The sequence below is a fragment of the Pituophis catenifer genome, unplaced genomic scaffold (assembly GCF_029215685.1).
Source record: "Pituophis catenifer annectens isolate HBS135680 unplaced genomic scaffold, rPitCat1.0.hap2 SCAF_10, whole genome shotgun sequence".
NCBI lineage: Eukaryota > Metazoa > Chordata > Lepidosauria > Squamata > Colubridae > Pituophis > Pituophis catenifer.
In genome coordinates this window covers 17,360,795-17,422,698 of record NW_027256890.1, presented here as the reverse complement: position 1 = coordinate 17,422,698, position 61,904 = coordinate 17,360,795, and the positions used below count along the sequence as shown (strand labels likewise).

Below are 61,904 nucleotides of genomic sequence, written 5' to 3'. Positions count from 1 at the left end.
TCCTGGGCTGGCAGGTGGAGGCCGGCGGGGCTCAAGGGGCCAGCATCGCCCCCAGGGGACCCTCGGCTCCGACGCCCCTGCCCGGCTGGGAGGGAGGGAGGGAGGGAGGGAGGGCGGAGGGGGCGAGCGGCTCCCCCGGAGCAGCAGACAAAGCGCGGCCGGCTCTCCTTCCCCGACGGGCTCCGACAGGTAGGCGCTCCGGCTGGAGTTTCGGGCTGGGGCAGGCGGGGGAGCGGGCGGAGGGGCGGCCGGGCGCCCCCTGGCGGAGAGGGACGCCACGCGCGGGCAGCCGCGGGCCCCAGCTTCGCGCACGCCCGCCCCCTGCTGGAGCAGAGTGGAACCTTTACCCCCCCCCCCCAAAAAAAAAACCCGCGTTTCCTCCCCGACGTGACGGTGGGGATGTCGGTTTCCCGCCGGAGGGCCCTTCGGACAAACCCTCTGCACGCGGCTGTAAGGGCAACGTCGACGTCATCTGAAAACACCTGGCTTGAAGAACCCAATTGCTGGTCGTGGGAAAGGGAGCGGACTGGCCTCCTAACTGGCCTCCACCCCCAATCCCAACCCCCCCCCCCCGTCTTAGGACCCCAACTTTGCTTTCAGAATTGGAGACCTGAACGGATCCCATTCTGGGAAGAGGAGCCCAGCTGTGCTCAGCCCCACAACTCCTTCCCCACTTCCAGAGCCTTAAAGGGGGGGAGGGAGGGTGCCCCATTGCTATGCTGCTCCCCAAAAGGGCCTTTGAGGGGATCCCACTCAGGAAGGAGACGGAGGGGGGGGGGGCTGCCAAGAAACCTCGAGGGGTCTCCAGCAGCTGCTTCTCCCTCGCGGTGCCCGTCGGCTGGGCAGGGGGCACATCAAGGAGAGGGCAAAGACAGGGCTGGGAGGGCTTTGGCCAGCCGGGGAGGGGTCCACACGGGGAAGGAGGCAGCCACAGAGTTTTCCCACAGCTCACAGGAGACGTCCCACCTTCTCCGAGAGGAGTGGGAGGAAGAGGCCACCGCAGCTGGATTTGGGGAAACCTTGCCAGGCACAAACCTCGCCCCCCCCCCCAAATTTTCTATGTGTCTGATCTCCCACCCAGGGCCTTGCAAAATTCTGCCCTGCCCTCCTCTTGGGGTGAGGGGAGTTGCAATCCAATAAATGTGATAAATAATAAATAAACCAGCCCATCGGGAGGGCTCTGCGTGGCCCTAACATAGGAAAGGGTTTTTCCAAGTGCAACGAAGTTTTAAAGACCTCTTATTCTTGCAAAAAACAAACGCAACCCCACCCTCTCTTAACAGGAATTCTGACAACCACCTGCTGAAAATCGCTGCTTCTTCCCCCTTTTGGGTCTAAGTGCGGAGCTGTGTTTGTGCTTGTGTGTGCATTGGGGGTGAGGGGGGAGCCCAGAGGTAACAAACCCCAAGGGCTGGGTGGGGTGGGGGGCTGCCCTCCCTTCTTTCTCCCAGCTGTTTCCCACTTTAATGCTCACTCAGCAATCAACAGATTCTTTCCTTTAAAAAAAGGTGGGGGCAGTTTCAGGCATCAGGAATGGGGGGGGAGCGATGCGCACACACAAACACACAACAACCCTGGTACAGTGTGAAAAAAAGTTCATGTTGAGAAAGGGGAGGGAGATTGGGCCTGGGGGGGGGGAGACAGGAAAGCAGGCACCCATGTCCCCTGGTATTCGGAACCCGTCTCCCTCCAGAGAATTCCAAAATCCGCTCTCGGGCTCACTTTGGGCCGCGGAGGACCAAATAAAGTCACAATTTCAGCGAATCAAAGGACCAACAAAAGGGAGTCGGCCCCCCTCTGCACACACACACAATCGCAAAGGAACCCCTCCCTGCGAGGACGCCAGTCGTGCCTGACATTCATACTGCAAGCGGCTTTTGCATTTACGTTTCCCAGGAAGGGAGGGGGTCCTGCAGGGGGGGGGGAGACCCTGTCCCACAATGGCAACTGTGTGTGTGTGTGTGTGCCTGTAAGGAGACATGGCTCCTGGAAGAGGAAGGGGAGGGGGCTCCTGCTCCATTCCCAGAGAGGAAGCTGGTTTGGCCAAGGGAAAGCCTGGGAATCTTGGGGTCTTAAGCCCCCCCCCTCCAAAGGGAAGGACTTGGGACAGGCCCGTTAAAGGGGACGATGCTCCCCAGGGAATATTTGCAGACCTCTTAATTCCTGCAGCAGCCCGGGGGGGGGGGGGGGGGGCGGGGGAGGGGGGGCTTGAAGCTCTCACCCATCAACTGCATTCCATGCTCCCCCACTCAGCCCCGTCCCTTGCCAGGCCAAACCCCATGGGAGGGGGAGGGGGAGATATCCTGCCAATGCCCCCACCCCCAATTCAAGGGAGGCTGGAGTTGTGCTTCAAGCAGTGAAGATTCGGGAGCTTTCGGGGGGGGGGGAAGAGAGATGCTTTGCACCCCCTCCTTGCATTCAACTGTCCGGGGAGGAAAATGGGCACAGTGGGGGGAGAGGGGATTTTCATTAGTGACACGAGGTACATACACACATTCAGACAAACACATACACACACACACACTCTCGCGCCCTGTGTGAGTCCAGAGGTGGGGGAGCACTCCCCAACTGCACGGGAGAAACGGAGCCCGAAACACCGAGGGGGGCCTCCCCCCTCCTGTTCCCAGTCCGTCTCCCCCCCGGGACCCCCGAAACACAGGCAAGGGGCTGGAAAGCAGGGGGACACGGAGGAGGAGAAGAGTTGTAATACTGAAATAAAAAAGATCCAAGAAGGGGGGCGACCCTCAGTTCTGTCCCTCCTCCAGAGGCGAATCTCGACAAAGTCCTTGCGCATGATCCTTCACATGGGGGGAGGGAGACACAATGCCCCCCTACCCCCATTTACAGTCCAACGTCTCTCCGGGCTCCTCCGGCAGCTGCCTCTCTCTCCTTGCGGTGGTCCAGCCCAGCGGTGTCCATCCGGTCCATCCTGGACCCTGGGCTGGGAGGAGGACGGGGAGGACGGGAGAGCTGCCGGAGGGGAAATTCCGGTTCCGGCTGTCACATGATGCCGTTGGTGAGGTACTGGAAGCCGTCGTAGAGCTTGGTGGTGAGCGAGCGCATGCTGCCGTCCACCAGCTGCTCGATCAGCACCTGCAGCTGCTCCTCCGTCATGTTCATGTGGAAGCGCTCCTTCAGGTTCCGGATAGTGCTGGAGCCGTGGAAGCAGGGAAGCTGGGAGCCTGCCAGGGGGAGAGGGGGGGGGAGGGGCAGAGAGGTCAGGGGGTCTCAGACAACTTGCCGCAGGACAAGAGCTACACTCATATATCAAATGAATGGTGGAACAGAATCATTAAAGGACGCAAAAGGAGGGACAGAATGCAATGCGAACGGCAAAAAATTAAAATATTTTTAAATAATTAAACAGAATGGTTAAATTGTTCCACGGCAAGTTGCAAGCGGTTACAGGAGAGCAAAGCCAGAACTAAGATTTTCCACCCGAATATCCTCTCAAGAACTTTTCCCCTGCTCCTTCTGCCCCCCCCCCCCCCCGTTATCTCCCCATTGTCCGATCCTATTTGAAAAAGACGTTTTGGTACATCTCCCTGCGACGGTTGGGTAGATGGAGTGTGTTACCTTTCCTTCCCAGGTATTGCGGCCTCAGGGTGTCTCCGGAGGGCACGAAGATCTCTTCCCAAGGCCCCTCCCCCCCATAGTTCATGACAGACTGGCCTCTAGCAAAGGAGCAGAGACCACCCTCCCCTGAGGACCCCGGCCCACCTTGCTGCATGATCTCCACGATCTGCACCACCTTGTCCATGTGTTTGCGAGCGGCGATTAGGCCCTGCAGCATCAACATCTTGAAGTAGTTGAACATGTCTCCCCCAATGCCGCCCATCACCTGTGGGAAGGAGGGAGGGAGGGGCGCATTGCAAGGCAGGAAGGGGACTGCCTGGAAGGACACCCCCCCCACCCCAGGAATTCACAAGGCTTTCAGAGAAAGGCTCCCCTCTGTTACAGGCAGCCCTCGGCTTACTTCAACAGAGCCCAAAATTTCTGTTGTTAACTGGGACATTTAAGTGAATTTCCCCCCATTTACAATTTCTTGCCACGGTTGTTAAGTGAATCACTGCAGCTGTTAAGTGAGGAACACATTTATTAAGTGAATCAGGCTTTCCCAATGCTTTGAGTAGGCCGCAAGTGTGACAAATGGTCATAATTCACTTTTTTCAATGCTGTTGTAACTTCAGTCACTAAATGGACTGTTGCAAGTCAAGGACTATCCGTATAGGTAGTCCTCGATTTACGGCTGTAACGGAACCAGCCCCTTACGATCGTAGAGCAGGACTCATGTGCCCACCCATGATGCCCGGAGTTGCCTCCCCATCGGGTTTCTCACACTTCGCTTCCCTTTGAGCGGTGCCAACTTACGTCCACAAACTCGGCGGTCAGTTTGAAGGCCGAGGTTTCAAAACCCAGATTACGGGGGGAGCTGGAGAGGATGAAGCCGAAGTCGATGTGGATGATGTGGCCATGCGCGTCCAGCAGGATGTTGCCATTGTGCCTGGGGTCAGAGGGAGGGAGGGAGGAGGAGGAGGAGGAGAAAAAACGATCAGGTATTTTGGGTTTCTGCAAAAGAAGTCCCGTCTCTCCCCCTCGTGCCAGTGTTTTAATTTCTTTGAATTAAATATGTCTCGGGCAGGAGATTTTCAAGGATCCTTGTTAAAGGCACTCAGTACATGCCCAGGAGCCAGAGCCGGCCCCTCCAGCCTCACCTGTCCTTCACCTGCAGCAGGTAGCAGACCAGGCAGTAGCCGGCACAGCTCTGCACGAAGTTGCGCTGGGCGGTGAGGAATCCCTCGGAGGTGAACTGGCCGTGCTCCTGCAGGAAGAAGTCCAGCAGAGAGAGCTGGGACTGCTTCTTCACCTGGTGGATGGAGACGGCGTTGACCACCGGCTCGATCATGCCGCTGTCGGCCGAGATGACCAGGATTTTGTAAGGCTTGATCCACAGGGGGACGCGCTCCTGCTCCCAGATGGCCTGCAAGGGAAGACCGGAGGGCTGGGCACAGAGGCCGAGGGGGGTGGGGGCAGCGCAATGGGGGATGGGACTTCTGCCCCCATCCCCCACCTAGTTTTAATTCTAAAGGCAGGTGGAGGAGACTGGAAGCCCCATCACATCTGGGGTGGAGACAAGACCCCCTCCAGCCTCCTCCTGTCTTTGCTTGCTTGCTTGCTTGTTTCCTCCCTCCCTCTTTCCTCCCTCCCTCGTTTCTCCTTCCCTTTTTCCCTCCCTCCCTCTCTTCCTTCTTCCCTCCCTCCCTCCCTTTCTTCCTTCTTTTTCCCTCCCTTTCTTTCCTTCCTTCCTCCCTTTCTTCCTGCCTCCCTCCCTTACCTGCAGCTGCTTGAGCACCTGGAAGGCCAGCAGCTCCTGCCGGAGGTCGTCCCCACACTTCACGATCATGGAGAGGAGCCGCCAGTTGGGCAGGTGGCCGTAAGGGGAGCCCTCTCGGATCCGCCTGGGGGGAGCAAGGAAAGGCTGAGCCCCCACTGGCCTCCGTTTGGGGGGGAGGTGGCCCTCTTCCAGGGAGACTCCACAATCCACCAGCCTGTCTGACCAGCCCAGGAGGCCAACAGATACGGCAGCTGCCCCTCCCGGCTTCATCAGCAAAGAGAAACGAGGGGCTGCCCTCCCCCTCCTTTTCCTTCTGCCGAGTCCATTTCTTAAGCCTGGAAAGTCCCTGGATTTTGCATTGGCTGCCTCACAAAGTCTTGCTTAAAGCAGAATTTTTCAACTTTGGCAACTTGAAGATGGGTGGACTTCAACTCCCAGAAATCTGTGCTGCCTGGGGAACTCTGGGAGTTGAAGTCCACCCACCTTAAGGAAGGTTTAAGGATCCCAGGAAGGGCTCACCTCAGAGGCCACAGAGAGCCCCCACCCCCCAGACCCATCCTCACCTCACTTTCTCCTGCCAGGGCTCCTTCAGGGCGACGGCCGAGGGGTCTTCGGGGTCCCTCTTGAAGGAGGTGGGCGTGTGGGCCAGCTGCTCGGAGAGACGCCGCCTGAGGAAGGGAACGCAGGTCAGCTCTGCTTCTGCCAGGGAGGAGGGCTGAATGGCCAGCCCCCTTCCGGCCCCTCTGGTGCCCACTTGCTAATTGGACAGACAGACAGACAGACAGACAGACGTGGCTTTCGGGTTTTAAACCACTGCCAGGAGAATGGGAGGCATTCAGCTGCATCTTAAAACCTCTCCTGAAAACCCACAGTTCCCATCATCAGCACCTCCTTCTAAAACCAGACTAAGTTCTTTTATCCTTACACATAAAGGCGAATATCTGTGTCCCAGGATAATGTCACAAAATTGAATCTGGATGGGTCATGAGGACCAGAGGTTTACTCTTCCGAACTTTTGGGCTTGCCCTGGAGAAATTCCCCGAGGATGAACGCTTGGACGGGTAAACCTCTGGTCCCGTTGACCAACCAGGATTCGATCTTGTTTGATTCTTCTTTTTTCCCTAGACCTGGGCTCTAAGGCAGGATCAGCCAAAGGGGGCCTCCCTGTCTTATTCCTGCCCTCAATGTGCCACCTGGCCAGGGCCGAAGGCGGCTGACGCCCGGGCTCTTCACCTGATGTCTCCCGCAGCGATGAAAACCGGCTCCTTGCTCTCCTGGCTGGTGATGCTGTCCACCGAGAATTGCGAGATGTTGTCGCAGCTGCTGGTGTGTAGCTCGGGCAGCTGGAGGGCAGAGGAAGCAGGGCCTGAGTGCCCGAGGGGGACGGTCCGGGATAGGAGCCAAGCACCGTCCCTCTGACCGACTCCCCTCCTTCCAGCTGCCTCTCCGCCCCTCCACTCCTGGCCCCCCTTCCAGCCCCGGCCGCTCACCTCCACCTGCAGCTCCCCAATGTCGTCCACAGACCAGGCCTCGTCGTCGTTGTCGTAGTTGGGCACGGTGGTGAAGCTGCTGGCGCGCTGCTCGTATGTGATGCCGCACTCGGGCAGGTTCTCCACCGAGCGGGTGCTGCGGATCCGGTTCTCGGGGATCCGGGCCGGGACGTTCGTGGTGTCGAAGTTTTCGCACTCAAGTACTTCCACGTAGATCAGGTAGGGAGCCTGCGGGGGTGGGGGGAAAGGGAAGGGGAGAGGAGGTTTGTGTGTGTGTTGTGTGTGTGGAGAGGAGCATCGGTCTCTGGATGAATGCTCTGCTCTTCCGGGACACCCCACTGCATGGAAATGGGGTGTCCTGGCCTACGTTGACACTTTGGGGGGCATGTACAGACAGCCCTCAACTTAAGAACCTTCGTTTAGCAACCGTTCAAGGTTACAACCCGGAAGAGAAGTGACCTGACAACCACTCCTCGGACTTACAACTGTTGTGACACCCCCACAGATGTGGGAGCAACATCGGGGCCTTTGGCAACAGCCCCCCCCCCTTGCAACAGTTGCCGAGTGTCCCACGATCGCCATCCAAGTCACTGGGGGAAGCCAGATTTGTTTAACGACCAAATGATCCACTTAGTGGCTGCAGGGATTTCTTTACTATGGCAAAATAGGTTCCCGAATTGGGCAGGTGTCAATTTAAGGACCGCCCCACTTAGCCACAAAAATCCCGGCCCCCACTGTGGTCCTAAGCTGAGTCCCGCGTAGCCCCTGGAGCCTCTGGGGACTCCCTTGGCCCTCGTCCCTCTCCCTCCACGGCCCCGCCGGCCCCGCCTCACCTTGTCCTTGGAGTTCAGGACCACCGCCTGGGTGTGGGGCACCCGCACCACGTGGTGGTCAAAGCCGGCGGTGGGCAGCCAGACGCGGGCGGGCAGCTTGTGGTTGAGCAGGGAAAGCTCGGAGATCAGCCTCTGTGTCTTCTGCTCCTTGGTGGGCAGCGTGGTCAGCCGCTTCCCGATGGCCATCAGCGACTTGATGAATTCCCGCTCGGGGGCCAGGCGGACGGGCTGCGTGGGGCGATGGGGGGGGGGCGGAGAGAAAAGAGAGAAGGTGAAGAGCCTGCGAAGAGCTCCCGCCTGGAGGTCCAGGGCTGCCGAGACCCTTTCAGCTGGAGGTCTTATTCTGCAGAGAGGGAGGGGGGGCTGTTCTGGGGAATCCCCTCTCTCTAATCGTTCCGGATGCGCTGCAGGAGCCGACCAGCTCGGCCAAAGGCTCAGCCACCATCTCTGGCTGTGGGGAGAAGCAGAGTGAACCCCCCCACCTTTGCAATGAACTCTGAACTGAGCCCGCCTGCCGGAAGCCCAGACTTGAGGGGGGGGGCTTGTAGAGCGACTCTATAAGCAGGAGGAGAAAGAGCGCAAGGGGGGTGTTGGGCTAAAGGCTAGGCTGACCCTTGCGCTCTCAACGCGCGTCTGCAGGATGGGAACAGGGAGGCTCAAGCCCAGCCCTGCGCCCCGGGGGAGGATTCGCACCCTCCACCCGTGCCTTTTCCCTGCAGGTCCCTCCATTTTCTCTCTCACCGAGACGTGGGGTGAAAACCACCTGGGTGCAACGTATCAGCATCCCTCCTCAAACAAAGCCAACCATGGGCATAAATCGAAGTCCCACCTGGGTGCAGCTGCCCAGCCCCCAAAAAGGAGACCCCCTCCCCTTGACCTCTAAGCCAACGTAGGGCTTTGCTTCAGACTTTTGGCCAGGTGGGGGCAGCACTGAGCGTGGGAAAGCCCACTCGGTGACCAGGAGAGCAACCTGGGCTTCTACCTTTCGGTGCCCTGCCACCAACACCTGGCCAGGTCCCAGGGACCCCCGGGGGCATCTCTGATGGGCCCTGGCAAACAGAGGCCCTCCCCCATTGATTTTTCTCCCCGTTTACCAGTCTCGCCCTGCGACCCGTCTCACGACGGAGGGGGGAAAGTAGAGGTTTGCAGAAGGAAAATCAAATCTTGATTGGCACGAGCAAAATTTCAGCAGAAAGAAAAAAAAAAAAAGCAAAACCCAATTCTTAATCTGAGGCAGCAAAGGAAGAGCTGAACATTTGCACCAGACCCAGGACATGCTAAATCAAAACGAATCTCGGGCCCCCAAAAACAGCATTTCCTCTTTTTTTCCGGACGGAGTTACGGGGCTTCTGCAGCCTCCAAGGCAGGTCAGTCGTGGGAATGGAGGAAACTTTTGCAAACTTTTGGAACTTTGCAAGATAAGGAAGATCACGCAGGGGGAATTACGGGGGCACTGCGAGGGTTGCATGTCTGAAGACCGGTCATTAAGTCCCTTTCTTCATTGTAACTTCCAATGTGAAGTGCTGGGGGGGGAGGGGGGTGTCCCTCCACCCTTAAAAGCCTTTCGGGGGTTGGCTGTGGCAGAAGCAGCTGAGGCGTTTTGGAGAAAGCGGTCAGATGTGCTTTGGCCATGCAGAATTTACCGCTCTTAAGATCCTGGCATGCACATGACGGTGGCGTGTTTTTTTCAAGTGTGTGTGTGGGGGGGGTGGCGGCTGGAAGATGAGAGAGGCACAGCCCCCAACGCTCCACCCCAGCAGTGCAGGATCTCACTTGCAAAGGGGGGGGGAGGAGGAGGAATGTGTGGGTGGGGGGAGACCTTGTGATGCCAAGGCTAATCAGGACTGTCACGAGAGAGGAAATGCTGCTGGGGGGAGGAGGAGGAAGGGGGGCTGAGAGGGGTCAAAAGGGGGGGGAGAGAGGGGAAGACAGGAAAGAGGCAGGCAGCCGGGTTGAGTGGGGCGGGGGGCACTTACGGAACAAAATGATCTATCGAGACTTTCGGAGCTCGATGACAGTCCCTGGGAAATGAATGAGAGGGGGGGAGGGGGGGATGAATTTCCAGGGGGGAGGGAGGAGGGGTGGGGGGGAGGAAAGTTGAGGAGAGAAAAGGTGAGTATTTAAAAAAATCAGCTCTTCATACGTGCCTCCCACCCCCATCCTGGCCCCCCACCCCAACCGAAGAAACGGGGATTGCTCCCTTGGAGTTGGGGACCTGCCAGGGAACGGCAGCCTCTCTGGGGCCTATAAAAAGCTAGACTGCCCCTGGACAGGGAAGCTCCACCGGCTCTGATGGAGGGCCAGATCTCAAGTTAGGTTAGGGGCTCTTCTGCAATCTTCATGGCCCTCCCTTGGGGAGAAGCAGGGAAGAAGCAAGGGGGGGGGGCTTGGGAGCCGTGGGGCAGATGTGGGGCCCAAGGGGGGGAGAGATGCAAAACGCCAGGAGGAGGGAGGAGGAGTGCCTGCAGGGGGGGGGTCTTGGCTGGCCTTAAACAAAGTAAGCTTTGAGTAAGGGACCACCAGGAGATCCACGGGGGGAGGGGGGGGCAGGGGGTACCGAGAGCCCTTTGGGAAGCAGCATCCAAGCCCACCCCCCCCCTCGCCCACTGCAACCTTGGCTGAAAAAGTCCCAGGAAGGAAAGTCGCAGCCCCCCCTCCACCACCCCTCCCACTTTCCCCACCAGGAGCAGGAGCAGGGGCAATGGGGGCCTTGCGGGAAGCAGTTGCAACACTTCCTCCAAAGTGCCACGTTTTCGGTTGAGCTGCAACTTGACAGGTGAGGGAAGTGAGGAACTAAAAACAGCCCTCTGGACTCTGCCCCACCTCAGGCTCTTGGCGGGGGGCTCTCCAGGTGCCTCCAGACTCCCCTCCCAGAGGTGGTGGGGGCTTCCCCTCCAGTGACTCACACCTGACCCCAACCCAGAGGGGTCAGACTCCAGCAAACTTATCAAAATGAAGAATACTTTAAAAGAAGGAAGGAAGGAAGGGAGGATAGGGAGGGAGAAGGGAGGGAGGAAGGAATAGAGAAGGATAGGAAGGAGGGAGGGAAGAAGGAAGGAAGGAAAATAAGAAATGGAGGGAGGGAGAAAGGGAAGAAACAGACAGAGGAGGGAGAGAGGAAGGAATAGGGAAGAAAGGAAGGAAGGAAGGAAGGTAGAGACAATCCATGTTTTTAAATTCTTATTTTCTCTTTGACTTTTTTTTACTATTTACGTCTTATTCTCTCAGGAAAACCACCTAACCCTCCAGCCTTCTTCGCTCTGCCAACTGCCGGAGGGGCAGGACTCCAAACCCCATCATCCCGAGCTGACTCAGCCCCATGCCAACGCTGCCCTCCTGAGGCTGACCTCTCACCCATCCCTCGAGGACAGACGCCGCCGCTGCCCTCCAAGCAAACAGGAAGTGGCTGCCGTGGGGCAGAGGCCCTCCCACCCCACGCGGCTCCCTCTGACTCAGCCTCCGCCGTGCCCTGCCGTCCCTCGGCCGCCCCTGCCAGCAACACGTTTTCGGCTGCCAAAGGTTACCTGTGGGTGTGAACAGGGGAGACGCTGGGCACATTTCGTCCCAGGAGTGGAACAGGTGTGGCTTCGATCGGGGGGGGGCATCCTCCTGCTGCTTGGGGGCTCCCCAAAGGGCAAGGAGATCCAAAGCAACCCTTGGATCAGATTCTGAGACATCGTTCCAATGAAACGAGCGTCTGCCTCTCGGCCTAGCCTACCTTACAGGGTTGTTCTGGTTATCAGAAGGGGAGAGAGAGAGAGAGACCTGTTTTCTAAGAGGATTTTTTCCCCTTCCATCCAGTCCAGTTTTTAATCCTTTCCTTCCTTGGCTACGGAAAGTGGCAGGAGGGCCTTAAGTAAAGTGAAAAGGCCTTTGGGGTCCCCCGGACGGTGACTCTGGGCCGGACCGAGCCCTGAAGTGGCCGGACAGCAGCAGCAGCAGCAGGCGGGCACGGTGGCCAGGCCCCGGGAGGGGGTGCCAAGGCGGCCTGGGCTGAATGGAGCTGGTGTCCATCATGAACAGGCACGCCGGTTCCCAGTTGGCACCCAGCAGCCTCCCGGCCTCCGGCTCTCTAGCGGCCCATTGTGCTCGGCCCAACAATGAACTGGCTGGGAGTTCAACAGGGAGGGCGCGGGGGGGCACGGAGAGCCAGCTGAAGCCTGGTGTGTGCATCAGGAGACTGAGCCCTCGGCGGCTCCGGCGTGACCAGCAGTCTTGCAGGGGGAAGAAAACGGGGCTCGAGGGGGTCCCCGCTTGGCGTTAGGCAGCAAAGCCTGTCCTGACTGCTGGTGGCTCAGCCTAGCCTGCCTTACAGGGCTGTTGTGAGGCAGGCAGGACCGGAGGCCTGGGTATCAGAAGGAGGGAGGGAGGGAGGGAGGGAGAAACGAAACTTTAAAAAAAATTGGTTTCCAGAAACCAGCTAGAACCAGCTAGACCAATTCAGAGGTTTCCCCTTAACAGAGCTGGAAGGGACCGTGGAGGTCATCTAGTCCACCCCACTGCACAAGCAGGAGTTCACAGACCATCTCAGGCAAATGGCTGCCCAACCTCCTCTTCTTCCTTCTCCTCCTTCTTCCTCTCCCCCAGGAAGGCCCTCTCCCCCACCCCCCAAGCTCCCCTCTGGGGAGACGTTGATCCCTGGCATCAAATATTCACCTGAAGTTCCACCCGGGGCCGTTTCTCCGGCTCTCACGAGGGACCCAGAAAGCAGGTCAGCTCCCCGGTTACACGCAGGGCCCCCAAGGCCAGGGGGACTCTCCAGGCCCCACGGAAATACCCCCACTGGCTTTGGGGCACCGGCACTCCCCAGCTGGCAAATGTTTATCTTATTATTTTCATTTATGTGTTCGGTTTTTACACTGTCCAAGAAATCTCCCCTCTAAGGTGACCCTGCTTTCTGCTGGGACCCACAAGGAAACGACAGAGGGGGCAGGATTCTCCTTCCAGACTGCGACAGCAACAAGGAAACACACCGCAGCGTCCAGTTTAATGGGGACTGTGGACACAAAGGAAGTCAAGAGAAGACGGACCCACAGCTTCCCTTCGGACTGGTGCAAGCACACCCTCTCCGCCAAGCCTGAGCCCCCCACGCACACAAATAACTCTCGGGAGGAACCAGGCCCTACCGAAGCAGGAAAGGCAAGAAATGGGGGTTCACACACAGCAGTGGACCCCTGGGCAGGTTCCACCAGCAACCCACAGCTACCATGACCGATTCCCACCACAAATCCCCATCAGCATCCCGAAGACGAGGGAAGGGCCCCCCACCATCCCAGGAGGGCCCCCCACGCCCACCCCACGCCCGAGAAGGAAGGCGAGCCGGGCCCCGGAGGGCATTACCTCGTCCTCGCTCTCCACCTTGGGGTTGCTGGCGGTGCGCTTGAGGTTGCTGCCCAGGCTGATGCTGACGGTGGCGTCCGACTTGGAGCGCTGGTGAGTCCGCTTGGTGGGGGAGAGCCCGGCCTCGGGGGCCGGCACCAGGGGGGGCAGCTCCCTCTTCCGGGCGGCCGGCTTGAGCTCGTCGGACAGGATGAGCTTGCGCAGCTTGGTGCCGCGCGAGTGGCGCTGGGTGGAGATGTGCATGTCGGAGGAGTAGGCGCCCAGCAGGAGGGCGCACTGGAGGGAGAAGTTGATGCTCTGCCGGCAGCGGTGCACGATGTAGGGCTTGATGGCGTCGCCCACGTCCTCGTCCATGTGGATGTACATGTTGAGCAGCTGCGGCAGGTAGAAGTCCACCTCCTCGTGGCGGAAGCAGAAGAGGCGGTTCCCGATGTAGGCCTGCACACCGGGCTCCTTGGAGTTGTAGAGGTACGAGATGGCCATGGAGATGTCGAAGAGCTTGGACTCGAAGAGCCGCAGGAGCCACGACTGCTTGGCCGAGTTGTTTTTCTGGCGCCGACGGACGCCCTTCACGGAGTTCGGGGGGTGCTCGTCCTCCTCCCAGATCTTCTCGGGGGGGGTCGTCCAGACACTTGATCTCGCAGCACTCGCCGTTCAGCCCCGGCCAGCGGCTCCCTCCCTTCCTGTCCTTGGCCCGGATGGACCCGTCCGGCGAGACGCAGTGCATCGACTTGACCTTCTCCAGAACTTCCTCGCAGGCCTTCTTGGCCACCTCGGGGTCGATCACGGCCAGCTCGCCCAGCCCTTCTGTGATGACCCCGAGGGCCGGCCCACCACCATCTCCCTGGGGGGACACGGTGGCCGAGGTCTCCGCTGGCGTCTCCTCTCCCGGAGGGGGGTCTGCGGCAGAGTGACTCATGTCCACGGTGGGCCTGTCCTCTTTCACAGCTGGAAAACAGGAGAAGGTTCCTCTTTTTTTTAAGGGCTTCAAACAAAGACCAAAATCCACTTTTGCCACCCAGAGTTAGGAGGGATCGCCGGATTTCCTGATTTTTCTCAGGACAACCAGGCAGTGGCTGACTTTGTAACTTCACCCTGATCATTTTTCGAAGAAAGAATGGCAAAACGCCACTGCTGGCCCATCTAGAAGAAATCTTAACTCCTCTTGGTGACCAAAAGTTCTCTGAAGCTGGGCTCTCCAACCGTGGCCACTTTAAGACTTGTGGACATCAAGACCTGCTGGCTGAGGAATTCTGGGAGTTGAAGTCCACAAGTCTTAAAGTGGCCACGGTTGGAGACGCCCTCCTAGAAAGCAAATTCACATTCGCTCAGAAAATATAAATGAACCAAAATCTCCATCCTGGCCTGGGACAGACTCAGCTCTTAAGGCCAGGTCTTAATGGGGCCTGAGAGCACCAGAGGGCAGGTCTCCGGGCCAGAGCTGAAGCCCAAAAAAAGAGGGAAGCGTTTGGTCCCACTTGCAACCTCCTGTCGTGGCATCCTGGAGATGCCACTGATGGCCTCTGCGCATGGCTGTGGGCACTCATCCCCTCCGGAGGATCCTGAAAGGGACCCAAGGGCAGGAACCTCCCCCCCCCCCCGGTTTCTTCCCCCCCCCCCACAACTGGCTCCCAATTAGAAGCCAGAAAACACTTGAAGTGAGGCAGGCAGGAAGTGAATGAGAAGGAAGGAAGGAAAGGAGGAAGGACGGACAGACAGACAATTTCAGAAACAATGGCAGGAGGGCAATTACAAAGGACGGAATTTGGCAGGGCTTTACAAACAGAGAAAGGATTCTCCAAGATCCAGAAAGGGTGGGAGATGGAGGGGCGAAGGCCTTCACTGCCGGGGACTCTGCCAAAAACAGTCTCCGCTCCGGGACCCTCCAAGAGGAGGGGGCTTCTGCATTGGAAAGACGGGTCAGAGCTGCACTGCAACGGAGCAAAGCTCATCAGTTAAAATAGATGCTCTATTTAAAGTGATTAAAGCATCATCCTCTTAAGCGCATCCGAGGAGCCTCTTCTGAGCCTTTGCCAAGGCCCCAAACTGGGCCAACCCCAAGGCAGGCTCACACCCTCCGCCGAGGTGCAGGAGCCCTACGGAAGAACGCCTTTGGATCCAACCAGGCCCAACCTGGCTTAGTCCCTCCGAGACCCTCGCCTGCCACGGCTCCCGTCCTGGGATTAAGCCCCACTGGCCGCCTCTCATCCCGCTCTTCGCTGAAAGGAGCCCCTCCTGCCAAGCCCAAGCGAGCCGGCTGGCTGGCGGATCACAAGGTCGGTCGGAAATTACAGGCCTCCCCGCTAATCGGAGGGCAAAGTTGAGTCCGCAGCAAATTCCCGGCTTATCGGCCGGCTCCTTTCTACGCAAAGCAAGCGGCTCTTCTCTCCAGCGATTCTGCCTCCGGACACACACGCACACACCGAGGGAAGGAAAGAGAAAGACGTGGGGGTTTTAACAAACGGGAAAATCTATTTCATCCACCGGGGAATTTTTTTTTTTTTTGCAAGTTTCTAAAGCTGCCGTCCAGTCTCCCCCCCCCAAAACCGATCCGCCAACTGAGGTCCCTCCCCACCGTCCAAAATGCAGGTGCCTCTTTTCCAAAGGTGAGTCTCTTAGGGCTGAGATGCAAGCCAGGGGCGGGGCCCCTCTGGTCCCCCCACCCCACCCAGGGTGCCCCCTTCCCCCAAAGGAATGTCATAAACGAACGGCCCAAAGAAACCGGAGCTCAGCAGCTGCAGGTCCAGCAGAATTTCCATCTGGGTGGGACGATCGATTGGCCGAGTCCAAGTCCAGTCCTGCACAGACGGCCACCCGATGCTCTCTCTCCACCCTGCTTACAGGTAGAGTGCCCCCAAACAGAGAGGTTCCACTCCACCCCAAGTAAAAATTTCATGCACCTCCAGCCTGTTTTTCTTTTTAACTCGCGAGCTTCTCTCCCAAGCTCATCACACGTTGCAGGGAAGGCTGTCAGCCTACGCAGGCGCCCCCCTCGCTCACACATCTGCAGACATCTGGTTCCCATTACGGGGCCTGCCTTTTCCCCGTGCTCAGCACTTGGCGGATTTCACGTACGCCCTTCACCCCCCCCACCCCCCAAAAAAGACCAAGCGTACAGCCATCCTCAAGTTGCGCCCACCATGCGCGAAGGGTCCCTTGCTCCATGTCAAACCCTCATTTCAAGGGCTGGTTTGGGGATTTGGGAGGGGCGGTGGGGGTTGGTAAAGAGAGGATCAGGGCTGTAGCTCAGATTAACAACGCAGTTGGTGGAAAACGAAACAAACACACTTTCTCTTTGAACAACAAACAGCCGCATAAAACAAACTTGCTCAGTCCTACAACCATCATCCTCATCATCATCATCCTCAAGCTGCATCCTTCTTCTGCCCTCTTACTTCCCCTGTGCATCCACCTCAGGTTTCTAGCCCTCATGGTTTGCCTCTTTCTTCTTCCTTTTGGTTCCCTACTCCACCTCTTGGTTGCGGCCTCTTCCTCCCAAATTAGCAATTCCAAAGAGAAGGTGCCACTCCAAAGAAGGCCCCGTGCCCAGCGGCTGCCAGCCTGCCCAGGTAGGGCAGAAGACGGAGGTCCTCTCCTCCGTGAGAACAGCCTAGGTTGAAAGTGTTTTCCTGACTTGGCCTGGGCCCCCGACTCACTGAGGCTACAGAGCACGGAATTGGAAGCGCAGCCTTCCACAATCCCCATCCCAGCTGGGCAAGATGAGTCCAAGGCTAGATTCGTACCCGGCTGAACTTCTGCTCCATCCAATTCCTCCCCAGGGATCTTCTGGACCAGATCCCAGGTGTGGCCGAGATCAGGCGGTTGCTCAGTCTCACACCACAGGAGATGCACCACATCCTGGCACCCATTAAAGGAAGGATCCAAGCCACGGCTCTTCACCCCTCTCCTTGGGAGGGGCAGCTGAACCCTCAGCTGCTCGGAAGGAAGGGGGAAGCTGCCTTCTCTTTACCAGGCAGAAAAAGGCGAGTCCAAACAGGCTGTGCCGTTGCTGAGTCACACCGGCTCAGATTCTCCCAGGGCCTCTGCCAGCCCGTGCGTCACCCACAGACACGCGTGTGGGAAAACCACTTGGCTGGGCACACCACAGGTTGTGGGGGAGGGGCATTCCCTCTGCACCCCACCTGTCTGAAATAGCCACCCTGGCTCATCCCAGGTGCATAGCACCCGCTGGGCTCCTCCGCCCTGCTCTTTGCTCTCAGCTGAGCTGGTTGTGCAAACGCAGCCTCTGCGGCTCACAAACCACAATTCATGGCCACAAACTCAGCTGACATGCTGGAAAGCCCGGTGGAAGGGATGATGCCCAAGCCAGGCCAAAGTGGAAAGGACGCATCCAAGAGAGGCAGTAAAGCCGTCACTTGCCTGTTTCATTTCTATCTTCTGGGCCCTGCTGCCCGGTTCAGATGCGCCTCCACAGCACCGGTTGAGTCGGCCATCTTCAGAGGAGGACTCGCCAAGGGATTCGGCCCGATGACTCTTCCCAGCTGTCGGGGAGAGGAGAAAAGGAGAGGCTCATCAGGAGAAAAATGGGGGTCTCGGGTGGTCGCTCAGCTGCTTGGAACTCAGCCTCAGTCCAGCCGCCCCCCCCCCCACTCCCTCCACTGACTTTTGGCAGGAGCCCTGTAACTGGAGATCCCTCTTGAAAAGCAAAAATCCTGGAAGGACATTTGGCGCACGCAACTTGCAAAGGGACCCCCCCCCCCCTCCTTTCTGCTTCCCTTTGGCAAAGCAGCTGGTCCAGCTTCCACAGCCAAATCCAAGCCGGCGCCCATTCGCACAACCCGATTCCACGCTTCCAGATGAAAAACCCGGGAGGATGTTCACAGCGGACACCATCGAGGAGACGCAAGCTCCCTTTTGAGTGGGGGATCCCTTTGGGATCCAGCCGCTCGCTCACCTGGCCAACTGGCTCCCCGCACCTGTCTGGCCGGGCAGCATCCGAGAGGCTGTCTCCACCAAGAAGCCAATTTGCACCTTTATAAAAGCCGGGATTATAATTAAGGCTGCTTTAAACACACTCCCCAAACTTGCTTTGCGGCAAAACTCAAGACGCCGAACCTCACAGGACGTCCCGGCGTCCATGCAAAATACTGGCAGAAACGAGGACGCCGATGGGACTGACCGCCGCCACCACGGGGGTCTCCAGAGCAGCCCCTCAAAAGAAACAGCCCCAAGGTTGCTCAGCTTTGGCCCCCGGGACTCAATTCCCAGGATTCCCCCTCCTGCCCCAATCTCCCCCCCCTTTACAGGGATGGACCTCTGCCTGCAAGACCCCAAGGGGGGGGAGACCCCACCCCCAGAACTAGAGGACCAGGCTTCCCAGCGGGAGGACTCCAGAGCCCATGCTTCGCAGGCTGGGGGATTCTGGGAGCGGAAGTCCAGGCGTCCAACCGGTCACCTGCGCATCGCTCCGGGCGCCCCGGGGAAGCCAGGAAGCGGCTGATGGGCTTGCGGGTGGCCGAGCAGGGCAGCTCTTGCAGGGGAGGAAGCGGCGCCTCTTCCGCCCGCAGCGCTTTTGCAACAGACCCTGCAGGAGCCGCCACCCCCCCCACCCCCCCACCCCCCCCACCCCCCACCCCCCCCAGCGCCTGCAACCCTGGGGTCCCGGGGGGGGTCCCGAGGGGGGGGAGAAGCGGCCAAAGGGAGGGGAGGGGAGGGGGAGACTTTGTGGGGGAGGGGCAAAGGCTTCCAGGCCGTCGGAGGGGGGAGGGAAAGGGGGGAGGGGGGGGCTTTGCAGAAAGTGGGGGGGGCGTATCCGCTCCAGGTGCCCCCCACCCTCTTTGCAGGGTCTTTGGGGGGGGAGCAGAGACGGGCAGGAGGGGCCCAAAGACCCCAGCAGGGACTCCAGCTGGCGGGACTACAACCCCCATCATCCCCTACCAAACGCCACCCCTCCCCCCGCCCTGCAGGGACGCGCCTGCCTGCCCCCCCCCGAGGTTTTAGGGAGGGCGACGCCCCCTCCCCCTCTGCCCCGGAGGAACCAGGCGCCCCGGCGGGCGGACTCCAAAGCCCATCGCCCCCCGCCGCACTCACCGCGCCGCCGCCGCCGCCGCCTCTGCCGGGCCCAGCCGGGGCTGCCCGCGCGGCGCCTGAGGGTCCTTCGCGGGGAAAGGGCGGGGCGGGGCCAAGGGGGCGGTGGGGGCCGAGAGACAGAGAGGGGGGGCTCCGCTTCCTTCGGGGGTCCCGCTCGTCGCCCCCCCACCGAGTCCTGCGAGGCCCCGCGCGAAGAGGCGGCGGAGGGGTGGCCGCGGCGGTGCCTGAACGGGAGGACCAAGCAGAGCGCATGCGCGGAAGCTCTCAACACCCCCCCACTCCCGGGAGTGGAGAGAGGGAGCGGCGTTTGTGCGCAAGCGCGGGCGCGAAGGGGCTCAGCCTCCTCCGCCTCCGGGCTGGGGAGCGTCGCGCGTGTCTGTCTGCGCTCGCGTGGAAAGGCGCCCTTTGCTCCCTGCGCCCACGCAGCCCTCGGGGACGGCCTCGCTGGGCCCGCATGCAAGATGCGCTTCAAAGTGCAATAGCCCAAGAATTAATTCTCCCCCCCCAAAAAAAATAGTTGGGGGGCGCAGCTGGAAAGGGGGCGCTGGGAAGAAGAGCCCCCCCCCATTCGCTTCCATGCATCTGGAGCATCCTCCGAATTGGGCCGGGGGGGGGGGGGCTCCAGAAGGCTGAGATAGAGTGCGCCTGGCTGGGGCAGTTCCATTTTATCCAAGGCGCCCAGCAAAAAACACCAGGCGCTTTTCCTCCCTGCAAACCCCTCCTTAAAGCCGGCGAAGTGAAGACAAGAACCACCTTAGATTAAAATCAAATAATCTTTAATAAAAAATAAATTAGATTTTGGACAGGGGGAAAAAATGAAGGGGACGAACAGGTGGACAAAACTAATAGGCATACATTCAGCTTTATCATAGACATTTCTCTCCATATAAAATATATATATTTATATATATATAATCTGAACTCTGTAGGGACCATTGCTATGATCTTACTACTTAGGTTTTAAAAGCCACAAAGGGGAGGGGGGACCACTATAGGTCCAAGAAGGTACAAAAAATCCTCCCCCTCTTTAGCGTCTCATTTTCAGGGTGAGGATAACCAGATTTTCGGTCCAGCTGCTGCATTTTTTATATTGTAGCATATCAGACTGAAAAGGGAGTTTTAACTGCTTGGTTTCAGTTTAGAACAATTTATTAACAATTAGAACAATTAGCCAGCGGAACTGCTTGCCTCCAGAAATTGTGAATGCTCCAATATTGGAGGTTTTTAAGAAGAGATTGGACAACCATTTGTTTGAAGTGATGTAGGGTTTCCGGCCTAAGCAGGGGGTTGGACTAGAAGACCTCCGAGGTCCCTTCCAACTCAGTTATTTTATTCTATTCTAAATTTAAGGACTTGCTGGATTTAGCTGCACTGCAGGAAAAGGGCTGTTTCCATTCTAAAAAGACACAGAAAAGGAAGGGAGGGGAATATCCATCGTGGATGACGCAAACTTAACACAACATATCCTCTCTGTAACTTTTCCTTTGATAAACACTGTCATTTGTTTATGTCCTTTCTGGTTTGTGGGGAGGGGGTTTCTCCAAACTGGGCCACTTTAAGACTTGCAGACTTCAACTCCCAGAATTCCCCAGCCAGCCATGCTGAATTCTGGGAGTTGAAGTCCAGAAGTCTTAAAAGTGGCCAAGTTTGGGAACCCCTGGTTTAGAAAGCCAAAAAGCACTTTCCCCCTCCAAGGCAGCATGAAAAAGGCACTCTGAATCATTTCAAAACCCACCCACCCACTTTCTCCCACCCTGTCTTTTTATGCTGTTGTGGGAAGGAGGCTGCGGCGAAACCTGCCGAGAGTTTCTGCATCTGGAGCTGCAGATGTTTCTTCCCAGAGACTAAATTTTGCAAATTCAGGAAACAGTTCCTGGGATGGACCCTCGATCGGATCCCTTCTCAGTGTGTTTTCTTGTTCTATTTTTCCTGAATCTTTGTTTAAAAGAACTTTGGTGTGTTCCTGGAGGAAAAACATAACAGACCTCCGGTGTTGCCTCACGGGGTGCCCCTGTGGGAGAGAGCCCATGCCACGGGAGCTCTTCTGGCATGGGCCTTCCAGGGAGAAGGAAGGGTTGGCGAGGGGTTCCCGAAGCCTCCAATCCTCTGAAGCTTCATGGGCCACAGCCAAGGGGGATTTCCAAGGCCCATGAGCCAATCTGTGCTCCATTGCTCTGCACTCTTCCCTGCGGCTGGAGAGGAACCAGTGCAAAAGCTTGGCTGCTGCTGTGGGGCTGAAGTTATGCCCCCCAAAAGACTGGCTTCCTTATGGGAAATGTGCTGGGGGGGGGTCAGCCGTGGTCCGGGGTTCGAGTTCTCCTCCTGGGGCGAACCAACACTTTCTCAGGCTCGGGGCTCCCTTCCCAGCCTCCCCCTTCTCCGTCCTGTCCCCCGTTGGAGCAAGGGGGCAGGAGGCAGACCCCCTTGGCCTGAATCCACCGATGCTACCGGCTGGGGCCCTCCACGTGCCGCCTTTCCAAGTCGTGTGAGCAGGAAATGCAACAGGCAGCTTTGTAGTAGGAATACACGCACAGCCGAGCTTGCACGATCACCGCACAGTTGGGGTACTTGTCCCGGCAGGTCACGTCTGCCGGAGGGAAAAGGCAGAAAAAGAGGTGGGGGAGAGGCTTGAGGGCGCCCACTCCCCCAGTGGACAGGAGAACAATTCAAACACGGATCCTTTGGTTGGAGGAAAATAAAGGAGGCGGGGTCTCTTTCTCCCTTTCCCTCAATACCGACGCCCTGCCCTCTTTCTCTCCCCACTTTCCTTGGGGGAGGGAGGAGTGGGGGGATTGCAGGAGTCTTACCAAGCGAGGGAAGGCAGGGCTGGCTGTTGCAAGGGCGCTTGGTGGCCGGTTTGAGGTGGAGGGGGCAGCCGGCGCTCAAGGTTTTATTCTGTGTCAGACATTGGACTTCTCTTGCCTGGACCCCCCCCATGCAGGACCTGGAGCACTGCGGGGGCAAAAGGAAACATTGGGGGGGGGTCAAAGTCCCCTCCCCCCCGATTCTGCATCCTTCGTTGATTATTTGAGGATTGGAGTGATATTAACACAAATCAAAGCTTGGGGCCAGGGGTGAAATCTACTTACCTTCCCTACCGGTTTGGAAGTGCGCGCGCACCCCTCACCTAAGATTTTGAACCCTCTGTGCATGCACAAAGCCTCCTGCGCATGTGCAGAGGGTGAAAAACAGGTTACTTCCTAGTTAAAACCAGGAAGTAACGATGTCTGGGCGTGTGGGCGGAGCTTCATGCTGCCGCTGCTACCAGTTTGTGCGAACTGGTAGCATTTCACCCCTGCTTGGGGCTCCGTGAGGCTTTTCCTGAGCTGGGGAAAGCTGTCTGGGTGGAGAGGCATGGAAGAGGTTTTGTTTCTCCCCCCAAAAAAGCCTGTCCCCCCACTCACTGTGCTCCAGGCAGTGGAAAACCAGCGGGCCTCGCAGTCCGTCCCGACGCATGGCTGGAGAGCAGGGGGCTTCTCCAAGTGGGCGCACTCTGCGGCCTCGGTCACACTGAACTGCACCCCCTGTTTGCTGACACAGATGATGTCCCGTCTCTGGGTCCCATGGCCACACTCGACCGAGCACTGGGGAAAGAGGGCAGGGGTCACCAAGGGGGAGAAAAGAGTGGGGGTCCCCGGGGGCGGAGAAAAGCCCTGCCTGCAAAAATTCAATCATTCACAATAGAGCTGGAAGGGTCCTTGGAAGTCTTCTAGTCCAATCTCTTCTTAAAAACTTCTGGTGGCAAGCTGTTCCACTGGCTAGTTGTCCTCCCTGTCAGGAAATTTCTCCTTAATCCCAGCTTGCTTCTCTCCTTGCTTAGTTTCCATCCGTTGTTTCTCGTCTTGCCTTTTGGTGCTTTGGAGAATAAGTTGGAACGAACACCCCCCCCCCCCTCTTCTTTGTGGCAGCCCCTCAAATGCTGGGAGGCCGCTTTCATGTCCCCCAGCAACAGGGTTCCTGCTGTTTGGGGACCGAGAGAGGCTGGAAGAAGCCCAGGAAAACTCAGCCCGCCCTTACCGAGCTCCACGGGCCCTTGTACCACCGAGTCACCCGTTGGCACGGCCCTCCGTCACAAGCCCTCATATCGGCTGGCTTCGGAGTGGCGCAGTCCTCGTCCGCCTGTCCGTCAGCGTTGCTGGAGAGACAGACAACCGAACGGCGCTGGATGCCGGTGCCGCAGTCAGCTGAGCACTGAAAGAGAATGATAAGAATTTCATGCCTCACTTTCCGTCCGTTATTTCCTGAATTTTCCAGCAGCCGCAGGAATCAAGCAGAGACAAAGACGGAGAGAGCGGCATCGAAAGGGGTAAAAGGACGCAAATGTCCTCACCAGCTTCGGAAGGGTCTGGAAATCGGGGAGAAAAAGGAATCGAGGCTGCCCCAAAGTCCTTCTTACTGTGTTGCTCCAGTCGCTGTAAAACCAGCTCCGCACACAAGGGCCCATGTTGCAAGGCTCGCTGCTCTGGGGCCGGTGGTTGTCCGGACAGTCGGTCTCCCTCAAGAGCTCTCCGTGGTTACTGACACAACGCACGTGGCGGGTACGGTGGCCTGTGCCACAAAGGACCGAGCACTGGAACGGGGGTGGGGGGGAAGGAGCAGAAGGGCCAAAAGCCACGGCATTAAAAAGGGTGCAACCCCCAAATTCTGAAAGTTCTCGCATTTCTTGCGGCCAAAGGCAGAGCCCGGCGATCCATTTAATGTCCAGTTTGCACCGGAGTCGGGGAGAGAAACAGGGATGCAAAGACGTATTTAGAAACTGGGGTGGCAGGAAGGGCCACGCTGACCACGGGAGTGGAATCCTGCCCTTGAAAAATAAATACAGGTGGCCCTCAACTTGCAACCACAATGTATGTCGCTAAGTGAAAAAATTGTTAAGTGAGTTTTGTCCCAATTCACGACCTTTCTTGCCACGGTTGTTAAGTGAAGCACTGCAGCTGTTCAATTAGTCACACGGTTGTTGAGTGAATCCGTCTTCCCCAATGACTTTGCTTGTCAGAAGGTTGCTGGACACTTCGACCGTCATAACGGTCATAAGTGTGAAAAATGGTCCTAAATCCCTTTTTTCATTGCTGTTATAACTTCAAACGGTCACTAACGAACTGTTGTAAGTCGGGGATCCCCTGCAGAGATTTTCTCCTTGCTCTGGAGACGTTTCTCCCTGGGGAAACATGTGTGCCCTGCTCTGGGGCTCCCTCTCAAATGCCCAGGACTGAGGCTGGGCACAGCAAACCCCACGGCACCCTCCTCCCTCCTTCCCTCCCTCCTCCCTCCCTCTCTTCCTCTCTTCCTCCCTCCCTCCCTCCCTCCCTCCCTCCCTCCCTCCCTCGGCTGCCTCACCGAGCTCCAGTTGGACTGGACCTGCCAGTGGCTGCAGAAGTGCACTTGGCAATCCTGGGTGGCGTCCGGCTTCTCCAGGTGGCCGCAGCGCTGAGGGTGCACCATGGTGGTGCGGTTGGCGTAGATCTGCCGGCAAAGGACCTGGCGGTGCTGGGTTCCGGGCCCACAGGACGTGCTGCAGGCTGACCACGCACCGGCATCCCAGCTGAAACGGACAAGGAGAGAGGAACAAAATGGGGGCTTGCAAAATACCAGAATCACGATTGCCAGTGTCCCGCAGGCATTTCGAAAACGATTTATATTTAATAATCTGGTTCCCTTGGGCACCCAAGCGTGTTAAGCAGCAGGGAAAACGATTCAGGACAAAATGCTTTCCACCCCCCTGGGAACAGATTCCCTGGCTCACAAATTGCAGCCAGGCTGTAATCCGCTTTGTGCTAAAGGATAAAATCTCCGCAGGGACGTGAAAACATTTCCAGATCCCCAGAGGCTGATCCTCTGTTGGCTGCAAAGCTAGACCCCACCGTTGTGCTCAAAAGACCCTGACTCAGATTGTCACCAATCCAAAACACTCGGCAGATCTCTCGGCCGAGACCCCCCTGCCACTGGGCCCACTGGAGGGCGAGGAAGACGCCCCCTCGGCACCCCCAATCTCTCGTGCTGGGCTCAGCCAGGGGAGAAGGCGAGGTGTGGGGAGGGGGCTGAGTCAGTGGTGAAAACTGAACCGGTTCGCTGGCTGTGCACTGTGCACCAAACATGCACTGCATGCACACATGCAGTGCCCACCATGCACCAAATGCAAGATGCACACGCAGTGCACGCCAAAAGGAGGCACGGGGTAAGTAGAACAGCACGCGGGGAGAGGGTGTGGTCAGCTGTGGTGCGCGATCTTGGGAGCCTTTTCTTTACTTTTAAAAGCATTTTTTATTACTTATTTGGGCGAATAGGTTGTAAAAAAAACGCTTTTAAAAGTAAAAAAAGGCTCCCAAGATCGCGTGCCACAGCTGTGATCATCGGAGCCTTTTTTTTTTTTTACTTTTTTAAAGCATTTTTATTACCGGTTCCGGAGCTTTAGCTGATTATCGGAACTTTTTTTTTTTTTAACATATTTTATTACCGGTTCGGCGAACCAGTAGCCCTTTTTACTACCGCTTCGGGCAAACTGGACCGAACTGGGAGCATTTTACCCCTGGACTGAGTCGTCCTTAAGGGTCCAGAGGGAAGGAGTGGCGGCTTACAAGGCCGGGCAGGGTTCCGTATTGCAGATCTCTTCCTGCACAAGCGGTTTGGGGATCTGGTAGCATTTTTCTTCCCCGACTTCCTCCTGGGAAGCGCGAGAGACACAGCGGTAGACGGACTGCCAGAAACCTGAAAGGAAAGGAAAACCGTCCAGGGCTGCAAACCGTCCCATGGAGGGAAGTATTGAGGGTGGGTGGGTGGTCAGGGGTCTCAAAAACACTCAAAGCAAAAATTTGGGGGTCTCTGCAGCTCCTTGTCTCTCCACATGGTTGACACAAGTACAGCAAGTTCTATTTTTGCCCTGACTTTGGGACAGGCTAATCTTAAATTAAATGCACCATGGAAAATCCAGCCAAGACCATAGACTGTCCCCATAGTGTTCTCCTCCTCCTCTCTTCATCACCGGGTTATTCTCCAAAAGAGACCCCCCCCGCGGCTCAGAGCAAAAGGAAAACCTCCTTGCTCAGCAGCAGTCTACCTCCCTAGGAACTGGCAGAAAGGGCAGTGGCTTCTTCGCCCTTCCCGACTCACCTTTCCCGCAGGAGGCGGAGCACTCCGTGTTGCCGAACCGCCTCCAGGCAAAGTCCTGGCCGGGTTCAGAGGGGTGCCGGACAGGGGGTGGGGGAGGCGGCAGGGGTGGGACCCGGGCGCTGCGCTGCAGAGTCTCCAGGCTCCTCCGTGATTGGCTGGCTGGGGCAGGAGGGGGAGGAGCCTCACGGGGGCTGCCCCACGAGCCAGAGGGAGGGGGCAGCTGGGCTGAAACAGGGCTCCGTCTGGGGGCCGAAAGCAGCTGGCGTGGCCTAGCAGCTGGAGGCTCCACCGCAGCCGAAGCGCCTGGAAAGGGAGAGGAGGTTTCATTAGAGTGGCTTACGACCACAATGGGGCCCAACATTTCTGTTGCTAAGCAAGAGAGCTAAGTGAGTTTCGCCTCACTTTACGAACTTTCTCGCCACGGTTGTTAAGCGAATCACCATGTTAGTAACATGGTTGTTAAGTGAATCTGACTTTCCCCCTGTTTCTCAGAAGGTCGCAAAACCCTGGAACACCGCAGTCGTCATAAACACCAGTCAGTTGCCAAGGCTCTGAATTTCGATCACGTGACCATGGGGAGGCTGCACTGGTCGTAAGTGTGAAAAGTCACTTTTTCAGTGCCGTGGTCACTAAACGAACAGTTGTAAGTTGGGGACTATCTGTGTTAAGTTCCAACCTCTGACCTTCCCCTTGAAGAATTGCAGAGCTGGAGGGAGCTGGAGGGGGTGGGCAAACTTGAACTCGGACCCGAAAAGCCCAAAAAAAACCTGCTCACCAAACCCCTCCTGAGGCCGCCGGGCGTTGCGGTGGGAATCCTCCGGCTGAGCCAGCAAGAACTGGTACGACACGCCGGGGTTGTCTTGCTGGAAGATCATCTGCAGGAGTGGGGGGGTGGCACCTAATCACCCCGTCCTCTCCTCTCTGCCCGCTTTCCGCCCAGAAAGTCCTGGTGCCACACAAACAAACCCTCCAGCAGCCAGGCCATCCGGAGCGCCCCCCCCCTACTCACATACAATTCTACGGGCTTGGTGGTGGGTCCGTCAGCCGTCAGGAGCTCCCCCTCCTCCCGGTCACTGTAGACGAAGACGGTGCCGGCTGCCTCGTAGCGCCCGGGAGGATTCACCGCCCAGTTTCCGTTGATGATCGATTTGCCGTTCTGGGTACGGAGGGCTGGGAGGGGGAAGGAGGCAGCTCGTGTCATTCCACGCCCAGCCCCGCTGACCCCAGACCCTCCTTCTGGCCAAGCCAGCCGGGCAATGCCAGGAGCCCCCATCTCAGAGGCTGGGCAGAGATCGCGCCACGCGTGGCCTCAAGACAAAGTCTGGGAACCATCCGGTGTAAGCGGACAGCATCCTCCGTCTTGCTCCTACCCAGATAGTTGGGGCTACGGGACATTTCCCGGACTTGGATCTGGGTGGCTCCCGCTGGGATCTGCAGGATGCGGTGGTAGCCGATGGGGACGTTGGTCTCGCTGTAGTTGCCCGACACCAGTTTGCAGGCGGTCTGGTCTCCTCCGCACACACCACACTTGTCCAGGGTGCGATTCGATCCCAGGATCCCGTCACAGCCAGGGGTCTGCAAATGAACGGGGAGGGAGGAATGGGGTGGGGGCCAGAAATAGATCCCTCTGAGGATCTCTAGTCCAGGGGGATCCCTCACCTCCCTCCCCAAAATGCCCTTCTGAGAAGTGCCCTCTGGAGATACAGATTAACAGAGCCAGAATGGGATCTTGCAGGTCATCTAGTCCAACCCCGTGCCCGGCTGGCATTGCTCTGCAAGCGGGACCCTCGCCTTTCTTCCCTGGAAGCCGAGCGACTCACGAGGCACTGCCCGGCCACACAGATGTCCTGGGACGAAGCCTCGCAGGGAGTGCCGTCCTGCACTTTCTCCGTGTGACGGACGTAAAAACGGTAGCCGAGGGGACGGCAGTTCAGCTCACAGCGCTGGGAGCCCCACACTAGGAAATGCCCAGGAAGATGGGAATCAGGATCTTACACACACACACACACACACACACACACAAACTCTCTCTCAATCCCTTGGTTGGGAAATATTCAATAGCAATCAAGGCCATTCCCAGCACTCGCCAGCAGAGGGCGCCAGCACCACAGCTACATTATCAGCCCTGAGATCTGGACAAGGAGGGGGGGCCCTATAAGGGGAGAGGGGGACCCAGGGCCCTTTGATGATTGTGGACTACAACTCCCAGAATTCCCGAGACAGCCAGGCTCAGAAATTCTGGGAGCTGAAGCCCTCAAGTCATCAAAGGACCATGGTCCCCCACTCCTGCTTTAAAGGGTGCGGGTGGGGAATGTGTTCCTGCATAAGCTTAAGGTCCTATGTAAGATTTCGTCTCTAGCCCCCACCGCCCGCCCGCCCCACTCCCAGGGGGGAGAGAGAGAAAACCCATCTTGGGCCCTTCCTGGGATGCAGCACCTAAACTAAAGCTCCAAAACAGTACAGAGAGAGATGTCTTGTGGAACTCACTGCCACCAGAAGCCAGAATAAGCAATGGAGGGAAGAGGAAGGCCACCTTCTGCATCTGAGCCTCCATTCCCCAGCCCAGTGGTCAGAGACAGGATGGAGAAGGTATCTGGATAAGTACTCACCGTCCGTGAAGGGCTCCCACTGGTAAAAGCGGCCCATGAACTCCTGGTTGTTGTAAGCAGCGCACTGGACAGCTCGGGGGTCCGGACGGTCCAGAGGACACGGCTGCGGAAGAGGAAGGAAGCCGAGAGCAGGTTGAAGTTGCCACGCACGGCTTCTTCTGCCATGCTTAGCCGGCAAATTTCCCTCCTCTGGGCGTGGTTGCAAGTGTCCCACCTACCCCTGAAGTGGGGAACACCCCCCCCGGTCACCCCAACAGTCCCGTCAGGTGTAAAGAGGTCCCGGCTGGGAAGGGACAGTGGCTGACGCCCATTTAAAAAGGACTTTTGTGCATTTGGCTTTGACGTATTGCCAGGAACTGGAACAAAATATTTTTCCAAGCTATTGACACCCGGCCTTCGGAATTTGGCATTGTGGGTCTGTTGTGCAAACATGGAAACCCTGTTGTTGTTCAGAACACTGGACACTCGGGAGATTCGTCACCCGAAGGAACAGGGAAGTGTGGTCAAGGACGGGTCAGCTGTCCACTCCAAAGGCCCGGTGACCTTTCACCCCTCCTGCAACACCAAAAGCTGGCCAAGAGAATCCTGGAAGAGCAGCCGCTTCCCACGAGGTGCACAGAAGCGTGCAATGAAAGAATGTACATTCTTCTGCTTCCGTTTCAATTTATTTATGGTTCACCAAGCAAAGAAACCTCCCTGTTCTCCAGCTGGCTGTATCTCCTCCCAGGGTGGAGCCCTGGAGAATTTGGAAAGAACCCCCCCCCCAACCTCATGCCACTAGTCCTCAGGGCCACGCTTTCAGTGGAGAGATTTCAACTTCTTACTTTTCTTTTTATTATTATCTTTGCTTGTTGGACGTGGCTGGGAAGGTTGTAAATGGCACTTATGAGACCCTCCCCAGTCATAAATGCATTCCAGTGGCAAGTAGCCAATGGGGAAGCATGAGAGTCTGGCATAAGTCTTACAAGTGCCGTTGTAATCTCAAATGGTCACTAAATGAGTGGATGGCTGTAAATTGAGGTCTCCCTGCGTCCTGTTCCTGAAAAACTATCACAGCTCCGTTCCCACAAAGCTTTTCTAGAGACAGACCGAGGCTGTGCACCATGGGCACCTGGGGCTCACCTGTTGCCTGCAGGCTCTGAACTGCCTGCTCTCGCCCTCGCAGTGGAAGGTCTCGGTGCCGGGGGCGTAGAGGTTCCACTGGGGGGGCTCCGCCTGGGGTCTCTGCCCCCCAGCGTGCAAGGGGACAGGGCTGCCTCGATGGAGCAGCCAGATGTCGGGCTCGGTGGGGCCACGAAGCCCAGGCTGGTCCAGAAAGAGGTGGTGTGAGGGTTGGGGGCCACGGCCACCCCTCCGAGGTTGGTGCTGCCTCTGGTTCCGAGCACGGGCCCGGCTGGGGGGAAGGTGGGGGTCCAGGCTGAGTCGGGGGGGTTGTCGAGGCGGGCGCCCCGGTGTGGCCGGTGGGTTGGGCCCTCTTCCGGGTCCTTTGTCTTGGTTCTTGGGGACTTGGGGGGCCTGGCGCAGGTCTTTTTGAGGGTTTGGTGGGGGGTTGCCAGGGGGAGAGGGTCTTTGAGAAGAGGAGCCCCCGGCAGGAGCCGAAGCCCCCTCCTCTGCCACGCTGCTCCCACTGGCATGAGACGCAGAGGCAGAGTCTTCTTGGGGTCCTGGGGGCGCCCCGGGGATGTTGTCTAGGGGCTCCTCTGCAGGGACAGAGGGGGGGCCCTGCTGGGGAGGGCTGCTGGGGGCTGCTGAGTCCCCTTCCCAAGAAGGTCTACTGTTCAACCCCATGGCTGTCCTGGGGTCCTCGGGGAAGACAGCTCCTGCCAGGCCCTCCAGGCGTTCTGCTCCAGGCTGAATGCTGCCTGAGGTCCAAGGCTTTTCGTCCGAGGTGGGGGCTGATTTGGGCTGCTCCTTTTTGGCTGCAGGAAGGAGAGATGAGGGTGCGGCGGAGGGCAGGGTCTCCCCAGTCTTCTCTCCGTGGTGCCGTTTAAAACGGGGGGTGCCCTCTTCGGCCGGCTCTTTGTGGAGAGGCAAGGCGAAGGGCACCCTGCCGTAACCATATTTGCCAGGCTTGATGGTCTCTCGAACTCGGGACCTGGAATGCACAACGTTGGGCAAGATGACAATGTTGGAACAGAAGGCTGGGTGGGGGGGGGCACCCCATTTCCCCTGGAGGTTCCTCCAAAAAGCTAAGTCAGACGTGGGTGAGAAAAGTTTGGGAGATGATTTGGGGGGTGTAGGGAGTGGAACCTCTTTCTCAAGTGACCAGAGGTGAGGGAAACCCCTCCCTGATTGTTGACACACACACACACTCCCAAAATTGGTCCCGACACTCACATCCAGGCTGCCTGGGAGTCCGGTATCGGAGACGCTGGCCAGGTGAGTGGACTGCCGTCAGGCCAGCTTCTTAGAGGCTCCTCTTCCTGGTTCGAGCCCCCCTCACGGCCCCCCTGTCTCGCCGGCTTATACAATGGGATTACTCTCTGGGCAGGGGTCCTGGAGCCCCCAGCTGTAGACGGCCTTTGAGGCCTGGGCTGGCTGGGGAATCCTTCACGGCCAAGGGGGGTTCCCCAAGATCGCGTGGCCTCGAAGAAGGGGTTGGAGTCCCTCGGAGGTTCAGAGTGGGAGGCGGGCAGGGCTCCGTCCGCAGCTGCCCCGGCCTCCTGACGGACATGGCGGTTGGTGGAGCCGTGAGGGTTTCCCCCGTAGACGGACGAGGCTGACCAAGAGTTCCTGTCCGAGCGCAGAGGGGAAGTCGGCCAGCGTCCGGACGGGCGAGGCGTCCGTTCCCCAAAGCGGGGCCTCTGCTGCTGCTGCTGAGGGACTGCTGGTCGTGGGGCCCCATCCGTCCTCCCAGCCCAGGGGTCCCGCTGATAAGGGGACTGGCAGCTCCGGGTCCGTTCCAAGACCCCCCGGCCGCAGGGCTGCGAGCAAGAGGACCACGATCCCCAGCTGCCCCAAACGCCGGGTGCCCTGCTTCCCACCGCCTCTTCCCCGGAAGTCTGCCGAGGAGTCCTTGGGGCAACCTGTGGGAAAGACAAAGATCCGCAGGAATTTGGCCACCCCGGCTCAGCCTTGCCCCTCCGTGCGAAAAACACTGCAAAGCTCAGCAACTTCCCCGTTTTACTCTTTCAGCCTCTTTTTATCCGTTGATAGAATATGAATTTCACCGAGTTGCAGCCTACGCATAAAGTAACTCTTATCCAGAAACATGGAAGTTAAGAATGGAACTCCCAGGTTCAAAGGCAGTCTACCCTTCCACTTTGCGACATGAGTATTTTCTTCTTCATCATATACACAAAAACGCCACAGTGGAGGAATTCCACGCATGGGATTTTGCATGGCGAGTTTTTGCGAAAGAACACCATTTCTGCTCAGCCGCCTTTTGCAAGGTGCAGCACCCCCCCCCTTACTGAGCCTTGAGGGCTAGAAACTTAGGACTTTTTAAACCCAGGGGCTTAATCGGATCATTGAAAGCTTGCAACCGTTCGCTCTGCCTTTCCAGCCGTTTTCCCTCTCTCCCTTCCAAGCAAGCGTCCTAACAAGGGGGCCTGGGTACCCCTTTCCCCTCCTCCATTCTCCTTCCCCTCCTCCTCCTGCTTCTCCCCTCCGAGGTGTCCAGGAGGCTTCCCAGCTGGTGGCCTTTGGGTCAGCAGCCGGTTCCTGGAGGGCTGGTGATGTCAGAGGCTCACCAAGAAGAGGAGAGGAACATTTTTCAGCCATAAAAGGAAACAATTAATAAAACGAAGGTGATTTTGCTAAGCAGTCCAGCCAGGGAAAGTTTTGGGTTGATGGCAGTAAATACAAAAAGTGCCATTGCTTCAATGGGGTGCCAGGCAATTCTTTTTAATTCTTCTTATTCCTCCCTTCCTTTCCTTCCCATTCACATCTCCCTCCTTTTCTCTCTCTCTCTCTCTCTCTCTTTCTTTCCTTTCTTTCTCTCACTCTTTTTCTTTTCCTTCCTTCCTTGCCTTCCACAGGTCTTCAATTTGCCACCCCTGACCAAAAGTCAGGGTTTTTTTTCCAGCAGGAGGAATGTAGAGCCAGACAGGGCCTATATAGAGATTTTCTTCCCAGTGAGGATTTTAAGGGTGCTGCTACCTGTAAGAAGGCAGTGAATCTTTTCATTCTGCTGGCTTCCAATGCAGGAAATTCCACCTTCCCCTTATGAATTGTTGTTGGGTTTCAACTGCATAAGGCCAGACTTGCTTGTACCGTTTAGCTGCCTGATATGAGTGATGTGTTTTAAAAAGAAAACCCTCTTTAAAAGAGGAAAGGTGAGAGTCAGAATCAGAGGATACTTAGAATATCCTGTACACCGGGGTGGGGAAAAAAAAAAGAATATTTCTTGGCCCTTTAAAAGATACAGTTAATCCAGAGGATAAAGCCCGAATTGCAAACTCCTTGGTGGCTGCCAAAATTTGTCATCTTCTCAGTCCAATAAACTCTGAGGCATAAAAAGGTATGCAGAGAAGTAAAACGGAAAAATGCAGAGAAGTAAAACGGAAGGGGAAAACTTTTAAATAAACCTCAAGACCTTTTCCGTACTCTAACCCCTCCTTTTTAATCCCTAAACCATCACTAATCAAAACCCCCCTATTTATTTTCACCAAATATGTTATGGAGCTAATGCAAACAGTCCCTGTTTAGCCACTGCTTCATTTTGCGACCGTTCGCAGTTAGGACGGTGCCGAAAAAACAACTTCGCATCCTCACTTTTAAACTTTCCGAGGTCTGCAAAGTAAAGCTGGAGTTGGGTTTTTTTCTGGAACGCTGACAGGAGTAAGATCAAAGATGCGCCTTCACTTAGCAACCATTCTGCTTAATGACGGAGTTGTTCGTCCCCCCATTGTTGTCGCTAAACAAGGATGGCCTGTCCCATGTTTTGTGTCATGACCCTGAGCAGTTCTTGCCTGCGAGAATTTGATTGCGGAGGGGGAACTTTGGAGCGGGCCAAATTTTTGAGCTATGGACGGCAAATTTATTTCTTCAAGTTTCTAGTCCTCAAGCACAGATATTAGACATAAGTGACCACCAGAGGCTTCTACCAGCACTTTCAGGCGAGAAAAAAGATTTCTTCGTTCCTTTGCAAAGGAGTTTCAGGGCTGGTGTATGAAATCAAGAGAGGCCACAGGGAACCCCCTTTTGATGGAGCCCAAACGAGGGGACGCCTCCCGGTATGGACAACACGGGGCAGGCGGTGCTTCCTCCCTGGGAAAACGCACCTCCCAAGGTCCCTCCGGGCTTCTCCGCCAGCGGATGAGTAAGCCTCTTGGCCAACCATGACTCACCTTCTTGGAGGCCAGGCTTAGCGCCACCAGAGAGAACGTCAGCAAGAAGCCAGCCAAGCAAAACCTAGAAAGAAAAACAGAGACGGATTGGATGCTTCAAGGCTGCTGCTGCTGCTGCTGCTGGAAGCCGTCAGATTTTGGGGGGAAAGGCAGCTGTGCCAGGTGAAGAACTTGGTGGCCAAACTGTACGCAACACGGCCGCATCCCTAGGCCTGCAGGATGCTCCAGGAGCAAAGCATGATGGGAATATCTCTGCCGAGGCACTTTTTCCCCAGCAACTGCTTTGCTGAAACAGATTCTCTTGGGCTTCCTGCTGGGTTTCAGTCCATCTTGAGGAGGGGTCTCCAAATGTGGCTCCTTTAAGACGGGTGGACTTCAACTCCCAGCGTGGCTGGCTGGGGAATTCTGGGAGTTGAAGTCCACCCGTCTTAAGGTTACGAAGCGTGGAGACCCTTCATTTTGAGGGTGACAAGCAGGCGTCTGTTCATAGCCCAGGAAGCACACACACACACACACAGTGTGTACATATGCATACAAAGACACAGCATCAACCTGTGGGGTGGATAGTAACGCCAGCAGAGTCTTCAACACCGACGTGTCAAAATTGCCACCAAATATGGCAGGTACTTGTCATCCCAAGACCCCACACCTTGGAATGAAACCTAGACCCCTCCCTTTTTTTCTTCACCTTTCTTTCCAAGGGGGGATGGGATGGGATGGGAGCAATTCTGGGACTTTGGCCACTGGCCAGGTTAAGTAACCCCCCCCCCACAAACACCCCTCTAAGCTGTGGCCTTTATGGTCATTGTACATCACGTATACAACAAAATTGGTTTGGGATCAATTGGGATCTCTACCTGTCGTGCCAGAGACGGAGGTGGTTACCTGAACTTTCCAGTTAGACGAAGTACAGAAAATCCAATTTCTGTTTTTAGCGATGGAAAAGTTGTGAGATGAACTGACCGTGTTTTACAATGCATCCATCAAAGCCAATTTATTTTTCCATCCCTCTTAATTTCCCCTAGAGATGCGAAATCTCTCAACCAGGGAAAGTGAAGGGCTACAAAGCAAGCTTCTAGTCCTCATGAGGGCAATAAGTTCACATGTGAAGAATAGGAGGTTCAACAGTTTTGAGAGCCACCCAGACTCCCCCCAAACCCACCTTCGGCACCCCGAATATTCTCCCCAGCCTTACCTCCCAATGCGGCTTTGGCCCGCTGCTCCCATCGCCTCTCTGGCTGTGCCTTGGCGTGGAAAGGGGGAGGCGGCCTCCTTGCATTAAGGTTTGCCCAGCCCGCCCATCTCTTCTAGGGGTGGGGAGGGGACCCCCCCTTTCAGGAACCACCTTTCAATCTCCTACAAGAGCAATAAAGCTGAAGGAGTAAAAAGAGATAGCAGAGCTATATGTCAATATCCGGAACCTGTAAAATGCTTTAAATATTGACTTACAGATTCTGCCAAAAGGGAAGGAGGGGTGGGGGTGGGGGGAATTTGGCCAATGGATTGGGAGTGTGTGTGTGTGTGGGGGGGGTGTCTTTCTCTTAAAGCTTTTAAACTTTTCTTCAACTTTCAACCTTGCGCTGACCTTCCGAAAGGAAAGAATCGTGACTCACCCGGAGATAGGAGGAAGCGAAGAGGAAATTAAGAAATTTCTCAAAGAACCCAGAACTGCCTGGGGGGCTCCACTCTGCAAGGAAAACCCCAGACCCCCAATCTGGGGCCCTCCTTCAAGTGACACCCACCCCCCATTGAATGTCCTCCTGCAGAAAGTTGGTCAATTCCTCACTCTCCTTCCCTTGAAATCGGTCCGTAATCCCCGGCTCATGGCTGGCGGCTTTTGCCCAGTTCCCACCCGGCTGCCCTTTGTGCAAACTTCGAGCCTGCCCACCCCTCAGGCTGGGGAATTAAACCTGCCATAATTTGTTTGTACAAGCCAGATTCATAAATGGCCCTGTATGAACGGGCACTGAGCGACCCTTCAAATGCAGGAGAGTGAACTTTCCTTCCACCCTTAAAAAAAAAAAAAGTCAGTGCCACACGCACACAGAGCAACCAGTTTCTAGTTTTTCTTTCAGTTCTCCACTCTCTTCCTTTTCTTCCCCACCAGAGTCATAAAATATAACCCTGCAGTTCGGCAGTTTGGAGGGTCTGCGGTGGCCGGAGCCGAAGGGAGCAGTCCGGAGACCTCGCCAGCGTTGCCATGGCCGCCCGACTGCAAAGTTTGGTCTCCCAGGCCTTTGTTTGTCCAGACCGCTTTCTAATCTGTCCGGCGGTATTTTTATCCCGCTGGGAACCATGCAGAGTTTTCTTACGTTGCCCAGGATCGGATGTCCAGGCCAAATATACCAGCCACATTCCTGGTTTCTCTTTCCAGCAACGGCCCAGACCAGAGCGGGAGGCTGCCTTCCAAAGGGCGCCCTTGCTTGGAGGTGTGTGGGAAAGGGGTCCTGAGATGACCCTCAGGCCCAGACCCTTTTCTGCCACCTCCCTGGTGCCCCACTGCTCACCCCACACAGGAACCCCTCACAGTCCACCGCCCGGATCCTGACTGACAGGTGCAGTCAGTGGGGAGGTTTTTTCCTCCCAGAATTTACAAGAGAATTAGGGGTGCAGGGAGAGGGAAACCCCCAAAGTATTGGCCTCTGTGTAGCCAATTCCAGGGAACGCAGCACCACAAGGCCAATATTTTGACACACACACACACACCGATCCAGAAACGCACTGCAGAACGGATTGGATCTGGGGAAACGACAGGACCTGAAGCAACCGAGGTGGCTGACCCTGGAAAAGCAATTAAGGAAGGGGGGAAAAAATGGAGAAATGAAAGTTCTGACTGGAGAGGAAATCATTGCAAAGCGATTGTGTAAAAAAGGTAAAAATGAAGGGATGAGAGCATCTCTCGCTCTCTCTTTTTTTTTCCCCCCCAGGGCTTTTCCAAAAGGAAGCGAGAGCCACTCCTGGCTGAAGGATCCAAACCAAGAGGATGGAGGATGGATGCAGAGCCATCTTCGCCCATCTTCGAGAGACAGACAGCCTGCATTCGCAGGACCAAGTCTGCCTTGGTTTGCTCGAGTAAAAGAAATGCCCACTATTTCTTTTCCTTGGTCCTCATCATCAGGGTTGGCTCTTGCGAGGCAGCCGATGGGCCGCCCAGGCAGGGGACCCCACAAGTCAGGAAGGCTCCTGAGCATCTGGGAGCAGCTGGGCAGGGAGTCCAGGCAGGGGAAGCCCACCATTCAGGGCAGGGAGTGACCAGCCGAGCCCTGGACCAAAGCGGCAAGCCAAGGCTCAGTCTCTGCCTCTCCAACCTGGCGACCCACACGCGGCAGGGCTTGGGCCCCTCTTTTTGCTTCCATCCACATGTGTTTCCTCTTACAAGCCGCCAACACAACACAACACAACTCGGATTCCGTCCGCTGCGGTTGGAATTGCTGGCGAAGCAGTAGCAACCGCAAAACGGGAGGGCAGCTTCTGAGAACGCGCAGAGCGCCCGGGCGCCGCTCCAGGGGAGAGAGAGAGGGGGCTTCTCTTGCTGCTAAAAGTCAAAACAAACAACCGGCGGGTTGCAAACACAACTGCTGGCCTGGAGGCTTGTTGGTGGCTGAGCATCTCCCTCCCTCCCTCCCTTCTTGGCTCCGCTAATTACAGTAACATTCCCCTCCTCTTACTTCATTCTTAGCCAGAGGGGGAGGAGGATGATGATAAAAATGATTTAGCCTCCCTCGGCTTGGCGGGCGGTTTGGAAAGGCCGCAAGAAAAGGCCGCGCTCGCTCGGCTGGGAAAGCGAGCGGAGACCAAAGGAAGCGGCAACCGCCAAGGTTGCGCTCTCGGCCGGCGCAATTCCCTCTCCGGCCGGGCCAGTGAGCCAAGCTACCTCGCCTGAACCAGCGCCACCCTCCGCTCCCGGGCGATGGGGAGGGGAGGGGAGGGGGGGTTCTGGCGAGGCGGCCAAGGCGAGTCTCCAGGCCGAGGTGCCAGCGCTCTTCCTCGCACGCACCGGCTGGCCCAGGAGGACGCCTGACCTGCAAAGCCTGCCTTTGGTGGAGCCTCCAGCCGGCCGGCTTTGGCCAACCTGGAGGAGCAGAGCAGGGTCAGGCCTGCCGGGGACTTGGGGAGGAAGGAGGAGGGAAAGCTAAGCACGTCCTGGAGAAAGTCACCCGGAGGCCAGGCAGGAGATGCCAGCAGTTTCTTCAGCCACTGGGGCATCCCTCAAAGCGCCGCAGGGAAGACTGGCAGGATTCGAATCTGCCTCCTAACCACTGTTTCTCAGTCGGAATCAGAACAGAGCTGGAAGGGACCTTGGAGGTCTTGTAGTCCAACCCCCTGCTCAGGCAGGAGATCCTATAATTAAGACAAACGACTGTCCAGTCTCTTCTGAAAAGCCTCCAGTGATGGAGCACTCACAAATTCTGGTGGCCAGCTGTTCCACTGGTTAATTGTCCTCACTGCTCGGAAGTTTCTCCTTAATTCCTGGTTGCTTCTCTCTTTGATTAGTTTCCAAGGGATTCGTTCCTCAACCCTGGCAGTATTAAGATGGGTGGACTTCAACTCCCAGAATTCCCTAGCCAGCCTTGATGGCTTGAAAATAACGCAATGAAGTAAGAGGCGGCGTTGCTGGCTGGGGAATTCTGGGAGTTGAAGTCCACCCATTTTGCCGCTGCCAAAATTGAGAAACGATGGCTTAAAACTTCAGTCCTCCCCAACAGCCCCTGTTGAACAACTAAAGCTCTGGGCCGTTGCGACTCCGCCTTATAATCGTGCCTTTATTAGGGTTGTATCCTAATTTAATTTTCCTGACAGAACAATCAACTTCCCTCCTGAGGTTGTGGAGGTTTTCAAGAAGGGCTTAGAGCTTCCTGTTTCAGCAGGGGTTGGACTAGAAGACCTCCCAGGTCCCTTCCACATTCTGTTATTCTGTTAATATTTTGTCTTGTATATTGTATTGTGCACATACCTACACACACACACACACACAATATGCTGATGCTTCATTTAAATTAATATTTGTACATCAGTGATTGGATGACCTCTGTATGCCATAAACTAAATAAGCCTGGATAGCTCAGCAGACTAATGCATTGTAATTTAACTCCAGCTGTCTGCAATTAGTAAGTTCGAATCTCACCAGGCTCAAGGTTGACTCAGCCTTCCATCCTTTCTAAGGTAGGTAAATTGAGGACCCAGTTTGTGGGGGCAATAAGCTGACTTTGTATGAATATACAAAAGTATGAAGGCTATTGCTGAGCACATTGTAAGCCGCCCTGAGTCTCCGGAGAAGGGCGGCATATAAATCAAATTTTTTAAAAAATAAAATAAATAACAACCAATCCATCTGCAAAGACCCTCGCTTAAGTCTCTAAATACTCCACACTGGAGAGAACAACTAAAATAAACTGAAGGAAGGGGTTAGGGTTGAAAGGAGACAGATCTAAGCTCGAAAGGCTGATTTATCGCGAAAGCCTTTTTTTAGAAACTCATCAAACTAAGCTGCCTAACAAGACGGGAGAAGAATGTGGCTGCGTGAAATCAAGTTACAACAAAGTTGGTTTTGCAGAGGATGGGTTGCTGGCTGGATTTGCCTTGGGAAGGGGAGAGGAGGGGTGGAGGGGATGACACAGGCTGAAGAGCAATCCTCCTCGCCTTCAAATGGAAAAGAAAGAAAGAAAGAAAAACACAGTTTTAGCACACTTTGTAGAAGGAAAAACAAACTCCTAGTCCACCTGGCTTACAAGTCCTGGCAACACGCAGGGGGAGCAGAAGTTGGAAAGGATCCCCTGAGGAATCCGGCTTTGGCCACTGGAATGTGCTGGCCTGGGTAATCTGTGCAAATGCAGCCCCGATTGTACTCCGGCCACCGGTGGGGATGGAAGGACAGAGCCTCCTGGACTGTCCACCCAGCTCCGGAGAAAGATGGGGAGGCCTACAGGACCTTCTCTGGCCAGTCGGCCAACTCCGACATCCTGGAGAGTTTCTGGAAGTCCACTTGTGACCCTTTGCCAAGTTCAGCAGTTGCTGGATCCAGAACTGGATTCTCCATCCTGACCAGCTGTGGCTTTCCAGGATTTAGGGAGGGACCTTCCCCGAGGCCAAGGATCAAACGGAACCCCAGCAATGTTCCCCAGAAAAAAACCCCAAAACAGTCCAGTCATGGTTCACGATCACCAGGAGTGGAGGAGCCTTCCTCCTCCTCCTCCTCCTCCTCCTCCTCCTCCTCCTCCTCCTCCTCCTCCTCCTCCTCCTCCTCTCCTTCTTCTTGTCCTCCTCTTCCTCCTTCTCCCTCCCCCCACAGCCCCTTCCCCATTTAGCTTGGACGAGAGAGAGGGGGTGGGGAGAGAAGCTGACATTGCAACAGAAAACAGACAATCTGCAGATTTGGGGGCTGCATTACGGCGGGGACCTCTTGCCTCCACCCACCCCACACTCTGCTCTGCACTCCCACCCACCCACCTCCCTTTTAAAACTGCACCCCTCCACACTTGTACAGCTTCTTTGCACAAGGAAGAGAAAGACACACAGACACACACAGACAGAGATTTCAGCAAAACCCTGAAGCTTTGGAAGACGTGACAAGAAAGCCTCGTCTGTAGTTAAGCGTTTGGGGGGGGGGGCATGCAGGCTTTATGTAAGAACCTCCTGTGGGTTGGGCATTAAAAATCTCCCCCACTCCAAAATTTCGGGCTCATTTTCAAAGGAACTAGATTTTTTTGGAGGTTTCCCGGCTGTTTTCCAGCAAGGCTGTTTGCAACCTCTCAGTGGGAAGTGGGGGAGGGTCAAGGCAGCCCCCGCCCCCCAGGACTGAAAAAGAGCCCCAGCCCCACATTCTTAACCTGGCCCGGCCTCTGCAGCTGCGGTCCAAGGGATCTGGATGCTCTGGGCGGCTGCGGGTCGTGCTTCTCGCTCGTCCAGGGAAGCCCTCCGAGGCCGGACGAGAGCTGGCAGGACATCCACGCTCTCCTGGAAGGGGGGGGGGGGTGTCAATCAGGAGATGCCGGCTCAGCTGACCTCCCCACGAAAGAAGCCCACCGCCCGTCACCCCGGCAGAGGAAGCAAGCGAAGGCAGCAGCGTCACCTCCAGGAATGTGACCCTCCCCTCTGGAGGTGGGGGGGAGAACTGTGGCCCCTCACCCCTCCACCTTTGAAGGAGGAGGAACTTTACCATTCCGCCACTTTGGAACCAGGCCAAGCTTGGCACCCCTTGTGCTTCATCCCATCCTCTGGCAACCCCACAAGGTTACTCCCGCCTTCCTGCTCCCTGGGATGACAGCTCCCATCATCCCCAGCACTAACACCAAAATGGCATTCCAAAGCATCAAAAGGATGCCAAGGGGAAGATTGGCTTTAACCCCCCCACCCCGGGGCAGCTTCTGAGAGAACACCTGAAAAGCAGAGATTACCTCTGGGGGTGGGGCACCCTAAGGCCTTCCCCCCCCCACTACTTAGAAAGCTCTCCAGAGAGACGGGGGGAGGGGGGCTGCAAGAAAACCTTTTGCAAGGAACAGGCTGGCCTAAGGAAAGGAAGACACGCGTCCTCTTTCGCACAGGACTCCCCCACTCTGGACATGAACAGAGCCCCCCACCCAACAGCACATTGCTTAGCGGTGAAGCAATCCGGAGCCGTGCACGGAAAAAAGCCTCCTGCCTCCCCAGAGCAAAGCGGAATGGGGAGGGCCCAGCGAAGACACCCTGCAGCCTCCCAGCAACGGTGACCCCTCTGCTTCTCTGAGGGAAGCCTCGGCCCCCTGCAAAATGCCGTGGGGTGGGGGTGGGGGCACAAAACGTACTCTTAACAGCTGCAGGAGGGAGGGAAAAGGAAGGGAGCATTCTTTGCTGGCGCACATGGAGACCAAAACAACACCGCCAAAAGATCGCCAAAAGATGAGTAATTGATCGTCCCGCATAAACACAGCCACAAAATTTGGGTCAGAATCGCCCGTTTGATGGGCCGGCCTGCAGCTGCAAGATTTCAGCCCAGAGACAAGCGTGGGAATGAGAGCAGCCCTTGGCCTGGCCGCCCAGGGAGATTCGGACAGGCGTCTAGGTGGCCACACAGGAACTTCCTCCCCGTCTCTTTTTGGAGGGGACGCAGGTGAAGACAAACAAGTCCCCCCCCTTCCTTTCAAAGTGGCTCCTTCCAGTCTGGGCTCCCACTTCTAAATCAGCCCCCCCCCCTCAAAGGATTCATCCCAAGCACCTGTGGCTATTTAGGGAAGGGAAGAGGCGGGAGACAAAACTTTTGGTTCCAGCGGGGCATCCGTTCTTCTTTTGGCCCCCAGCTCTCAGGATCCTGTTGAAAAAATGAACTACACCCCCCCCCCAGTGCAGGAACTGTGGGATTGTGCCAAATCCATGTATTAACCCCCACACACATTAAGCTCCCCCTCCCTTCCCCATGCAAGCAAAGCCCCAAGCAGTGACATTGATTAATAGGGAATTTGAGTTCCTGAATTCCTCTCCCCCATCAGAGGAAGCTAAAAATTTTCCCTCCACCAAAGAATAACCTGGAAATCACAGCAAATAAAAATTACACTGGCCGGGCACGATGGGAGCTGCAGTCTCGGGCCTTTTTAGGATGCCCGATTGGCAAAGCTGGTGCAGATTGTAAAATCAGAGAGCTACACAACTCTGAATATATGTAGACACAAGAGAGGGAGGGAGGGAGGGAGGGATTCACACCTTCTACGAAACAAAGCCATTTGATTTATGGTCAGACTTATTTTGGACCCCAGGAGGAACTTCCTTCGTTTAATGGAAAAAACTTTTTTTTCACACAACTCCTGTTGTTTTTGGCTATTTGTGCGTTTACCATGGCTGTGCTGTAGGCGAGTCCTTGCCACCACATCTCCACAACAAAACTGAACAAAAAAACGGGAACTGGAAAGTAGCAAAATAGCTTCAGGGCTAGGAGAGACCCACAACCCACAGGGAACTGCACTGGTTGGGGGGGGGGGGAGAAGTTGCAATGTAACCCTCCCCAAAATTTGGGGCTGCCAAGAGAAAGGCCCTCACTCCCAGGTCAAAAGTTCTTCTCAAGCCTCCCTGTTTTCAGCTGCCTCTTTCCAAAGTTAAACTTTCTGAAGCCAGAAACTTTTAGCTTTTCACCCAGTTCTTCCACCCAGCACTTCTGGCCATGTTTAAAGCGTTTTAAAGGTTAGAAAAGAGTTGAGATTTCATTTCTTGCCTCCCCTCCCCTCCCTTCTGCACAAGCAAATCCTTTCCAGGGAAAGGGAACAACAGCAAAACTCCCTTGTCAGAAGCAGTCTACCTGAAAAGGACCAGGCAAAGCACCTTGACCATGTACACTCCTGGGTTTGGTGGTGGTGGTGGGGGGGAGAGGAATAATAAACCCCTTTGGAAGGCTGGAGAGAGGGAGAGAAGACCCTCCCCACCCCACCCAGACTAAACCAGCAGCGCTGGCATTTTCCAACCCTGGGAGCATCTCCCCCTCCCTTCCTATCACATTACAGGGCCTGAAAAGGAGCCGCAAAGACCAACTCACACCTTAACCACACACACACACACACACTCTCTGCGGAGAGGGGCCTTCAGGGAGGCAGCGGTGTGGCTGTGTTGGGTGGGTGGGTGAATCCGTGTCCCGGGCTCCCCAGCCCAGCAAAAAAAAAAGCCAACCCGAAATTATCGAAGTCCTTCCTCCTCTCCCGGGTGGTCCGTGGCCAGGCGCCTTCCAAGCCAGGGCGAAAGAAAGAATGGCCCATTGATGCTCGTCCAAAGGATGGGCTCCGCGAAACGCCCCCCCCCCCGCCAGAGCCTCGCGGAATGTCAGGAGGGGGGCCTGCTCCTCCAACCCCCCCGCCCCCCCTTCTCTTTAACCAAGTTTTTTTTTTTTTTGCTTCTTCTTGCAAGACCCGATAAAGATGAGGGAGGGAGGGAGGGAGGCAGGGAGGCGCCAGGTGAAAGCCGGGCCCGCTGGAAATTTCCGTGGGAGCCCAGGGGGGCTGGCAGGATGCGGGGGGGGGCTCAAAACCACAGGATGGGCAGAATATTCTGCTCTAAAAACTTCCAAGGTATTTAAAAAAAAAACCCACCACCATCAGGACAAATTGGAGAGACCCCGAAGCGGAGTAGGACAGAGGCCGGGTCAAGGCTGCCAAGGCTGCTTCTGAGCATCTGCAGAGTGCCGCCCGGGAGGGAGCTGCTCACCTGTGCTTAGGCTTCGTGGCGGGGGCCGAGCAGCAGCGGCCAAGCGGATCAGCCGATGTCTGGCGAGAGAAGAATGGCGGGGAAGTCGGGTCCGGCGGGGTCCGGACCCCCATCGCGGCTTGGCTCAGACGGGGCGGACGGGGAGCGGGGCAAGGGACCCTCCCCGGAGCGCTCCTTCAGCTGGGCTTTGTAGCCCAAAGGCCAAGCGAGCCCCCTCCCCTCCCCTCCCCTCCCCGGCCCGAGCCCCGTACCTGCCATCTCAGGTGCCCGGAGGGGAGACGGTCCTTCCCGCCGGAGCCGACGTTCTCCCGGGCTGGCCGCGCTGCAGCGCTTCCCTCCCGCCGGCCTCGGCCTGGCTCGCCCCCGCCTCCTTTCAGGCCTCGCGACGCCCCCCCCCCCCGACGCCCCTCCCCCTCGGGCTGCTCCTGGCCCGCCCCTCCCCGCCCCTCAGGCGCGGGGGGGGCAGAGAGAGCGCGGAAGGAGACCCTTCCTCCTCCACGTGGACCTCCCCCCCCTTGCGCGATCCGCAGAGGTCTTGGTCGGCTGCCGCTTCCCATCCAGAGCCGGCAAGTGGGCAGCGGAGACCCCCCCAGGAAGGCGCCTCCGAGTCCCGGAGCAGTCCCGGGAAGGCGGACCGCTTGCTAGAGGCCCAGCGGCAGCAGCCCTGGGGGGGAAGGTCCTGCGTAGGAGCCCCTCCGGCAGCGCTCGCTCTCCTTCCCCCCCCCCCAGAAAACCCCTTCCCGTGCGGGGCAGACGCCCAACGAACCCGGCGGCTCGTGGGGAGGGGGCTCTGCCGGGCTGAGGGTCCTGAGCGAAGGGGCCCAATCGGCCCTTCGGGAAAAGCGGTTGCGGCTGCAAGAAGGGCTGGGCGGAAGAGCTCTCTCCCGCTCAGCATCCTAGTCAGGGAGCCGCCTGGGGCAGGCGCAGTCTACCTGAAACGAAGGAAGGCTTCCCTGGCCTGTTCCAGGGCTGGTCAGAGGCCCCAAATGCTGGGCTCTGTGAGGCTGTGTGTGTGTCAGAATCTCTTCCCTTTTGACCCTCAAATGCAACAACCAGCCACTCATAAGACTCAGCTCCGACCTTCTCCCAGATTCCCTGGCCTTGTCCCGCAGGTGACCTTTGGATCAAGGGGTCCTTGTCTCTGTCCTGCCTCGAAAACCCAGAGGGTGGAAAAGCAGCTTTCTTAAACTCTCAGCGCTCTGGAGACTTGCAGGCTGCGGTTCCTTGGCTTCCCCCTCACACAAGGCGGCCCCATCCGTTCCCTGCCTTCTCCCCACCAGGAAAATGGAAAGGACGGGGGTGCCTCTTCCTCATCGGCCAAGGAACCCAGGTGGAAGAAGGGAAGTCAGGGGCCGGACCGCTCTGCCTTCTGCAGGGTCCCAGAGTGGAGCCCAGTGCTCAAAAGCAGCATTCACAGAGCTCCAGAAAAATTTGGGCAACCCCCCCCCACTCCCTCCTCAAAATTTCAAATATTCCCAGCCCTATTTCTCCTCTGGATTGCAGGGCCCAAAGTGCAGGAGGGCAGGGAAGATCCAACACCTGTGGACACCTGAGGCCAGCTTTCTTTTGGCGGGGGGAGGGGGCATCCGATTACCAGAAGGATAAATATTTTAAGGGGATACTTAAGGGTGGGGGAGGGGTTTGAATGTTCCTTGGTCTTGCGCCCGCAGTTCCTCTCCTTCGCCCTCCTGCACCACAATTCCATGTTTTGGGAGCCCAGCTGAGTTTTGGCAATGCAGACCCGTACTTGTGGGCAGGGAGGGATGAGGGGTGGATAAGCTTTGGGGTTGCTGGTGACCCACACACGGCCGCATAATTGCAAGGTTAAAAAAAACCCCAGAACCTCAGGGGCCTGTCAGAGAAGTCGGGGCCCAAAGGAACAGGTGGCTGAGAAGGGAGGGAAGGACGGAGGGAGGCCGAGCAAAACACATTTTCTCTATTCTGGAAGTTGAATAATAATAATAATAATAATAATATTTAGGAATACCTGGAGATCAAATTCAAAAGGACAGAAACACCTGGATGAGAGAAGAGAGGATGAGCTGGCAGACGGAGGCAGCCTCTCGTTCTGCCCAAAGTTGGCATGTGATCCATTTTAGCAGATTGGACATCTTGCCAAGTTTTGATCACCATTCTAGCTTCCTCAAGGCACAAAGTTGGCCAAAACCCCCAATGAATTCCTGACTGGTGTCTCATTCTCTCGAAGGACCTGGTATAAGCGGAAGGCCGTTTCTGCCAGAAATCCAGAACGAGACGCTTTGGCCTCAGGGCAGAGTGGGGATGGGGAGGTCATCTGCACGCACCCACAAGCCCTTCCCTCTCGCTTCAAGACCTGGCACGAAAAGAGCCCGGCGCCAGCAAAGCCCAGAAAATCCCCTTCCCTCGGGATTGGTGACTCACGCCATCTCTATTTCCTTCGGATGGGAAGTCAGAAATGGGCTAAGATTAGGCTCCGGGGCACAAAGAGTATCGGTGGGTGGCATTCGCGCCAATTAAAGGCACCCCTTTATCTGACAGCTGGCTTGCCCCTTTGGGAGCCTGGAGCCGCTCCTGAACCCGTTCTGTCATCCGGGGAAAAGGAGCAGCACTTTGCATGCGCTCTGGGTCAGAGTTTGGGATGCCAAGCACCTTGTGAGGCTGACCAACCTCCAGCCCTTTGCAGCCTCGGCTGCGTGGGGGTGCCAGGGACTGATCCACACCCACCTGCCTGCCAAACAGGTGCTCGGCCCCAATCCCTCCCACTGCCGGAGCAGATGCCCTGGGCTCCATCTGCCTGGCTTCCTGCCATCTCCTTATTTTGAGACCAGACCCAGAGCTGACTCGTAAATGTTTTTGCAACTTATTTGAGCTGGTTGCTTAGTTGGGTTTATTTTTGTCTGCTTTGTTTCTTAGCTAAAAAAAAAAGGGAAAGGAAAGCCGTGACTTTTCTCGTACGAGGTTCTATTTTTGGTGCATTTATTGCAGTAGGTGGTGGGGCATTGGGGGGGGGGGACATGACACAGGGTGGCCTCACGATCCCCAAATTCAGGAAGGATCCTGCTTCCGATCTGCTTGTTTGCTGGATCCCCAAAACTGGGCCCAAAAAGATCCCAAATTCAGGTGCAGAAAATAGATCAGATTTCTAGGGGAAAAGTTCAACTCTCTTGTTCTAAAACTAGGTGTTTTTTTTTTCCAAGGGGGGAAAAAAAAGACCTCCTCTGTGCAGGAGTGAGGATAACAATCTGATTTTTTTTCACTGGGCTATTTCAGCAGCGAATTCCCCCAGAAACCTCTTCAAACTTTGCTTTTCCTGTGCAGCACTTCTAAAGGAACTTGAGGAGGAGATAAACATCAAAGCTGCTTTACCCAGAGAGAAAACTTGGGGGAACTTGGAAGGACAACAAGTAGGAGATGAAAACAGGTTGGGGCCTTTTCTACCACCAGGAAATCCACTTTGCCTTCCGGCAGTGAGACTGATCAGAAGCCAAACTCTTTGCCCACTTGGGCCTCTCAGCCATTCAGGCCACCGGATTTTTCTGGCTGCTCTCAGCACCCTCAAAGGGGAGGCTTAATCCCCACCAGGCTTCCTCGTGCCAGGCATTGGACCCTCAAGATTTCTCGGTCTGCCCATTCTTAGAACGCCAGGGACTAGGAACTTGAGGGCTCTGTAAAATATTTAAGGTAACCACCCATTTGTAAGCACGAACATTTTGATGTGATCCCTGTGGATGTGCATAGAGGATTTTTGCACTCATTAAAGCTTCCAAAGAAATAAGGGATTCCATCCATTTTTTTTAAAAAAGGTAAACTGAACCCTTTAATTGAGAGGAAAATGTTCTCTTGGAATATTTAGACAATCTGCCCCCTAAGCATGTGCAGAATCCCTTTGGCACCAAGCCAAAAGCTCAATTGGGCCCTGTGAAATGTAAAAGAAAACAATTTCCTATTAATAATATTGGTCTGTAGCAGTGGTGGGTTTCAATTTTTTTTTACTACCGGTTCTGTTGGTGTGGCTTGGTGGGCATGGCAGGGGAAGGATACTGCAAAATCCCCATTTCCTCCTGATCAGCTGGGACTCGGGAGGCTGAGAATAGATGGGGGTGGGGCCAGTCAGAATTTTTACTACCGGTTCTCAGAACTACTCAAAATTTCTGCTTCCGGTTCTTCAGAACTGGTCAGAACCTGCTGAAACCCACCTCTGGTCTGCAGTGAATGAGATGCAGATCATCTCAAATGTTTTTTCTTTGTCTTGTTTCCTCTTTTTTCTTTTCTTCTTTGAATTTCTTCCCTTTTCCTTGGATTTTTTCAGGCTACCAGTTCCCTGGTTTTTGGTCACACACACCCCTCCTCACTTTCTAGGAGAGGGAATTCTTTCAAGGCATGGCAGTTAATTAAAAACATCCCCTTAAAAAGGAGCAAGAATAAAATGTATAATTTTCCACATTGCTACACTGTTTTTTGTTTTTTTTGTTTTTTTTTGCCCTAATGATGACAAACAGCCCTTTCCTCCTCGTTTTCATTGTTAGGTCAATCTTTCTGCAATAAGAGGAAATTAAAGAGCGTAAGATCAAAAAAGAACAGAGGCCTTCTTAGAGTTTCATTTTAATTTTTTATGGTGGCTAAATCACTCAGATTAGCAATCCCAGAAAATAAAAATTAAAAATAAACCAGAAGTACATTCCTGATTGCCAGATGAAATTAAACATCTGTTTTATCCTGCTTTTTTCCACAGACAGTTACAGATTTATTAGATCTAATATTTACATTTAGTAGAAAAGCAACCTTTGATTTAACAGAGTAACTGTGGGGCTGAGGCTCTGTTATTCCAGAATGTTTGTTAAATTGCAAATTACCTCTTTCTGGCTGGTTTAAATTATGTCAGTTACTGCTTTAGCTTCTTTTTGGTATTTTTACCCTCTCAAATTCTCTGGCTGTTAAAAGCAACCTCAGAGAAACAGCAGCCCACAACCTGACCACCAACACAACTGAATTCACAATTTTCTCTAGGCCCTGCGTCTTTTCAAGCATTCAACGCTACACCTTCAGGTCTAGTAACCTGAACAGAAAGTAAATCAAATACATCTTAGCAGCCAAATAAAACCAGCAGGATTCCTAGCTTTATAGTTAGGATTTTATAAGTGTAGCTGGTGTGTTTTATTCTGTCAATGTTTGTGACTGTAAATATTTCCCGGACTAAATATTTCAATTTAAACACTTTCGTGTTGCTGAGGTTTTTCCTTGTTGGCCGGCCAAATTCCAGCTGCCAAAAAAGCCATTTTCTCTCCCCTGGGTTTAAACAAGCCATTGCTTCTCCAGAACCGGAGCAAACCAGAACAACCCACGCATTAATTTTCTCCAAGTGCTAATGAGGACAGCCGTTCCCCCGGCCGGAGCAGATCATTTCGGCCTGGCTTGGCAACACAAGACCCCAAGCGCTCCTTGCGGTTCAAAGAAAAACGCCAAAGGGACACTTTGAAAGTCACCAACACACAAACAGGGACACACAAGCCGAGCATTGCAGGGCCTCTCTTCCTTTGGCAGCCAGAACTGGGGTGGGGTGGGGAGATTAGCCGCTCGCTCGCTTGGAAAAAAAACCCTCCCTCCACCTTTCCATCCAATGTGACCTGGCAGAGACAGTGGTGAGGCCAGCCTAAAATGGAAAAACTTCGTGCGAGCGAATGTTGCGCTTCTGAAGCCAAACCCAGCAGAGAGGCAGTTCCAGACGCCGCTTTGTTAAAGGGGGGGAAAGGGTGGGGTGGATGATCCGTGTAAACAAGGGGGCGAGGGGGGGGGCTTACTCTCCAAATCTCGGTGCAAGGAAGAAAAATAACTTTTTTCTCCTGTTCCGCCACCCTTCGCCCCATCGCTGGTGCCCTGACTGCACCGCACGGTACAGCTAAGGAAGCTGGACAACTCAAACAGCCTAGAAAAGATTTTAAAAATCCCGTTTTAAATCACTGAATGGAAACCGCATTCAGTCTGCAGGTTCACACAGACAAGCTTAAAACAACTGTGGCCTTCCTAACAGTTTCATCTTAGAATAACATTTCAACTCACAATAAGATGAAAAAGAGCCCTTTAAATAAACCAGGTTTTTTTCACCCACCGCCAACAATGAAGAGGCCTAATTTTCACTTTCATGCGTACCCCTACAGCGTTATTTTAAACCAAGGAAGATTTGGCCCCCCTCCACTGTATTTTTAAAGCCCCTCTCCGCCCTGTGAAACCCCACCCACCTCATTTCAAAACTGTTCCATCGCTTTTATCTATGATGCGAAAATTAAGTTTCCCAGCTAAATCAAAATGACAAATTAAACTTGGCTTGTCCCCCCTCTGTGACTGCTCAGAAACCCTTAAAAAAAAAAAAATTGTCAGTTTGCCATCTATCAAAACAAATTGGGGGGGGGAGGAGGAATTAATCCTACTATTTTTAACTGCCTGAGTTTGGCTCCTTAAAATAGATGATCACAACATCAATTAATCTATTTCATAACGTCTCATCTTGTTACCCAACGTCTCTGCTTGATTTATAATACCGCTCTTTGGATGGACGTTTAAATCTTCCTGAGATTATTGCTTCAAAGGTTATCAATTGCTTGCCACAAAGCGCTTCTATTTTGTAGCCAACATGTAGATGTCCCTGGGCAGGGATATTTCTGCGTGAAATTTCAAAATTTTGCTGCTGCGTAATTGTTCTTAAAGCAACTTATCAACAAATACGAGGCACACAGGAAGCCTGAACAAGGAGGATCAGAGGATCTAGTATAATTTTAATTGAATCCAAGCAAAATGACTTGATTAAAGGAGAATTACTGCCTCCGCTTCCATACGGAGAATCAGGGAAATTTTTGCAAGTGGGGAGGGGGGCACAGACGGTATTTCGTTGGGGCCGTTGTTGCAAAGACCCCTGGAGCCCACTAAACAAAAGGAAGATTTTGTTGGCTTTTCCCTCTGCTGTCCAGGAATTAACCTGGCAAAGCCCAGCTCCAAAGGCCTCTAATCCAGGCGTTAGATGGCTTTCTGAATAGAAGCAGTTCTCAGCTGGGAGAGCAAAGCACTCTGTACGTGGTCAGAGGCATTTCTCCCATTTAGTGATTTCTATTCTGTTGACGGAAGACACGGAAAACCAAGAAACTATATGGGACCATCTATTTTCCTGCCAGTATCTTCAGTCCACACAGAGTTGGCCGAGCCTCCAAGATCACTTGCATTTTCCATGCTCTGGGGCCAGGATATACACACACACGGATCCTGGGGTTTAAACCCCTCCCCTTCCAGGCTCCTGGGATCCAGGTGAGAACCTCCCTGCCTCCAGCAATCGATGGCCGATGGGACCCTCCGCCTCAAGGGCCCCCAGAGGGAGGCACCGGCGGGCCAGCCAGAGCTGCCGTGAGGGGCTCTGCCGCCCCCTCCTCCCCATTCAGAAGATCCTTCCTGGAAAAACACATAAAAACCGGAGCCCCATTTGAGCTGCTTCCAAGCCGCGTCTCCTGGAAAGGGAAGCCAAGCAACATAGAGGAGGAGGCAGCCAAGACCTCAACATTTGGACTCCTCACTGAGCACACGTGTTTTAAGAGCCAGATTTTGAGGCTGGGGGGGGGGTCCCCATGGGAGGCTGTGTATGCCCACTGTTTGGGGCAATGCCTTCCCAGCACAAATTCAAGGGAGCCCCTTCTTGGCAGAGGGTGGACCCACTGGGGACCTCCATTAAACTCTCCAATTGGTGGGCAGAAATTTGTAGCGCCAGGAGCCAGGAAGGGTGAAGCCAAAAGACATTCCCCCCCCCACCGCAAAAAAACACCCCCTGCCTCTCAACTTGGAGCACCCCCCTCGCCCCTTAATCCAAGGAGTTGGACTCCTTCAAGGCTGCTCCTTGCTGGGGATCAGCACGAGGGCAAAAATTGGGGGGTGAGATGTGGGGCCTGAACTCCCCCCCACACTCCATCTCTAGCCCTCCACCTTGCCCCAAATGGAGGGGGCAGGTGCCAAGTTGACCCCTAACCTGCTGGCCCCAGATACAGCCAGGAGCCCATGGATGCCAGAGAAGACACTGCTGCTCAACATATCGGGTGGAGGTTGGTGCCTACGAGACCCTCAGAGCCAGGTAAGATGGGCTGGAGATCCTTAAGAGGCACCAGAGCAGGTGAAGGAAGCTCCATGGCCTATTTTTGCTCTTCCTGGCGGTGTGGGGAGAGCAGTCACCCCAAAAAGCATATTTTTTAAAAAACCTGGACTCTTCCTCTCCCTTTCAACCAAGGTCAGAGACACACCCACCCTGCAAGCGCCCCCCCTTTCCCTGGCCCTTGGCCCCCAAAGCCGCTTTCCTTGCCCCAGTGAGCCTTGCAGCTGGACCAGTCGAGGGTGGAGGGTTAAAAGGGCCCCTGATTCCCCTTTCTTGTTCGGGACGTCGCCTGCCAAGGCTCAGCCACAGGGATGTTTGCCTTAAGGAGGGCGCCTGCCAGCTTCTCCCCCTGCGTCCCTCTTACTGTCCCGCCATTCCCGATCCAGAGTCCACCGGCCATTGGCCAAACCCCAACCCTCTCCTGGAGAACAGCAGGCCGAGTGTGAGCTCACCAACAGAGGATCTTGTGATATCCTCACGGGAACCAGCCCTTTCCTCTCTTCCGGCTCTAAGTGAAATTCCTCCACCCCCACCCCAAATACGGATCCTGAAGTTCCAGAGGGGCTCTGGCCCCACAGGTCATCTGCCCCCCTGGCCTGCGTTTGGACACCCATCAGCCAAGGATGAGGCTCCTCCCCCCTGGTTCCCCCCTTAACCGATTTCTGGTTCTCTTTGAGAGACTGGGGTTCCAAGTCTGCCCCAAGGAGCTTGGATTGGGGGTGGGGGCAATGGTGAAATTCAATTTTTTTTACTACCGGTTTTGTGGGTGTGGCTTGGTGGGCGTGGCAGGGGAAGGATACTGCAAAATCTCCATTCCCTCCCCACTCCTGGGGCCAGCCAGAGGTGGCATTTGCCGGTTCCCCGAACTACTCAAAATTTCCGCTACCGGTTCTCCAGAACCTGTCAGAACCTGCTGGATTTCAGCCCTGAGTGGGGGGAGGCGGGGGGAAGGATCACAATAGGACAAAGTTGCATTGTTTTTCCAAAAAGTGGTTTATTTATCGAACCCTTTGCCTCTAGCACGAGGCCATGTCATCGCTTTCTCCCAAGGCATTTGTTACAAGCAGAGAGTTCAGGATTGGTCACCAGGCAGATATGCAGCTGGGTAGAGCAAGATGCCAATCGGCCGCCACCACCTGCCTTTAGGGCTGGCAAGAGCCATTCTGGAGACTGCCACGCCCTTCTTTGTTTGGGAGGCACGGCGGGGAGGGGGCTGCAGTTTGGAAGCTCAGCCAAAATCAGTTCCTTTCTCCAATTCACGGGGCTTCCGTTCCTGGCCCTCTCTTTCAAACAGCAAAGCTGGATCCCAAAGGTAATCAATCCCTTTAGATAGACAAGCCACGGCCGATCTTTCTGCAGGGATCCACTAGGGGACAGAGAGGCGTCCAGGATCTGGAGCAGCCCACAGTTGAGAGGCAGTGATGTTCCCTGGGCCAAGCCAGGGGAGGTCTGTGGGACACAGCCAGAGCCCCCTTTTCTGTCCTCCCAGATGCCTACAAACCCCACCAAGTGCTCTCCAGCAGCAAAGCCAAGAAGGAGCTGCAGAATCCCCTCCCCCCCCCCAGCTTGGCTGGCTGTGACCGGCCTGCGGCTTCTGTCAAGGAATTAAAGTGCGTGAATGGAGCCTCTCGACGGAGACCCTCTTTGATTATAAAGTCCATGAAGGGAGAGGGTTTCTGGTCCTACCCCCAGATTTGGGGAGGGAGCCAGCCAAAGGGAAGGAGAGGCAGGGACGGGCTGGGGGGGCTTTGAGTAGGGCAGGATCAGGCCCCGGGAGGGTTCAGGAGGCCGTCTGGGTGGGAAGCACGATTTCTTCCTCCTCCTCTTCTTGCTCCCTGCGGAGGAGGGAGACGTGTCCCAGGTAGCTGCGGTCGAAGCAGTCGTTGCGGGCGGCCTCCTCCGTCTGGGCGCAGCATTTCTGGGGGTCCTTCCAGGCGCGCCTCTGGGAGCTGCAGAAAGCAGTGATGAACTGCGATTTCTGGGGGAGAAGAAAAGAGGATTGAGGGGTCAAACCGAGCTCCTTCACATCCGGCCCTTTGAAAGCAGCTGCTTCACTTCATCGCTTCCGATCCCACTCAAGGGCTCCGGATCAACCCGCTTGGGGTGGAAAACAGGCTCTTGGGAGCCCCCCCCCCCCAGGAGAGAAGATATGTCCTCCCCCCACCCTCCCCAGATGGGAGACTCACCACTCCTTGGGCGCAGAGGGTCCGTTCGCTCTCTGGCAGTTTGCAACAGGACTCCGTGATGTTCTGGACTAAAGCCGGGCTGGGCTTCCTGCACAAAAGGAGGAAAGCCACACTCAGCGTTTGGGAAAGCCGGGAGGTCTGCCAGCCCCTCCAATCTCCCAAAACAATTCTGGGAGACTAAACACTCTGGCTTAGTGCTTAGGTGCATTTCACTTTGCAGCCACAAGAGGGCGACGTAGGTCAGCAAATCTGACCTCTTGCATTGAATTGCTGTAATTTATAGGAACCCATCAATTAGACCCCACCCCCCACCCCCATGTTTGAAGGGCTCTTTTGGGAGATCCTGAAAATGTGCCAGCTGTACATTTATTCTATTGGTATCCTAACCGGTTGGCATAAATGGCACACCCTTGCTCCACAGGATGCCTTCCAGATGGCTTGGACTACCACCCCCATCACTCCCTGCCAGAAAAGCCCAGCCCACGTGAAGAGGAAGAGCTTCAGAGAAGGTCCCCCTAAGTGCTCAGGCTCCCAAGGGGAGAGAGAACCTCTTCCTGGCAGCTCCAACCCAACCGCCCAATATTTTTTACAGATTAACAGAGTTGGAAGGGTCCTTGGAGGTCATCTAGTCCAACCCCTCCCCCCTGCCCAAGCAGACCCTAGGATGTGGGAGAGAACTACTCACTGCTTGGCCTGGCTTGATGCTTGGCTGCAAATGGAGTCCAGGATGGTGGTGGTGAGGTTGGCCAGGTCCAGTGATGCCCCCTCGCCCTCGTACTTGGGGAAGGGTGCTTGGCTGGCGAAGCAGCTGAGACGGGCCTCGCGGGGGCCTGCACGGCAGCAGTGGAAGGGCCGTGTCTTGGTCGAAAACTCCTGCTTGCAAAACTGGGCCAGGCATTTTTCCCACTGGAAAAGGGGGAGGGGGAGGAAAGAAACAAGGAAAAGAGATTAGCCACCAGGGGAGGGGGAGGGAGAGACTCCCCCTGTGCGAAGGACCAGGAAGGATCTGCATTAAAAGGTGGGAAGACTCAGGGGACGAAAGGCTAAACAGGGGTGGGCAATTATGACTCCTTTACGATCTCTGGGCTTCAATTCCCAGAATTCCCCAGCCAGCATGGCTGGCTCAGGAATTCTGGGAGTTCCAGGTACTCCCAGGTAAAGCAGCCATATTTGCCCACCCTGGGCTCAAAGGTTCCCAGGTAAGAGAGCACGAACCAATTGTCCCAGCCGGTTTCACAGCTCAGGTAAACATGTAAATATTTTGTGGGTTTTTTTAATTAGACGTTCCGCAGAAAGATACGGGTGGGTGTAAACTCAGCAGCACAGACCCAGCCGAGTTGCAACACTTGACCTCACAATACCCACAGTGGCCCACTCGGTTCGGCCTTCCAGGTGAGACTTCTGGGTGGATTTGGCCCTCCCTCCGAGATGGGGGGGATGGGACGGAGCAGGAGGAGCTGCAATCCAACCGGCCGTTATTTTAAGATGTATTTAGTGGAGAAGGGATGAGTGACTCCTGAATAACTCGGTGACTTTTTTTTAAGGCCAAGAGCAAAGTTTCAGTTGCTTCTCACACCTGGCCATGAGGGTCCAGGAGAGTTTGGGGTGAGCCTGGTGGAAAGGAGGCCCTTGCAGAGCATTGCTGGAGTGACACCAAGGCACAAACGCACCCAGGGCGCAGGGGGTCACTCACCTCGTTGGAGGCGCAGGGCAGCTTTTGGTCCTCGGCCAGCTGGCAACAGCGGGTGAACTGGAGCTCCAGCTGGTTCAGGGCCTCCCCCTGGCGTGAGAGGTGGCTGAAGCTGGTCTGGGGCAGGTTCCAGGGCCCGTAGCTGTGCTTCTTCCGCCCCGCAGCACAAAGGGCCCCCAGGTTGCTGAGGGAGGGGCGGCCTGGCGGGAAGTCTTCCAGCTTGTAGAAGGGGGCCTTACGGTTGCAGCCCACCTCCCTGCAAGGGGGCCTTCTCCCTCTGGGCTGCAGGGGCACCGACAGGGGCTCCCCGTGGACCAGGATGGGGAGCTCTTGCCCTAAACAAGGAGGGAAAGGGGAGAGGGGTTATAAAGGGGGGGCCCCAAAGCGCTCCCTTATTCCGGCTGGTTCAGACAACCAACACAACACCGAACAAGCTGCTTGCTGGCTGCATCCAGGAAGGTTCCTCTTGTTCCTGGACCTAATTTTTCTTTGCTTCTCTTTTGCTCTTCAGGGGGCTCTCAGGGGCTGCCCTTTGCTTTCCCCCCACCAATCTTCCAGCCCTTCCTGTTGTGGGAGTGGGACACCAAGTTCCCCTGCAGCAGGGGTCTGCAACCTTCAACACTCAAAGAGCCATTTGGACCGTTTCCCACAGAAAAGAAAACACCGGGAGCCACAAAACCCTTCCCGTGCCTGACTATTTCTTAAGCAGCCACAAAACGAGCATATGTAGTTGAATTAAACTTTTCTTTTCTTGGATTTATCCTATCAGGGGTTGAAAAGCTCAATAAATTGCATGCCGCCGGGTGTCGCACGTTGGTGGTCGTGATGCATATTTTGAGTGACAGGGAGCCGCAGCAGAGGGGTGAAAGATCCACATGCGGCTCCAGAGCCGCAGGTTGCTGACCCCTGCCCTGCAGAATGAGGGCCTTGGTGAGCCCTGAGGATGTTGGGCTTAGCTCGGTCCAAACCATGGGTCTCTCTCTCTCTCTCTCCGTGTGAGACTCCTCCCTATGGGCTTGGGTCTGACTGTCATCTAAGCCCCAAAGTGCCTCCCCGCCCCTCCTCAGCAGCCTCACCGTCTTCCAGATTCTCCTGAATCTTCTGCATCAGGAACTCCCGTGAAATCGCATCCGGAAGAACGTCGTGTTGAGAGATCTCGACTGGGAACTGGGCTAGTGGGGGCTGATCGTCTCCATTGGCTGGAAAAGGAAGAGGAAGTGGAGGTTAAACGTGGATTGGGCCCAGAAACACACCTCTTCTGATAAACCATGGTTTGTTTAACTGTGGTTTCCCAGTTAACTCACAACCGGCTGAGCCAGCTGTTGATCAACCACATTGTGGTCCAACCAAACATATAACCTGCACTAAATCATGGCTTGGTTGTAGTTTGTTTCATTCACTTTTGTGGAAGTAGAGCTTTCAGGCTGGACAGCTGAAGACCCCCCCCAGGAGAACAGAAGGAGCCCCCTCCCCAGTGCTGAGTTCTGGAGGATGGGAGGTGTGGAGAGCAGCAGTTCAGGGAGACAGGAAACTCCTTGGCCTGACCTGCACCCACTGTCTCCGCTCTGCCAGCTCAGCCCCAGATGTTCCCCCCCACCCCAAAATGCAAAGAGATTCAGGCGGAAGTAAACTGGCTCTGCTACGAAACCTAAATCTGCACCTGAGGGATTACTCATGGTGAGGTTTCCAGTGAATGACACAGCACCTCAGCCCAAATCATCACAATCGCAACAGCTCAGCGGTTCCTGGCCCGGCCTCTTGGCAGAGCTGACCCAGGTTCTTTTTTTGGGGGGGGTTCCAGCAGCCCAAAGGGGAGCCGTTTCCCTGGCTCCCCTTCCCCTGAACGGGCATCTTAGGCTTCCTTTCCCCATCACTGAGCTGGAGGCAATCAGACGGCAGGAGGGAGGGACAGGCTGGTGGCCAATGGGCTCCTTCCCTCCCTCTGTGGGGGGGGGGGCTCAAATGGCAGGACTGGCAGTTGCCATTGGGGGGGGGTCACTTGAATACCCTTTGATCTCCTCCATCCATCCAAGTCACCCTTTCTAGCCTCAGCACAAGGGCAGACCACCAGTCTCCCCACACTGAAATGTGGCCCAGTCACTGGACTACCCCCCCCAATGCTCCTTCTCTCTCTCTCTTTCTCTGGAGGATGGAGGGGCCCTGAGCCACCACTGGCCCTCTGTGGCAACGCAGGGAGCCCTCCTTCCCTTGAGCCCCAGGAAGGGCCCACTGCAGCCTCTTTCCCACCCCTTTAGCCAGTCCTGGGCCAGCAGAAGCCTCGCCCCCCCTTCCTGGAGGATGGAAAAGTCCGCTGGCCAAACAATTTGGCTGCCATAACCAACACAGAAGGGACTTTTCCCTCGCTCTTTGCCCCGGGCGCCATGCAAGGGCCAGCAAGCAGGGCATTCAACCAACTTTAGGGAGACAGGGGGGGGAATCGCTCTCGCTCTCGCTCTCTCCCGGCCCCACAACAGCAGCCCCAGGGCCGGGAAAGCGCCCAGAGCGGACCCAGCTGCTCTCAGGTCGCCCAAGCTAGCCGGGAGGACAGGAGCGGGGACCCCCGAGGGGCGCCTTTCGCCCGGACCCTCCCCCCGGCCACCACCCTCCGGGGGCTGCGCAAGGAGAGCTGCAGGGACCCTCCTCCTCCTCCTCCTCCTCCCGCTCTCCCACCTGGCGGGACCTACCTGGCGGCGGAGTCTGGCTGGCCGAGAGAGGCCAGGCGGGCCAGGCGGCGAGGCAGCCGAGGCAGAGGCAGAGCCAGACGGCGGTCATGGTGGGCATCGCTCCGGGGCTGCTTCTTGCTCGCTTCGGGGCTGGATTGCTACCGCCGCGGCTCCGGCCCTTTTATGCCCAGCCGCTCGGCTGAGACGCCGCCTCCGCGGAAGGCAGGACCCGCCCGGCCGCCTCCCCGCCTCCCGCACGACGGGACGGGACGGGCCTGGAGCAGCGCCCCCTCCCCCCTCCCCCCTTGCTACGCACCCCGAAATCCGCTTACAGGGCAAGAAAAAAGGAGAAGCGGCGGCGGCAGAAAAAAACCCCCACCCGGAGTTGGTTGCGACACCGCAGCGGGCCGTTGCCTAATCCGGGACTGGGTGGGGGGGAGAGAGGCAGCAGATTCACGCAGCAAGGCCGGATGGATAGAGCCCCCCCCCCTTATCTCTCCCCCTTGCTTCAGGGGATGGGAGCTCTTGGGAGCCCCTAGAAGCCCCTTTCGAAGCCCCCCCTCCGAGCCCCATAGCTCCGAGCACAGCGCGGGGGTCTGAAAAGGCATCCCGGCCGTCGGAAGGAGCGATCCCGAAGTAGATTCGGCGCCAGGTTGAGAATTGGGCTGCCTGTCCCCGGTAGAAGCGGAGCCAGATAAGCCTCCGAAGAAGGGGGCGGGTGGGGAGGGGGGTCTTTGGCGGCATCAAAGCAGGCCGAAAGAGCTGCCCCTGGCCCGGAGCCCGACGGGCTTCGTGTCTCCTGCTGGGGCTTCCTTTGAGGGGGGCAATCCCAAAATTGTGGTGTTTGGAAGAGATCTGTTTCTGCGTCCCACAGCAATAGATCCCTCGGGATCTATTAGATTACCAACCGAGACCTGTTTTCAACCAGATTAACAGGAACCCAGAGTTTGCTGTGCTGCAGAAGTTCCCCACATTGTGGGAATGAGCATCCGGCCTCTGGCTGAAAGGGCTCAGGGGTTGGGTGCAGAATCTGATGGACCATGTAGTCCAGGCTGTGTTTCCAGGAAAAATAGGTGGGTAGAGGTCTCTCAGGAAGGGCCCCTTTAGGCAGCTGATGTAGATGTCCAGGGACCGGTTCTTCCTTTTGAGGGCCAGCCCTCCTAACCAACACTTGGGGGGCTTCAGTCAGCCTTTCGCTCCTGGGGAGGACCTGGACCAAATCGTGATGTTTCCTTGAAACATTTTAAAAAAACAGCAGGCCAGGCTGAAGAATTCTAGGGGGGGAAAGTGGGGTCATGGCCTCTCCAGAGGTTGGTCGTTTTGAAATGCTGTCAGCTGAAACCGCAGTCACTTGCTCAAGCGGGTGGGTTTCGTCCTCCTCCCCCCCCCGAACCCTGACCCCCAAGCGGTGGGCCTTTGCCGGAGTGCATGTGTGACCCGTGTGGCCGAAGGGAGACGTGTGACCGCAAAGTCAGAAGGGCCGGGCTCAGCAGATCCAAAGCCGCCACTGGGGAAACCGTCGGCCCCCTCAGGGACCCCAAAGTCTGAAAACTTCCACACAGGGAGGGGCCCTCTGGGTGGCTCAACCGGCCCCTGAAACTGCCCAGCCAGCTTTCCAGACCAAAGTGGTTTCAACAGGGATTAGGGTGAAGATTGACAGCAAAACAAGAGTGACGTAGTTTTGCAAGCTGTAATCACGTATTTTTGTGATTTGTAATAGTGGAGCAAACAGCAACGGTTAACTGTGGGAAAGTATCCGGCTCCTGACTTTCACTCCAAACTTAAGAGGGTGCTAATTTTGGAAGGGCTGAAGAAGTACCTGGAAGTCAGGGTGAGCCATAACTCAGGAAACAAAGAGGGGATTTTACCCTTCCACTTCAGAGTGTTGCAATGTTCCCACTATATTTAATTAGAGCCTTAAGACTGGATTTCTGAGCACGGATTTCTCATTTCCCTCATTACCTTTGGCTTTATGATTTGGTTTTATAGAAGACGGAGGCTCGGTTTGGAGGGGAACTGAAGCTCTTTCACTGAAGAGCCCCAGCAGGAGACAGACACCCATCTCTGGGGATGTCAAAAAATGAATCAAAAATTGGGGGAAAAAATAACTTGGTGGAAAAGTGGCCTGAAGCAATTAGCAGTCCCCATTTTTCCCTCTTCTGGTGCCAATGATTACAAAAGGGAGATTAAAATCAGCACTTCAGGAAAAGAATTGCTCACTTCTTTGTGAATTGTTTAACTCAAATCCAGTCAAAGACGAAGCAACCTTTTGGGTAAAACCTCAGCATCTCTTACTTGTAGGCCAGTGGCCACTCTGGAGTAGAAACATGGATTCTACACATGCTCAGAGATTAAAGCTTTTAAAGCCTTCCTCTACACAGACTCAGGAGCCCGATTCTGCAGAATTCGCCTCAGTTCCCAGGAGCCTGGTGGTTATGCCTGGCCCAAGAGAGTATTCCTTCAGACCACCACTTCCATGGTTCTGGAGCCAGGTTCAGAAGTCAGCAGTCAGTGAGTCTCAAGGAAGAGAGACTGCAAAAAGGCAGATGGAATTTCAAAGGCAAATGTGAATGGGTGACCCTTAAAATATTAAAAAGCACATTTTCTCATGAGCTCCCTTTCTTTCGTAACTTTTTTCTTTTTCCATCCCCTTCCTATTTGCTGGTGTGCTGTCACAAATGGCTATTTTTTGGGGGAAAACCATAAGTTTTTAAAACAATCCTTATTCCTCCTTATTGTTTGGTGTCATTTGCAATTTTCCTGTCTTGTCCACTAATTGTCATGCCAGCCGTTGTAAGTCAAAATTCCCGGTTTTCCCCTCTCTTGCAGACTCTTTGCAAGGGATTGTGGGGAAGGACCTGGGCGAGGGGGTGGCCAGGCATCCTCTCTGGGTGCAGCTGCTCCGTGGCTGGAGGAGAGCCGTTGTGGCTGAGCGTTAAACCACACGAGCCACAATAACCTGCTTTGGACAGCCTGCTGGTCATCTTGGTTTTGCTTTGTCTGGCCTGGGGCGATGCATGAGGTCAAGCCACAGAATCGGCTGCAAACAT

At 55.7% G+C, this 61,904-nt stretch overlaps 3 protein-coding genes and 1 long non-coding RNA gene across 5 annotated transcripts; all 4 read right to left on the bottom strand.

Moving 5' to 3' along the window:
- Nucleotides 1-1,578: 1,578 nt before the first annotated feature.
- Nucleotides 1,579-19,138, bottom strand: PI4KB (phosphatidylinositol 4-kinase beta). Its single transcript, XM_070951162.1, is given in 14 exon segments — nucleotides 1,579-3,182; nucleotides 3,721-3,841; nucleotides 4,372-4,504; nucleotides 4,716-4,981; nucleotides 5,336-5,459; nucleotides 5,899-6,003; nucleotides 6,569-6,678; nucleotides 6,826-7,053; nucleotides 7,659-7,886; nucleotides 9,635-9,679; nucleotides 12,999-13,599; nucleotides 13,601-13,946; nucleotides 17,379-17,500; nucleotides 19,050-19,138. Coding segments are annotated over 12 exon segments (2,460 nt in total). The 5' UTR covers nucleotides 13,918-13,946; nucleotides 17,379-17,500; nucleotides 19,050-19,138; the 3' UTR covers nucleotides 1,579-3,000.
- Nucleotides 19,139-19,858: 720 nt separating this feature from the next.
- On the bottom strand, nucleotides 19,859-35,300 carry ADAMTSL4 (ADAMTS like 4). Of its 2 annotated transcripts, XM_070951157.1 has the most exons (17): nucleotides 35,252-35,300; nucleotides 34,057-34,120; nucleotides 31,103-31,791; nucleotides 29,888-30,860; nucleotides 28,766-28,868; nucleotides 27,977-28,113; nucleotides 27,527-27,731; nucleotides 27,166-27,326; nucleotides 26,932-27,031; nucleotides 26,157-26,459; nucleotides 25,625-25,754; nucleotides 24,387-24,591; nucleotides 23,446-23,619; nucleotides 23,067-23,240; nucleotides 22,454-22,633; nucleotides 21,857-22,001; nucleotides 19,859-21,636 (listed from the first exon to the last, which is right to left on the bottom strand). In XM_070951157.1, exons 1-17 carry the CDS (start codon nucleotides 35,281-35,283, stop codon nucleotides 21,494-21,496), a joined length of 3,918 nt encoding a protein of 1,305 aa, XP_070807258.1. In that variant the 5' UTR covers nucleotides 35,284-35,300; the 3' UTR covers nucleotides 19,859-21,493. The 2 variants fall into 2 exon arrangements, with proteins under 2 accessions (XP_070807258.1, XP_070807259.1); XM_070951158.1 differs by lacking the exons at nucleotides 23,446-23,619; nucleotides 34,057-34,120; nucleotides 35,252-35,300 and having other exon boundaries at nucleotides 31,103-31,183.
- Nucleotides 35,301-35,333: 33 nt separating this feature from the next.
- LOC139322184 (uncharacterized) lies at nucleotides 35,334-44,517 on the bottom strand. The gene is made up of 4 exons (XR_011600830.1): nucleotides 44,466-44,517; nucleotides 44,215-44,273; nucleotides 40,884-41,010; nucleotides 35,334-35,429 (listed from the first exon to the last, which is right to left on the bottom strand). It is a non-coding gene; the product is annotated as an uncharacterized lncRNA (long non-coding RNA).
- An 8,780-nt stretch (nucleotides 44,518-53,297) lies between these two features.
- ECM1 (extracellular matrix protein 1) lies at nucleotides 53,298-58,996 on the bottom strand. The gene is made up of 6 exons (XM_070951181.1): nucleotides 58,876-58,996; nucleotides 57,268-57,390; nucleotides 56,195-56,526; nucleotides 55,187-55,407; nucleotides 54,502-54,589; nucleotides 53,298-54,293 (listed from the first exon to the last, which is right to left on the bottom strand). Exons 1-6 carry the CDS (start codon nucleotides 58,970-58,972, stop codon nucleotides 54,096-54,098), a joined length of 1,059 nt encoding a protein of 352 aa, XP_070807282.1. The 5' UTR covers nucleotides 58,973-58,996; the 3' UTR covers nucleotides 53,298-54,095.
- Between the last annotated feature and the right edge of the window lie 2,908 nt (nucleotides 58,997-61,904).

Excerpts from the sequence above, each read along its gene's own strand:
- ADAMTSL4 (XM_070951157.1), bottom strand. The coding sequence starts at position 35,283 with ATGGGAGCAGCGGGCCAAAGCCGCATTGGGAG. Across the intron at positions 24,592-25,624 it reads ACGGAACCCTGCCCGGCCTT|CTGGGATGCCGGTGCGTGGT; the intron begins GTAAGCCGCCAC and ends TGTCCGTTTCAG. Across the intron at positions 22,634-23,066 it reads ACAAGGGCCCGTGGAGCTCG|TGCTCGGTCGAGTGTGGCCA; the intron begins GTAAGGGCGGGC and ends CTCTTTCCCCAG.
- ECM1 (XM_070951181.1), bottom strand. The coding sequence starts at position 58,972 with ATGCCCACCATGACCGCCGTCTGGCTCTGCCTCTGCCTCGGCTGCCTC. Across the intron at positions 57,391-58,875 it reads CAGCCAGACTCCGCCGCCAG|CCAATGGAGACGATCAGCCC; the intron begins GTAGGTCCCGCC and ends TTCCTTTTCCAG. Across the intron at positions 54,294-54,501 it reads CCCTCTGCGCCCAAGGAGTG|AAATCGCAGTTCATCACTGC; the intron begins GTGAGTCTCCCA and ends CTTCTCCCCCAG.